The 66,093-nt window shown below is 46.8% G+C and overlaps 1 protein-coding gene across 1 annotated transcript; it reads right to left on the reverse strand.

Annotated features, from left to right (window-relative positions):
* Positions 1-34,892: 34,892 nt before the first annotated feature.
* Positions 34,893-56,687, reverse strand: TIMM17A (translocase of inner mitochondrial membrane 17A). The gene is made up of 6 exons (XM_038749098.1): positions 56,639-56,687; positions 48,213-48,312; positions 47,909-47,972; positions 40,783-40,911; positions 39,314-39,424; positions 34,893-35,302 (listed from the first exon to the last, which is right to left on the reverse strand). The coding sequence occupies exons 2-6, from the start codon at positions 48,270-48,272 to the stop codon at positions 35,217-35,219; spliced, it is 450 nt and encodes a 149-aa protein (XP_038605026.1). The 5' UTR covers positions 48,273-48,312; positions 56,639-56,687; the 3' UTR covers positions 34,893-35,216.
* Positions 56,688-66,093: the final 9,406 nt, after the last annotated feature.

Consider the following 66,093-nt stretch of genomic DNA (forward strand, 5'->3'; position numbering starts at 1 on the left):
CCTGAGAGTCAGGCCATTTGCCTGCCTGGTGACTTTGGGCAAGTCACTTTAATTTTCTGTGCCTCGATTACCTCTTCTGTAAAATGAGGATTTATTCTGTGAGCCCCACGGGGGGATAGGGACTGTGTCCAACCTGATTAGCTTCTATCTACACCAGCGCTTAGTACAGTGCCTAGCCATGCTGCTTCTCCTTCCTTGCAGTCATAAATCGCAGAAATTGGATTAGATCATCTCATACTGAGGGACAAAGCTAATTGTAACGCCATTCTGAGACAACAGCTGACGTGGATTCCATCCATGACTCAGGGAATAACATCGCTCGCTCAGAATGCTCCGGTGATCTCACAAGCATTAAGTCAGAGAAGAGAGAAGAAAGGAGGGAGAGTTTGTCTATGGTGGCCTGATTTCTAACGCCCCATGGGTTTGCTAAACAAGAACTGGCCCGGGTGCCAGATTGGAGCTTCTACTGACGTTAATGAGAACCAGTTTCCTCTGCCTCAGTCGAGAAATGTTCATAAGCTACAGTCTGCTCTGAAACAGCACTGATTTTATGAATTGGTATCCTCAATCAATCAGTGGCATATATTGAGCACTTTACTATGTGCAGAGCACTGTATGAAGCACTTGGGATAGTACTGTGAGCCCCACATGGGACAGGGACTGTGTCCAACCTGATTTGCTGTATCCACCCCAGCACTTAGTACAATGACTAGACTGCAAGATCATTGTAGGCAGGGAAAGTTCTGTTTATTGTTATATTGTACTCTTCCGAGGGCTTAAGTAGAGTGCTCTACACATAGCACTCAATACATACGATTGAAGGAATGAAGTGTCTGGCACAATGCAAGCAGTCAACCCCCATTTTACAGATGAGGTAACTGAGGCCCAGAGAAGTTAAGTGACTTGCCCAAGGTCACACAGCTGACAATTGGCGGAGCCGGGATTTGGACCCACGACCACTGACTCCAAAGCCCAAGCTCTTTCCACTGAGCCACGCTGCTTCTCTTATTATACAATTATTACTACAATTACTACAATTATTATATTATTATTACAATACAACAGAATTAGCAGAAACGTTCCCTGTCCATAATGAGCTTACTCACTCCTAAGCGGATCTCCGAGCACAGCTCATTTACGGGAACCTGGCTACAAGAAGGAGAATTTAACAGCCAGTTTCCATTGTCCACTTTTCCTAGGGAAGGTTAAAGAGAGAGCGCTAAATGAAGATGGCAAGGTGATGCTCCCACTCTTCCCTCAACCCACCCTCTCATTTCAACTTCCCTCTTTCCCTGGCCCTCTGGGGGTTTCACTATCACAATTGAGAAAGCCTATTTGGGATCCTGTTCAGCCATCCAAGAGGTGGCCAGCATTTCTAATAGCGCCTTGCACAGTGTGGCCGCCGATTCTCCAGACTTTGAAGAAGGACAGGATTGGGGGGAGCCAGTCTGCTGGTTCACATCTAAAAATTTAGACAATGAACCATGAACGCCCCTAGCCTATCCCACACCGGGAGAGGCGATGATAATATGTCTGTCCAGGTTTCCCTGCCAAATAGAAGGACCAGGTTTGGGGAGCAGATGTGCCAGGGAGGTGATGCTTCAGCTTGCCGGTGGGAGCGGGAGGCCGGATTCATCTGTCTTCAGCATCCCTACCGGTCAGTTCGCAGCTCACTAGTTCTGCCAGCTGCTTCTGCAGCTCCTTTCACTGGTGCCCTTGGTCTCTGGAAGAGACGCCATCCAGGCAGAGAGAGAGAGAGAGAGACCCCTTTGCTTTTTCATCAGGCATTTTTTCCAAAGTCACACTGATGCCTCCACTTTGCCCTGCAGGGAAGACACGTCCCCTCCCTGGAACCAGACCCCCTGGTAGGTTGAGTTGGGATTCTGGGACTTGATTTGCTCCACCGCTCCCATGGGCATCGGATCCAACCCGGCAGGGTTCCAATATGCATATACTTTGCCAGCTGTAAGCTACAGAGCATAGCCCAAATCGATAAGCTTCTGTCACGGGCATGCTGGAAAGCTACAGAGTCTATCAGCGGCAGCATGATAAGTGTCTATCTGCACAGCATCTCCTTAATCAATCCCTTTGTTATTGTTTGCATTATCTGGCCATAGGGCCGGTCAATAGATCCAGCTAATGGACAACATGAGGTCAGACCGGCTTGTCAGTTTTCTGTTTAACCAATTAGGTGCCAGGCTGCAGCAGCAGTCAGGAAGCCGTCACAGGACTGGCTTGGGTCGTTCCGGGGGACAGATGCATGAATTATGCATGCTCTGAGTTCCAAAGAAATTAGATGGGGTATAAGGAAATCTGGCAGGGAACCGACCAAGAGGTCCGGCTCTGCCTCTCCTTTTTGTCAAATTTCTACTAGCTTTTCAGAGGAGCATGTGCTGTAAGGAGACACTGTAAGATCTCAGTCACTTTTGGTTCTATTGGTTCCTTCAGCCTGGGGGTCCAAAGACCATTAGACAGGCATGGAGTCCAGCAGATGAAGGGGGAGGAAGAACTCTTCTGTCAGGGAGATCGATAGAATTGCCTGGTAAAATCACTATGAAGCCTAAAGACCTTTGTAACCTGTCTGCAAGGCTAGCCTAAAAAACACAGGTAAAGGATTAAAACCTCTCCAACTGGTCTCCTTTTTAAATTCCATTCATAGTCAATCGCTTATTCATTGAGAGCTCCCCAAGTGTAAAACCATGTATTGAGGGATGGAGAAGGAACAAAGAGGGAATTAGACAGGATCCCTGGCCTCAATGAGGTTATTCAACATTAACTCTAGGAGCACACTAGAACAGCAATCACAGATCTAGCCCTGGGGAAGTCAGTCTGATCACATCTGGGTAAATCAATCTTATTTATTAATAATCATCATAACTGTGGTATTTGTTAAGTGCTTACTATGATCCAGGCACTGTACTAAGCATTGGGGTAGATACAAGCAAATCAGGTTGGGCAGAGAACTGTACGAAGCGCTTAGTGTCCAATATAACAGAGTTGGGAGGCATGTTCCCTACTCACAAGATGCTTAGAGTAGTTTGCTTACCTTAAGTTTAGCATTCCTGTTACACCTATATTATATTGCAGGGAGGGTCAGAGCAGCTGACAATGACATATGAGAGCAAAAACAGGGCCTTTTTACCTCAAATCCTCCTGTATAACACAAAAGTGAGGAGAAGAGGCTTTGAATGGTGCCAAGATGGACAATAGAGCAGATCAAGATGTCAGGTGGGCTCCAGCCTCTCAGCTGTCAATGGTAATTATTGAGTGTTTAATACGTGCAGAACAACGTACTAAATGCTTGGGAGAGGACAACGCAACAGAGATAGCAGCAGACACATTCCCTGCCAACAACAAGCTTATAGTTAAGCCATTATTTCCCAGTGCACCAAAAGTGCAATTAAAGCCATTCCCACTTTTCCCCCTCAGTTTACCACCAAGTAGTGGGTGAGCATGGACCTGGGTTCTAATCCCAGCTCCGCAACTTGGCTGCTGTGACACCTTGGGCACATCACCTAACTTCTCTGTCGTTCAGTTGCCTCATCTATAAAATGGGGATTAAGACTGTGAGCCCCATATGGGACAAGGACTGTGTCTGACCAGATTAGCTTGTAACTACCCCAGTGCTTGGTACAGTGCCTGGAACATAGTAAGCACTTAACAGGGAATGTGACTGTTTATTGTACTGTCCCAAGCACTTAGTAGAGTGCTTTGTACACAGTACGTGCTCAATAAATACAATTGAATGAACAGATGAAAAAGGAGTACACCCATAGGAATATATGTGAGTGAAGATATTAGAGACTTGCCAACAGAATTAAAAATCCTTTGGGGTAGCCTACACTTTAACAGGCCAGGTCAAATTGTACCATGTTAATCAATTCACATAAATGGCTCTAAGTCACAAACCAAACTGCCTTAAAGCATAGAGTTATCTGTGTATTTACTCACAAGTCAGTAAGTAGGTCAGAATATCTGACTGTCTGAGCAGGCAGGAAAAAAGAAGACAACTGTCCCCACTCCTGAATTTAAAGGTTCCGCCTTGTGTGCTGATTGGTTCTCAGCTCCCAAAGGATCCTGAGAAATGTAAACCTGTAGTTCCCAGTTTCCCCCTCAGAGAGTTGAGCCTTTTTAATGAGGGCCTGAGAACTTCCACAATTCACTCCTCCCCCAAAAATGTTACACCCAGTTCATGAAGACCAGAGGGTCAATCAGTCAATTGTATTTATTGAGCGCTTATTGTGTGCAGAGCCTGGGTTGATTCTGCCTATCTTCAGCTAACAGATGAGTACCCTTAGTACATTAAGAAACAGGTGAATTCAACTTGTACAACTGTAAGAATCTACCCTGCCCAGGAAAGTGTTGCTATCTGGCAAGAATAGCCTCATGCCCATTAGTCAAATGTACCAGATATCTAAAAGTCAGAGTTGTCTAGCTGGACAGTATCTGCGTAATCACACCAATTTTGGAGGGGAGAATGTGGTGATCTGCTCCAGTGAAGAGATAACATGGAGCTGAAGCCACTTGAGTATCAATGAAGGTTGAAATTTACTCATTAGGTTAGCAGATTTATGCAAAGCTCCTCAGGGAAGTTCCAGAAAACTCCAGAAGGATTCAACACTGTTGTTAACTCCTTCACCACCACTGATTGCCAAGGCAGATTAAGGCTATTCAACCAATCAATCAATGGTATTTATTGAGCTACTGTGTGTAGAGCACTGTACTAAGGGCTTGGAAGAGTACAGTATAACAAAGTTGGTAAATGTGCTTCCTCAGTAGATTAATAGATTGATGCACAACTCCACAGAAAGGTTGAATGCAGTTGTTAACTCCTGCATCTCATTTATGAATCCACCTCAGAGCAGAAAATTTCTGGTGTTTCCGGACGATGAGGTGCTGGATAACAAAGCTTTTTGTGTAAATTGCCCCACTACCAAGTGATCAATCAGTGGTATTCATTGAGCACCTACTATGTCCTGATGACTGCATTAAGCGCTTAAGATAGTACAAAACAGCAGAGTTGGTAGACACCTTCACTGTACACAAGGTGTTTATTTCTGCCATGTGATTCAGTTCTATGGGGAAGCTGGATGACCTGGATTCTAGACCATCTTTCCTCACTGGCATCCTGGGAGATTTGGGGGAAATTATTTCACTTTGGACACTCAATTTTATCACCTCATAAACGAAGATTGTGGCTTTAAGCCTTTATTGCACAAAGATGTTGCACCCCACAGGGATTCAAAAAGATCAATAAAATCTCTATGAGGTAGTTCTTTGGAGGTTTTGTAACTAAATACGGGGATGTTATTGGGTAGCACATTTTATGACTCCCATGATGCTCACCAGAACAGTCAACCAAAGGTTGGGGAGGGGAAACAGGTTCTCTCACCTGTGTACTAGTAGTAGTAGTTGCAATAAGACTGTTTATAAAGCACTTCCTATGTGCAGAGCACTGTATTAAACTCTGGGAAAAAGTATACTGGTGGGAATTCGACATGGAGTCTACCCTTTGAGAATCTCACAATCTATGAATGTAAATAGTGGCGAGGACTGAAGACAGATGCACCAGGAGCATTGAAACAATAAAACATCCAAGCAGCATAAGAGGCAAAGACAAACACACAGTAGACAAAATAAAAACAAAAGTCAGGAGGGAGCTGTGGCTGGAGGAGTAAAATTGAGTCCCCTTGTGATTCAAAGTCCATGGTCTCCCCACTGTCACAGCAATGGCTCTAGTAATCACCAGCCTTCTCCAGGTGATCAGAGTCCTCCTGCTGCAAGTGCTGAGCCCACTGTTGGGTAGCGACTGTCTCTATGTGTTGCCAATTTGTACTTCCCAAGCGCTTAGTACAGTGCTCCGCACATAGTAAGCGCTCAATAAATATGATTGATGATGATGGGCCGGGGGCAGGCGGTTGGAGTTCGATCGGCCATGGTGGTGGGATCTGGGGGCAAAGACATGCTGGGAGGTGAAGTTATAGTTGTCGGATGTTTTGTTCTGCCTTGGCAGGGACGAGGAGCTGAAAAGGCACAGCAGCAACTTTTACAGCTGGCATGTGTGTGTGTGTCTGTCCTTCTGTATCTACCCCTAACCCTGGGTGAGTCTATGTGCACCCCTTATCCTAAATGTATGTGACGTCACCCCATTCATATGTATGTCTACATGCATTTCTGCACCTTCACCTCCCCGGCCCCATGTGGGTGTCTGTGTGTTCACCCCTGCCTGCTTCATCGTGTATATATGGGTGTGTGTTTTTGTGTGCGTGCTCACTTTCCTGGACCCAAGTGTGTGCGTTGTGGGTGGTGTTTGTGTATTCCCTCCTCCTTGGCTCTATGTGTGTATGTGTTCATGTGGACATGTGTGCATACTAACTCCCCTGGCTCCATGTGCGTGTGGCTGTCTGTATGTTCACCTCTCCGGGCCTGTTATGTGTCTACTCTACTTCCCCGCCATTCTGCCAGCCCCCTAGGACCCGTGTTGCAAGCTTACCTTCTCCTCCTCTGTGCTCACCCCTTCCTCTTTCCTCACCTACTCCTACAAGCTCACCTCCTCTTCCATGCTCAACTCCTCCTTCTCCAAGCTTCATCTTCCTCCTCCTCCTTCAAGCTCTCCTCCTCCCCTGAGCTCACCTTCTCCTCTCCCATGCTCACCTCCTCCTCTGAGCTCTCTTCCTCCTCCAAACACCTCCTCCTGCTGTTCCCCTTCTCCTCCACACTCTCCTCCATGTTCACCTCCTCTTCCTCCAAACTCTCCTCCTCCTCTAAATTCACTTCATCCTCCTCCTCTGAACTCTCCTCCCCCTCCAAGCTCATCTCCTCCTCTTCCTCCATATTCAGCTCCTCCTTCTCCATTCATTCATTCATTCAATCGTATTTATTGAGCGCTAACTGTGTGCAGAGCACTGTACTAAGCGCTTGGGAAGTACAAGTTGACAACACATAGAGACGGTCCCTACCCAACAGCGGGCTCACAGTCTAGAAGGGGGAGACAGACAACAAAACAAAACATATTAACAAAATAAAATAAATAGAATAGTAAATATGTACAAGTAAAATAAAATAACTAACTCTCCTCCTCCCCAGCTCACCTCCTCCTCCATGCTTACCTTCCTCCTATGAACTCACCTCCTCCTCTGAGCTCATCTGCTCTTCCTCCTCTCATCTCCTCCTCCTCTGAGATCTCCTGCTTCTCCAAGTTCACCTCCTCCACCGCTGCGTTTACCTCCTTCTCCTCTGTGTTCCCTTCCTTCTACTCCAAACTCTCCTACTCTGAGCTCACCACTCTTCCTCCGCTCATCTCCTCCTCCTATGAACTCTCCTTCTCCTCCAAGTTCACCTCCTCCGCCTCTGTGTTTACCTCCTTCTCCTCCCCACTCTTCCCCTCTGTGCTCACCTCTTCCTATGTGCTCACCTCCTCCTCCAAGCTTTCTTCCTCCTTTATGCTCACCTCTTCTACCAAGATCAGCTCACCTCCTCCTCCATGCTCATGTCCTCCTCCTCCTCCTCCAAGCTCTCCTCCTCTTCCCCACTCCCAGTGAAAAGCTGGTGTTCCCGCCTGGGCTGGCAGCCTCCAGATGGAACGGGCGACGTCCCCAGCCTCAGCTTTCTGCCCCCAACACTCAATCCCAACCTACAAGGGGGTATTCGCTGGACCCCACTGACCCACTCCAAAAGGTTGGGCAGCGACCGGTAGGGCTCCGGAGTGACTTGGGGCTGGGCAGGTTGACTTCTCTGGCCTGTGACCTCAGTCTTTCCTGAATGAAGCCTCAGCTCCTGACCCCACAAATACGCCCGCCATCCCAACTGTCCCTCCTTTCCAGGAGCTGTGTCTTAGCCCAAGGGCACACGCCAGGCACACTCCAGCCACCACCGGCTGGCAGGCCGGCCGGCCAGGAGGGACAGCTCCAATGCCAGGCCGCCCTGAGTTCAGTCCGGCACCTCAGGCCACTCTGACCAGTGAGAGATTTTCCCTAAATGAGCGGTGATTATTAATGGCCTTGGAAATCCGGGAGCATCAGTCATCACTCTAATGAGCTGATCTTCCTAAGAAGGGCTGAAAAATTCCTGCAGGCTCCACACCAGCGGGACCGGAGAGCCTGGAAGGCTTCGTCTGCCAAACTCGGTTAGGAAGAGCCACTAAGATGCCAGGATTGCCCCTGCTGTCCCAAACCACCAGCCTCCCCAACCTCGAGCCAGCGAAAGCATCAGGGAGGAAAGTCAGGGCCAGGCTGAGCCCTCAAGTTCCCTCAGGGCTACTCATAAGCCCCCAACAGAAGCCCTGTGGATCCCCCTCAGTGAGAAGGGGACCTCATTCCCGCTATTGGAATGAACCCTGTGTAATAACTATAATTGTAGTATTGGCTAAGTGCTTACTATGTGCCAAGCACTGTGCCGAGCACTGGGGTTGACACGACATAAGCATGTCGGTCACAGTCCTATCCCACAAGGGGTGCTCAGTCCTGTTCAGAGAGAGAACAGGTAATGTCTGCCTCCCCACCCTCTAGAATGTAAGCTCACTGTGGGCAAGGAGTGTGTCTGTTCCCAAGCGCTTAGTACAGTGCTCTGCACACAGTAAGCGCTCAATAAATACAATTGATTGATTGATTGATTGCACTGCACTCTTCTAGCCACTTAATACAGTGGTCTGCACACAGTAAGCACTCAGTAAACAAGATTAAATGAAATACAATTGAATGAAAGGCACTGAATCCCCTTTTTACAGATGTGGAAACTGAGGCACAGAGAAATGAAGTGATCAAGTGCTGGAGCCGGGATTAGAGGCCAGATCCTCTGAGCGCCAGGCCCAGGGCTCTTGACCCAATGTCCTACATCAATCAATCCAACCCTATCATCTTGTGTCTACCCCAGGATAGTGCCTGGCACAGAGTAGTGCTTAACAAATACCATAAAAAAATTAATAAGGGCTTACTACGTGCAGAGCACTGCACTAAGCACTTTTTAATGCTATCTGTTAGGCACTTATTATGTGCCAAGCACTGTACTGAACACTCGTATGATACAAGCTAATAAGATTGGACACAGTCCATGTCCCACAGGGGGCTCACAATCCTAACCTCCAGTTTACAAATGAGGAAACTGAGGCACAGAGAAGTGAAGTGAAATGTCCAAGATCACCCAGCAGACCAGTGGCAGAGCCAAAGTTAGAACCCAGGTCCTTCTGGCTCCCAGGCCTGTGTGCTTTCCACTAGGCCACACTGCTTCTCTACTGTACTAGGGAGAGTAAAATACATGGTTTCTAATTCCGGCTCTTCCACTCGTCTGCTGTGTGACCTTGGGCAAGTCGCTTCACTTCTCTGTGCTTCAGTTACCTCATCTGTTAAATGGGGATTGAGAACGTTAGCCCCACATGGGACAGGGACTATGTCCAACCTGATTTGCTTGTATCCGCCCCAGCACTTTGTACAGTTCCTGGCAAATAGTAAGTGCCTAACAAATATTATAATAATAATCATCATTATTATTATTATTCCAAGAGAGTTGGTAGTCACATTCCCTGTCCACATTAGGCACATTTGGTCACTGCCCCCCAAGTGAACCTGTGATAGGGGAAGAGGGGAAGACGGTGGGCATAACATCCCCTCCCTTTTCACTGCTGCCAAGAACTTAGTACAGTGCTCTGCACATAGCAAACACTCAATAAATACCACTGATGACGATGCTGCCATTGCAACTCTGATGTCTCTGGCTGCTTCTGGGCCAAGAATAATAATAATAATAATAATAATGTTGGTATTTGTTAAGCACTTACTATGTGCCAAGCACTGTTCTAAGCGCTGGGGGGGATACAAGGTAACCAAGGTTGTCCCACTTGTGGCTCACAGTCTTATTCCCCATTTTACAGAAGAGGGAACTGAGGCCGGGAGAAGTTAAGTAACTTGCCCAAAGTCACACAGCTGACAATTGCCACAGCCGGGATTTGAACCCATGACCTCTGACTCCAAAGTCCAGGCTCTTTCCACTGAGCCACGCTGCTTCTCTAATCCCAGACATAACCAACACACTGGCCGCAATCCTTGGGAGCAGCAAACAACCACTGTGTATGCATATGTGTGCAGGTGGTTGTGCATGAGAAAATATGTGTGGGCAGGTATGCATGAGCACATGTGCACTCAGGTGTGTGCATACACGTGTGTTTCCATCCCCCTACATTTCTCTCACTGCCTCTCAGTCTCTCTGACTTTGTCTTCCTTCCCTGAATCCTTTGGCCTGGCTGGGTCCGCTTTGAACTCAGTTGAGTGTGCTCACTTTATTCCCCGGGAGTTTGGACTTGCTCAGATGAAGAGCTCTCTGGCAGGTGGGCGGATTCCAGGGTCCGCAGCGAGGTCGGCCACAGGTGTCCCTCGTAGACAACAAACTCCCAACACATGTGAAGATCGCGGGCCTTACTCCAGGTGCCCAGCAGAGAACAATGACAACAGACGCATCGTTTTGTGGACGCCCGCCTGAATCCATCCAAACCCAGAGCGTTTCTCCAGGGAGCCCTGACCGCCTCCCACCCCCCACCTCTGCAGACCCCTCCCGAGTCTCTGCAAACACGGGTGCCTCTCCCAAGCCACCAAACCTGGTGGCAGGAGCAGAGGGAAGGGAGCCCATGTGCTGAAAATGAAAACGCCGGACATAAAGGCTGTAACCGGTCCAGGCAGGGGACAGACCACTTGAAACAGAGACTGTCCAGAGTGAAGCTGAGCAAGTGGCCACCTGAGGTGAACTGCCTGAGGGCCAGAAGGCAGGGCAGACCTGGGCCCCTCATCTCCCCTACCTCCCTGGTTGGAGGGTGGGGGTTTCCAGTGCAGACAAGGAAACCCAAATCCCAGAGTGCAGTCTCGCTAGGCTGGGGGGGACGGGATGGGATATATATATATATATATGTGTGTGTGTGTGTTTGCACCCCTGGCCAGGTTGGCATTGCCACAGGGGCAAACAACAAGCTCAGTCAATCAATTGCATTTACTGAGCACTTACTGTTGGCAGAACATTGGACTAAGCATTCAGGAGAGTATAGTACAACAATATAACAGGTACATTCCCTGTCCGAATTAGCTTTTGTTTTGGAGAGAGAGATATGCATTAATACAAATAAATAAATTACAGATATGTCCTCTGACAGGACTGGATTTCCAGGTAGAATCGGCCCTCGGACAGGACAGGACTGCTGGGCATGATCAGCCCTCAGACAGGACAAGCCCTTGGACAGGATTGGGGGTCCGCCTCGGCTCCCAGAGCCTCTGGAACCAGCGGCTGCCTCTGGGGTTCGTGAGCTGCACGTGCTTCCTTTGTTCTCCTCCTTACACACTGCTGCTTTCTCCTTCAACCGTGGCGCGTGGGAGAGCTGAAATCGGGAAATCCAAAGCCAGCGGGGCAGAGGAAACGTCTTCTGGACACAGTAAAAAAAAAGAAAAAAGCCTCAGACAATGCTGTTTTCCAACCTAAACCGGTGAGTGTGTTGCGCAGGACGGACCAGCAGGGCAGACTGCTGTCAAGAAAGGAGTCACACTTTTCCAGCCAAAGCTCTATAGAGAACGAGAGGCAAGGAAACAAAAGAGAAAACAGCACCAGACACTGCAAACATTATCCATGAAAATCAACCATATTCATTGAGCTCTTACTGTGTGCAGAGCACTGTTCCAAGCACTTTTTTACAGTATTTGTTAAGCACTTACTATCTGCTCTAGCCACCGACCTCTGGCCCAAGCCCTGCCTCTGGCTGGAACATCCTCCCTCTTCATATCTGACAGACGATCACTCTCCCCACTTTCAAAGCCTTATTCCAAACATATCTTCTCCAAGAGGCCTTCCCCAAATAAATCCTCATTTCGTCTTCTTCCATTCCGCTCTGTTTTGCCCTTGCATATGGATCTGTACCCTTATTTACCCCTCCCTCAGCCCCATGGCACTTATGTACATATCCATAAGGTTTTTATTTATATTAATGTCTGTATCAACTCTGGACTGTAAGGTCATTGTGTGCAGGGAATGAGCCTACCAACTGCTATACCGTACTCTCCAAAGGGCTTAATACAGCGCTCTGCACTCAGTAAGTGATCAATAAATATGACTGATTGATTGATGTGTCCAGCATTCTACCAATCGCCAGGGTAGATACAAGCAAATCAGGGTGGTCACAGTCCCTGTTTTACACGGGGCTCACAGTCTTAATCCTCATTTTATAGATGACGTAGCCGGAGCTGGAAGAAATCAATCAATCAATCAATCGTATTTATTGAGCGCTTACTGTGTGCAGAGCACTGTACTAAGTGCTTGGGAAGTACAAGTTGGCAACATATAGAGACAGTCCCTACCCAACAGTGGGCTCACAGTCTAAAAGGGGGAGACAGAGAACAAAACCAAACATACTAACAAAATAAAATAAATAGATATGTGACTTGCCCAAGGTCACACAGCTGACAAATGGCAGAGCTGGAATTAGAACCCGGGTCCTCTGCTTCCCAGACCGATGCATTTTCCAGTGGGCCACACTGCTTCTTAAACCTCTCCCAAGGATTTAGTGCAGTGTTCTGCACACAGTAGGTGATCAGCAAATGCTTCTGATGATGGTGACAATGATGTGAACAAACCTGCCTGCTACAAGCGGCCGTTGGATGGATACAAGATGGGGAAAAGGAGCTGCTCCCTTAAAACTATGAAACCGCCGGTTTTAGGGGGATCCTGTTGGGGTGGACTCTGTCATTCATTCATTCGTTCAATTCGATAGTATTTATTGAGCGCTTCCTGAGTGCCCAGCACTGTACTAAGCACTTGGGAATGCACACTACAACAATAAACGGCGACATTCCCTGCCCACAACAAGCTTACAGCCTGGGGAGGGGGGAGACAGACATCAATGCAAATAAATAAAGTGTATATAAGTGCTGTGGAGCTGGGAGGGGGGAAGAGCAAAGGGAGCAAGTCAGGGCGACTCAGAAGGAAGTGGGAGTTGAGGAAAGAAGTGGGGCTTAGTCTGGGAAGGCCTCTGGGAGGAGGTGGGCCCTCAATAAGGTGTTCCCGGGGGAGAAAGTGTCTGCCGAGCCGGGCAGGAGGGATGAGAAATCCCTTCCCGGCCGCCAAGTCTACCCAGGGAGGGAGAAGGAGACTTAAAAGCCACCGGGCCAGGGGTCAGAAAGCCCTGGGGATGAGGATGGGAAGCAGAGAAGCAGCATGGCTCAATGGAAAGAGCACGGGCTTTGGAGTCAGAGATCCTGGGTTCAAATCCTGAGTGCACAGCACTGTGCTAAGCACTTGGGAATGTACACTACAACAATAAACGGTGACATTCCCTGCCCACAACAAGCTTACAGCCTGGGGAGGGGGGAGACAGACATCAATGCAAATAAATAAAGTGTATATAAGTGCTGTGTATATAAGCAAATCCCGGCTCTGTCAATTGTCAGCTGTAGCATGGCTCAGTGGAAAAAGCACGGGTTTTGGAGTCAGAGGTCATGGGTTTGAATCCCAGCTCTGCCACATGTCTGCTGTGTGACCTTGAGCAAGTCACTTAACTTCTCTGAGCCTCAGTTACCTCATCTGTAAAATGGGGATTAAGACTGTGAGCCCCCCGTGGGACAACTGGATCACCCTGTGTCCCCCCAGCACTTAGAACAGTGTTTTGCACATAGTAAGCACTTAACGAATGCTATCATTATTATTATTATTCTCTGGGCCCCAGTTCCCTCATCTGTAAAATGGGGCTTAAGACTGTGAGCCCCCCGTGGGACAACCTGAACACCTTGTAACCTCCCCAGCGCTTGGAAAAGTGCTTGGCACATAGTAAGAGCTTAACAAATGCCATCATTATTATTATTATTATTCTCTGGGCCTCAGTTCCCTCATCTGTAAAAGGGGGATTAAGACTGTGAGCCCCCCGTGGGACCCCCTGAACACCTTGAAATCTCCCCAGCGCTTAGAAAAGTGCTTGGCACATTGTAAGCGCTTAATAAATGCCATAATTTGGCAGCTCAGTGGAAAGAGCACGGGCTTTGGAGTCAGAGGTCATGGGTTCGAATCCCGGCTCCACCACAAGTCTGCTGTGTGACCTTGGGCAAGTCACTTAACTTCTCTGAGCCTCAGTTACCTCATCTGTAAAAATGGGGATTAAGACTGTGAGCCGCACGTGGGACAACTTGATCACATTGTATCCCCCCCAGCGCTTAGAACAGTGCTTTGCACATAGTAAGCGCTTAACAAATGCCATCATTATTATTATTATTATTATTTTAGACATCTAAATGCCTTTTAGACTGTGAGCCCACTGTTGGGTAGGGACCGTCTCTATATGTTGCCACCTTGGACATCCCAAGCGCTTAGTACAGTGCTCTGCACACAGTAAGCGTTCAATAAATACGATTGATTGATTGATAATTACTATTATTATGGGGATGGGGATGGGAGGAAGAGAGTGACGTCACAGCCCCCTGAGGCCGAGCCTCCGCCGCTTACACGAGCGGTGTCTGCCCTCTGGTGGCCATCCCCATAACTGCACGTGTCCTTCATTTAATCAATCAATCAATCGTATTTATTGAGCGCTTACTATGTGCAGAGCACTGGACTAGGCGCTTGGGAAGTACAGATTGGCAACATATAGAGACAGTCCCTACCCAACATTGGGCTCACAGTCTAAAAGGGGAAGACGCGGAGCGTTTCACTGCTGATCAACCCGGTTTAGGGGTTTTTGTTTGTTTGGGGAGGGGTTACTTTTAATGGTATTTGTGTCATACACTCTACTAAGCACTGTGGTCTATACAAGTTAATCAGGTTGGACACAGTTCACCCTACTAAGCCCTGTGGTCTATACAAGTTAATCAGGTTGGACACAGTTCACGTCCCCCACGGGGCTCACAGTCTCAGTCCTTCATTTACCTCCTTCCCCTTCCCACAACACCTGTATATATGTTTGTACGTATTTATTCCTCTATTTATTTTACTTGTACATATTTATTCTGTTTCTCTTATTTTGTTAATATGTTTTGTTTTGTTTTCTGTCTCCCCCTTCTAGACTGTGAGCCCACTGTTGGGTAGGGACCGTCTCTATATGTTGCCAACTTGGACTTCCCAAGCGCTTAGTACAGTGCTGTGCACACAGTAAGCGCTCAATAAATACGATTGAATGAGATGAATGAATGAATGAGGGAACTGAAGCACAAAGAACTGAAGTGACTTACCCAAGGTCACGCTAAAGACAAGGGGAAGAGGCAAGATTAGAACCAGAGAAAGAAGAGAGAAGCAGCGTGGCTCAGTGGAAAGAGCACGGGCTGTAGAGTCAGAGGTCATGGGTTCAAATCCCAGCTCTGCCACTTGTCAGCTGTGTGACTTTGGGCAAGTCACTTCACTTCTCTGGGCCTCAGTTCCCTCATCTGTAAAATGGGGATTAAGACTATGAGCCCCCCCGTGGGACAATCTGATCACCTTGTAACCTCCCCAGTGCTTAGAACAGTGCATTGCACATTGTAAGCACTTAATAAATGCCATTAATATTATTATTTATTATTAACCCAGGCCCATGCTCTTTCCACTAGGCCATGCTGTTTCCCCCACTGAAAAATAGCATGGTATAGTGGATAGAGCATGGGCTTGGGAGTCAGAATGTCATGGTTTGTAATCCGTACTCTACCACTTGTCTTTTGTGTGACCTTAGGCGAGTCATTTCACTTCTCTGTGCCTCAGTTACCTCATCTTTAAAATGGAGATTGAGAATGTGAGGCCCACGTGGGACAGGGACTGTGTCCATCTCAACTTGCTTGTATCCACCCCAGTGGTTAGTACAGTGCCTGACACATTGTAAGTGAGAGCTCACCTCCTCCAGGAGGCCTTCCCAGACTGAGCCCCCTCCTTTCTCTCCCCCTCCTCCCCATCCCCATCCCCCGACTTACCTCCTTCCCCTCCCCACAGCACCTGTATATATGTATATATGTTTGTACATATTAGTACTCTATTTTATTTGTACAGATTTATTCTATTTATTTTATTTTGTTAATATGTTTTGTTGTCTGTCTCCCCCTTCTAGACTGTGAGCCTGCTGTTGGGTAGGGACCGTCTCTATCTGTTGCCAACTTGTACTTCCCAAGCGCTTAGTCCAGTGCTCTGCACACAGTAAGCGCTCAATAAATACGATTGAATGAATGAATGAAATGCCACCATTATTGCTATATAAGCTCTTTGAGGGCAGGGACTCTGTCTTGTGTCTCTGTTGCAGTTAGAACACTACAGTCCATTTTAACTTCATCAGAATGTCCTCAGTGTCATCAACTGGTAACAAACAGAGAGGGAACACATTTCCCACAATTCACATTTGTGTTTGTCAAGAAAACAACTAGAACTTGAACTGTCATGAAATCAAAACCTCTCCGGGAAGCACACACCAAGTGGACAAATCCTCAGTCACTGTGATTCAATAAGCAAAATATTCAGAGTAAGAGGAGAGCAGAGAGGAGGAGCTATTTTTTTAATGATATTTGTTAAGCATTTACTATGTGCCAGGCACTGTATTAAGCACTGGGGCAGATACAAGCAATGAGGTTGGAACAGTGCTTTGCACATAGTAAGTGCTTAATAAATGCCATTATTATTATTATTATTATACAAGCAATGAGGTTGGATATAGATCATGTCCCACATGGGCCTCACAGTCTAAGTAGGAAAAAGAACAGGTATTGAATCCCCATTTTGCAGATGAGGCACAGAGAAGTTAAGTGACTGGCCCAAGGTCACACAGTCAGCAACTGACAGAGCCATGATTAATAATAATAATAATGATGGTATTTGTTAAGTGCTAGGTGCAAAGCAATGTTCTAAGCGCTGGGGTAGATACAAGGTGATCAGGTTGTCCTACGGGGGGCTCACAGTCTTCATCCCCACTTTACAGATGAGGGAACTGAGGTCCAGAGAAGTGAAGTGACTTGCCCAAAGTCAGCTGACAAGCGGCGGAGCCGGGATTTGAACCCATGACCTGTGACTCCAAAGCCCGTGCTTTTTCCACTGAGCCACGCTGCTTCTCTAAGATTAGAAATCAGGCCCTGGCCCATGCTCTTTCCACTAGGCCACGCTGCTTCTGCTGGGCTTATTGTAATTTCCCAAGTGCTTAGCGCAGTGCTCTGCATATGATAATAATAATGGTATTTATTAAGCACTTACTATGTGCCAAGCACTGTTCTAAGCTCTGTGGTAGATACAAGGTAATCAGGTTGTCCTCCATGGGACTCACCATCTTAATCCCCATTTTACAGGTGAGGTAACTGAGGCACACGGAAGTTAAGTGACTGGCTCAAAGCCACACAGGTGATAAGTGGCGGAGCCGGGATTTGAACCCTTGACCTCCAACTCCAAAGCCCGTGCTCTTTCCAGTAAGCCACGCTGTTACACTGTTACCCTGAAAGAATCCCTGTTTGGAAAACAGGAGGCCTCTTAAACTGTTAAAACTCTGAAGCTTTAGCCTTCCTTCTGGCTGCCAAAATAGCTCCCGTTAAAGCACCGCTTGCGATGGAGTACCAGGGATCTTCCTTCCCCCTGACCTTCACCATACTGCAGTCGATCATGGAAAAGAAACTGCAAAGCTGCCTGTTGGTTTAAGGGGAAAGAAAAAACATATAATAAATGCTTAATAAATACCATTGACTGAGTGGAAATGTGGTAAGACAAGGAGCCCCGAAGTGCTTATTTAACAGTCATCAGCCAGGAAACTCCAGCTCTATATCCCTTCCCATAACCAAAAGTGTCCTCAGATCCAAGTAGAATGGAAAGCCCAAAATGCATTTAAAGACAACCGAATGCATTCCCCTGGAAATTCTCAAACCAGGCCAGTAGGTTATAATTCCCGGCTGTTTGTTTAGCATCCACCACGGCTCCTCTGTCTCTAAAACATACAGGAAAAGGCGACTTTGTAAACCAGTCTTGCAATTTTATTTGCTTGGAATTTAGTGAATTACATTTGATGGAAGCTGGCTGAATTAATCTGTTTGTTCTAAAACTCCCGTTACCACTTAAACCGGGGACCGGGGACTTACTGAAATTAAACAATAATGGAGAGTTATATTCCTCCCCTCCCTCCAGGTCTATTACTTCTTAGCGAAGTATCCTTTTGACTAAACATAATTATCAAAACGGACCATGCCACTACCATATAGGGACAAAGCGGTTTGTGTTTGAAGAGGATGCTACAGACCATCAAATCCAATCTGTGTGGCACGACAATCTGCAGGACATGTACAGACAGAAGGTACCGGCTTTCTCCGAGCTTACATACTAGACTGTAATAATAATGATGATAGTACTTGTTACTGCTTGGCACATAGTAAGAGCTTAACAAGGACCATAATAATAATAATAGCAATAATAATAATAATAACATTAAATGGATGCAGACTAATTCTTTAGTCGCCCGGCGACTTGGTGGCCATCCGGAACAACCGCCGCCATCAACACCGCGTGGCCCCCCTGCTCCCGGAAGGATCCTCTTCTCATAGCGCCACCATAGACGCCCGGGACTCTGTTCCCGAGAGGCCCGCCAGCCCGCCATCACACCGCGTGGCCCCCGCTGCTCCAGTAAGGATTCTCTCCTCAGAGCGCCTCCATAGACGCCCGGGACTCCGTTCCCATGAGGCCCGCCCGCCCGCCCGCCATCAAACCACGTGGCCCCCGCTGCTCCCGGAAGGATCCTCTCCTCAGAGCGCCGCCACAGATGCCCGGGACTCCGTTCCCGAGAGGCCCGCCCGCCATCACACCGCGCGGCCTTCTGCACTCGGAAGGATCATCTCCTCAGAGCGCGCCGCCACAGACGTCCGGGACTCCGTTCCTGAGTGGCCCGCACGCCCGCCATCACACCGCGTGGCCCCCGCTGCTCCAGTAAGGATTCTCTCCTCACAGCGCCGCCATAGATGCCCGGGATTCCGTTCCTGAGAGGCCCGCAAGCCCTCCCGCCAACACACCGCGTGGCCCCCGCTGCTCCCGGAAGGATCCTGTTCTCAGAGCGCCGCCATAGACGCCCGGGACTCCGTTCCCGAGAGGCCTACCAGCCCGCCATCACACCGCGTGGCCCCCGCTGCTCCGGGAAGGATCCTCTCCTCAGAGCGCCGCCACAGATGCCCGGGACTCCGTTCCCGAGAGGCCCGCACTCCCGCCATCACACCGCGTGGTCCCCGCTGCTCCAGGAAGGATACTGTCCTCAGAGCGCCGCGATAGACGCCCGGGACTCCGTTCCCGAGAGGCCCGCCCGCCCGCCATCACACCGCATGGACCCCGCTGCTCCCGAAAGGATCATCTCCTCAGAGCGCCAGAGAGGCCCGCCATGGACGCCCGGGACTCCGTTCCCGAGAGGCCCGCCCTCCACCACACCTCGTGGCCCTCGCTGCTCCCGAAAGGATCCTCTCCTCAGAGCGCCGCCATAGACGCCCCCTGCTTCCACCCCCCCCCCCCCCCACTTAAGCGACCTTCCTAATAGTGCCCCCAACACCCCTTCCGGGTCCGGTCCTAACTGACTCTCCCCCTCCCCGCCCCCCACAGCGGGAAAAAGGCCCTTGTTATCACCAAGTTACATTAACGGCAGCCTCATTCGCACCTACTCAGCCCTTCTGTCGACCCCGGCCCACGTCCTCCCCCGGGACTGGAATGCCCTCCCTCTGCCTATCAGCCAAGCTAACTCTCTTCCTCCCTTCAAGGCCCTACTGAGAGCTCATCTCCTCCAGGAGGCGTTCCCAGACTGAGCCCCTTCCTTCCTCTCCCCCTCGAACCCCTCTCCAACCCCCACATCTTACCTCCTTCCCTTACCCACAGCACCTGTATATAAGTATATGTGTTTGTACATATTTATTACTCTATTTATTTATTTATTTTACTTGTACCTATCTATTCTATTTATTTTACTTTCTTAGTATGTTTGGTTTTGTTCTCTGTCTCCCCCTTGTAGACTGTGAGCCCACTGTTGGGTAGGGACTGTCTCTATATGTTGCCAGCTTGTACATACCAAGCGCTTAGTACAGTGCTCTGCACACAGTAAGCGCTCAATAAATACGATTGATTGATTGATTGATTGATTGTTACGTGCTTACTATGTGTCAAGCACAGTTCTAAGCCCTGGGGGAGATACAAGGTAATCAGGTTATCCCACGTAGGGCTCACAGTCTTAATCCCCATTTTACAGATGAGGTAACTGAGACACAGAGAAGTTAAGTGACTTGTCCAAAGTCACACAGCTGATAAGTGGCAGGGGCGAGATTAGAACCCACAACCTCTGACTCTCAAGCCCGTTCTCTTTCCATTGTCATGCTGCTTCTCTAAGTCTTCTAAGAGACCACACTGCTTCTAAGGTCCATGAGGACAGGGATCATGTTTTCCAGGGTTACTGTACCCTCAATCAGTCAATCAATCATATTTATTAAGCGCTTACTGTGTGCAGAGCACTGTACTAAGCGCTTGGGAAGTACAAGTTAGCAACATATAGAGACAGTCCCTACCCAACAGTGGGCTCACAGTCTAGAAGGGAGTAGCCCTCAGCACAGTGCTCTACACACACTGGGTGCTCAATAAATATTACTGACTGGCTGAATACTAATGATAATAATAATAATAAAATACTAATAATGATGATGATGATATTTGTTAAGCGCTTACTATGTGTCATGCACTGTTCTAAGTGCTGGAGCAAGCTAATCAGGTTGGATGCAGTTGGATGCAGTCCCATGTGAGGCTCACACTCCAAATCCCCATTTTACAGATGAGAAAATTGAGGCCCAGAGAAGTGAAGTGACTTGCCCAAGGTGTCACAGCAGACAAGTGACGGAGCTGGGATTAGAACCCGGGTCCTTCTGATTCCTGGGCCCGTGCTCGATCCACTAGGCCACTCTGCTTCACACGTTGATGATGACGGCATTTGTTAAGCGCTTACTATGTGCAAAGCACTGTTCTAAACGCTGGGGAGGATACAAGATGATCAGGTTGTTCCATGTGGGGTTTACAATCTTAATCCCCATTTTCCAGATGAGGTAATTGAGGCCCAGAGAATAATAATGATGATGATGGCATTTGTTAAGCACTTACTATGTGCAAAGCACTGTTCTAAGCGCTGGGGAGGCTACAAGGTGATCAGGTTGTCCCATCGGGGGCTCACAGTCTTAATCCCCACTTTGCAGATGAGGTAACTGAGGCCCAGAGAATAATAATAATAATGATGATGGCATTTGTTAAGTGCTTACTGTGTGCAAAGCACTGTTCTAAGCGCTGGGGAGGATACAAGATGATCAGGTTGTTCCATGTGGGGCTTACAATCTTAATCCCCATTTTCCAGATGAGGTAACTGAGACCCAGAGAATAATAATAATGATGACGGCATTTGTTAAGCGCTTACTATGTGCAAAGCACTGTTCTAAGTGCTGGGGAGGCTACAAGGAGGGATTACACACTCACAGGGCTACACACTCAAAATTGAAGCCGAATGAAATGTAGTTCAGTAGGTGAGGAGAATCCCAGGGAAACAAAGGAAAGGGTCTGGCTGCATTCATTCAATTATATTTATTGAGCACTTACTGTCACAGACACTGTTGGCCTCAGGCGGCTGTGACATCAGTTCCCCCTTCCCCACCTAATCCTCAGGGCTTTCTGAGCCTTGGCCCAGTGGCTTTTAAGTGATAATAATAATAATAATGGCATTTGTTAAGCACTTACTATGTGCAAAGCACTGTTCTAAGCGCTGGGGGGGGGGGGAAATACAAGGTGATCAAGTTGTCCCACATGGGGCTCACAGTCTTAATCCCCATTTTACAGATGGGGTAACTGAGGCTCAGAGAAGTTAAGTGACTTGCCCAAGGTCACACAGCAGACATGTGGCAGAGGCGGCATTCGAACCCATGACCTCTGACTCCAAAGCCCGTGCTCTTTCCACTGAGCCACGCTGCTTCTCAAGTGATCTCTTCATTCATTCATTCATTCAATCCCATTTATTAAGTGCTTACTCTGGGCAGAGCACCGTACTAAGCACTTGGAAAGTACAATACGGCAATGAAGAGAGACATCCCTGCCCACAACAGGCTTACAGTCTGGAGGGGGGAAGGCGGATATCAAAACAAGTAAACAGACATCAATATAAATAAATAAAATTACAGATATATACATATATACATAAATGCTGTGAGGCGTGGGAGGGCAAAGGGAGCGAGTCGAGGTGATGCGGAAGGGAGGGGGAGCTGAGGAAATGGAGGCTTAGTCTGGGAAGGTCTCTTGGAGGAGGTGAGCTTTCTGTAGGGTTTTGGGGGCAGGGGGGAATGTGATTGTTTGGTGGATGTGAGGAGGGAGGGCATTCCAGGCCAGAGGTAGGACGTGGGTCAGGGGTCGACAGTGGGACCAATGAGAACGAGGCACAATCAATCAATCAATCAATCGTATTTATTGAGCGCTTACTGTGTGCAGAGCACTGTACAAAGCGCTTGGGAAGTACAAGTCGGCAACATATAGAGACGGTCCCTACCCAACAGTGGGCTCACAGTCTAGAAGGTTAGTGCTAGAAGAGTGGAGTGTGCAGGCTGAGCTATAGAAGGAGAGAAGGGAGGTGAGGTAGGAGGGGGCGAGGTGATGGAGAGCTTCGAAGTCAATAGGAGTTTTTGCTTGATATGGAGGTTGACAGGCAACCACTGGAGATTTTTGAGGAGGGGGATGACGTGCCCAGAACATTTCTGTAGAAAGATAATCCAGCCAGTGAAGTATAGACTGACGTGGGGAGAGACAGGAGGTGGGGAGATCAGACAGGAGGCTGATGCAGCAAACCAGTGGGGATAGGATGAGTGACTGCACTAACTTGGTAGCGGTTTGGATGGAGAGGAATGGGTGGATCTTGGCGATGTTGTGAAGGTCAGATGGGCAGGATTTGGTGACAGATTGGATACGCGGGGTGAATAAGAGAGCGGAGTCAAGGATGACACCAAGGTTACAGGCTTGTGAGATGGGAAGGATGGTTGTGCCGCCCACAGTGACGGGAAAGTTCAGGAGAGGACAAGGTTTGGGAGGGAAGATAAGGAGCTCTGTCTTGGACATGTTGAGTTTGAGGTGGCGGGCAGACATCCAGATGGAGATGTCCTGAAGGCAGGAGGAGATGTGAACCTGGAAAGAGGGAGAGAGAACAGGGGAGGAAATATAGATTTGGGTGTCGTCCGCATAGAGATGACAGTTGAAGCCGTGGGAGCAAATGAGTTCTCCAAGGGGGTGAGTGTGGATGGAGAGTAGAAGGGGACCAAGAACTGAACCTTGGGGAAGTCCTACAGTTGGGCTGTGGGAATTCCGCCCTCCCAGAGGGCTCGCAGAGCTCCAGTGATGCCGGCCTGAGTCCTGGCCCATCAGAAGCAGCGTGGCTCAGTGGCAAGAGCACGGGCTTGGGAGTCGGAGGTCATGGGTTCATTCATTCATTCATTCAATCGTATTTATTGAGCGCTTACTGTGTGCAAACCACTGAACTAAGCGCTTGGGAGATACAAGTCGGCAACATATAGCGATGGTCCCTACCCAACAACAGGTTCACAGTCTAGAAGGGGGAGACAGGCAACAAAACATCAAACACACATTCCCGAGCTCACAGTATTATTGTACTTGTTAAGTGCTTACTATGTGCCAAGCACAGTTCTAAGCACTGGGGTGGATCATCATCATCATCATCAATCGTATTTATTGAGCGCTTACTATGTGCAGAGCACTGTACAAAGCGCTTGGGAAGTACAAGTCGGCAACATATAGAGACGGTCCCTACCCAACAGTGGGCTCACAGTCTAGAAGGTTAGTGCTAGAAGAGTGGAGTTCTAATTCCGGCTCCCCCACGTGTCTGCTATGTGACCTTGGGCAAGTCACTTAACTTCTCTGAGCCTCAGTTACCTCATCTGTAAAATGGGGATGAAGACTGGGAGCCCCACATGGGACAAGGTGATCACCTTGTATCCTCCCCAGCGCTTAGAACAGTGCTTTGCACATAGTAAGCGCTTAGCAAATGCCATCATTATTATTATCTGAGCGCTCTAAGTGGGCAAGACAGCGCAGGAAGCAGCTAGCCAGCCCTGGGGATTTGCTTCCACTTGGTCGACGGATGATGCCATGACAAGGTGGCTCCTGTTTCACAATAATAATAATAACGATGGCATTTGTTAAGCGCTTACTATGTGCAAAGCACTGTTCTAAGCGCTGGGGGATTCAATAATAATAATAATAATAATGTTGGTATTTCTTAAGCGCTTACTATGTGCAAAGAACTGTTCTAAGCGCTGGGGTAGATACAAGGTAATCAGGTTGTCCCACATGGGGGCTCACAGCCTTCATCCCCATTTTACAGATGAGGGAACTGAGGCCCAGAGAAGTGAAGTAACTTGCCCACAGTCACACAGCTAAGTGGCAGAGCCGGGATTTGAACCCACGGCCTCTGACTCCAAAGCCCGGGCTCTTTCCACTGAGCCACGCTGCTTCAGGTGATCAGGTTGTCCCACGTGGGGCTCACAGTCTTAATCCCCATTTTCCAGATGAGGGAACTGAGGCACCAAGAAATTAAGTGACATGCCCAGAGTCACACAGCTGACAAGTGGCGGAGCCGGGATTAGAACCTATGACCGCTGACACCCAAGCCCAGGCTCTTTCCACTGAGCCATGCTGCTTCTCGGGCATTATCATCACTATCATTATTATTATTCATTCAATCATATTTATGAGCGCTACTGTGTGCAGAACACTGTACTGAGCTCTTGGAAAGTACAATTTGGCAACAGATAGAGACAATCCCTACCCAACAACGGGCTCACAGTCTAGACGGATCATTCATAATAATAATCATGGCACTCTTAAGCCCTTAGCAGCATGGCTCAGTGGAAAGAGCCCGGGCTTTGGAGTCAGAGGTCATGGGTTCGAATCCCGGCCCCACCACAAGTCTGCTGTGTTACCTTGGACAAGTCACTTAACTTAGAACAGTGCTCCAGCGCTTAGAACAGTGCTTGGCACATAGTAGGCACTTAACAAATACCAAAATTATTATTATTATTATTCTCTGAGCCTGTTACCTCATCTGTAAAAATGGGGATTAAAACTGTGAGCCCCACGTGGGACAACTTGATCACATTGTATCCCCCCAGCGCTTAGAACAGTGCTTTGCACATAATAAGCACTTAACAAATGCCATAATAATAATAATAATAATAATAATAATAATAATAATAATAATTGTATTTGTTAAGCACTTCCTATGTGCCAAGCACTGTTCTAAGCACGGGGGTAGAGTTAATTAATCAGGTTGGACACAGTTTCTGTCCCACACTGGGCTCACAGTCTTAATCCACATGTTTTACAGATGAGGTAACTGAGGCACAGAGAAGTGACTTGCCCAAAGTCACACAGCAGGCAAGTGATGGAGTCAGGATTAGAACCCATGACCTTCTAACTTCCAGGCCGGGGCTCTGTCTACTACACCGTGCTGCTTCTCAATTGGCCTGGTGCATAGTAAATGCTTAACAAATACCATAATTATCATTATTATTATTATCCTAGGCAGAATCCTCTTGGGCCGGCTACTGAACACCATTAAGCAGCCCACTGAGTCCAAAGCAGTCCATTGAGAAGCAGCGTGGCTCAGTGGAAAGAGCCCGGGCTTTGGAGTCACAGGTCACGGGTTCAAATCCCGGCTCTGCCAACTGTCAGCTGTGTGACTTTGGGCAAGTCACTTAGCTTCTCTGGGCCTCAGTTCCCTCATCTGTAAAATGGGGATTAAGACTGTGAGCCCCCCGAGGGACAATCTGATCACCTTGTAACCTCCCCAGCGCTTAGAACAGTGCTTTGCACATAGTAAGTGCTTAATAAATGCCATTAAAAAATAAAAAAGCAGCCCTCACCTGTCAGAATGAAAATGTGATTTTGGGCTACCAGGACCAAGCAGACAACATCTTTTCTGCTTGTTGGATGCAGAGTCTGCCTCCCACTTAGTTTGGAAGCTCCTCGAGGGTAAGGACAGTGTGTACTAACTGCATTGTACTTTCCTAAGTGCTTAGTACAGTGCTATCCACAGAATAAGCGCTCAATAAATACCACTGTTTGATTTATTGGGACAACACCCGGACCCAGACCCAGGAGATGCTCAATTGATGTCATCGATGATGATCTCTCTAGACCTTTAGCTTATTATGGGCAGGGAACAAATTCTGTTGTACTGTTCTCTCCCCAGCGCTTAGTAAAGTGCTCTGCACCTAATTAGCACTCAATAAATATGATTGATCGATATTGAACTTGCCCAATCTTCACAATAAGCTTTTGCTCCAGACCTGGAATAGGGACAGCTCTCACAACAATAATAATAATAATAATAATTAATTGCATACTATGCAATCCTTCCCTTCCCCACAGCACCTGTATATATGTATATATGTTTGTACATATTTATTACTCTATTGATTTATTTATTTTACTTGTACATATCTATTCTATTTATTTTATTTTGTTAGTATGTTTGGTTTTGTTCTCTGTCTCCCCCTTTTAGACTGTGAGCCCACTATTGGGTAGGGACTGTCTCTATACGTTGCCAACTTGTACTTCCCAAGCGCTTAGTACAGTGTTCTGCACACAGTAAGCGCTCAATAAATACGATTGATGATTGATGATGATGATGATGATGTGCCAAGCACTGTACTAAGTACTTGGGTAGATACAAGTTTCTCAGTTCAGCCACAGTCCTTGTCCCACATGGCGATCACTAACGCTCACTATATGCAGACATTTATGCTGCATAAATCTTCTAGACTCTGAGCCCGCTGTTGGGTAGGGACCGTCTCTATATGTTGCCAACTTGTACTTCCCAAGCGCTTAGTACAGTGCTCTGCACACAGTAAGCGCTCAATAAGTACGATTGAATGAATGAATTTATGGTCTTTTAGCCTAGAGATAGCACATGTATACCAACTCCTTTGTATGGCACACCCCTAAGTCCTTAGCCTAGGAATTCATTCATTCAATCGTATTTATTGAGCGCTTACTCTGTGCAGACCACTGTACTAAGTGCTTAGAAAGTACAATTCGGCAACAGAGTCAAACCCTACCGAAGCAGAGTTAGCCAAAAGGACAGAAGCGATCAATCAGCTACATTTATTGAGCACTTATTGTATGCAGAGGACTGAACTAAGGGCTCAGGAGAGTACAATATAACCAAGATAGTAGATGTGTTCGCTGTCAACAAGTTTATAGTCTAGAAGGGGAAAATGCTATTGATATCTAAGTTTGGGGTCACTGCAGGTTTTATAGACCTACTGATAATAGCAGTGGATTGGCAAAGTCTTTTAAATAAGGGTGTTTAAGAGATAGGAAGATCCCTTCAGATCTATCAGTTTGGGAATTTATACACAGCTAACAATGAAGTCTTTGTTCAAGCCTTTCTCATTTCCTTCAAATATCTTTCAAATATTCTCAACTCCTCTCTGTCATTCAACCCACATATACAATCTGTCACCAAATCCTTTCAGTTCTTCTTTTTTTATGGTATTTCTTAAGTATTTACTGTATGTCCAACACTGTTCTGAGCACTGGTGTAGGTACAACTCAATTAGGTCGGACACAGCCCCTGTCCCGCATAGGGCTCACAGTCTACGTAGGAAGGAGAGCAGGTAGTTAATCCCATTCTACAGCTGAGAAGTTAATAATAATAATAATAATAATGGTATTTGTTAAGTGCTCACTCTGTGCCAAGTGCTGGGGTAGATACAAGGTAATCAGGTTGTCCCACGTGGGGCTCAGTCTTAATCCCCATTTTACAGATGAGGGAACTGAGGCACAGAGAAGTGAAGTGACTTGCCCAAGGTCACACAGCAGACAAGTGGTGAAGCTGGGACTAGAACCCACGTCGTCTGACTCCCAAGCCTGTGTTCTTGCCACTAAGCCATGCTGCTTTTTTTTAATAGCATTTATTAATAATAATAATAATAATAATGATGATGGCATTTGTTAAGTGCTTACTATGTGCAAAGCACTGTTCTAAGCACTGGGGAGGTTACAAGGCGATCAGGTTGTCCCAAGGTGGGCTCACAGTGTTAATCCCCATTTTACAGATGAGGGAACTGAGGCCCAGAGAAGTGAAGTGGCTCGCCCAAAGTCACACAGCTGACAGTTGGAAGAGCCGGGATTTGAACCCATGAGCTTTGACTTCAAAGCCCGTGCTCTTTCCGCTTAGCCAGGCTGCTTCAGCGACTTGTCCAAGGTCACCCAGAAAGCAACTGGCAAAACTGGGATTAGAACTCAGGTCCTCTGACTGCTCGGCCCATCTTTATCCACTAGGCCACGCTGCTTTTCAATCTGGCTAAAATCTGCCTTTTCTCTCCATTCAATCCGCTACCTCGCTGATCCAAGCACCTACTTTATCTGGCCTTGACTACTGCACCGGCCTCCTTCTTCACTGACCTCCCTGCCTCTCCCCTCTCCAGTCCATACTCACTGTGCTGCCCAGAACATTTTTCTACAAAAAGTTCAGTCCACATCTCCCCGCTCAAGAACCTCCAGTGGTTGCCCATCCACAGGGATGGCATCTATGTATATATGTTTGTACATATTTATTACTCTATTTATTTTACTTGGACATATCTATTCTATTTATTTTATTTTGGTAGTATGTCTGGTTTTGTTCTCTGTCTCCCCCTTTTAGACTGTGAGCCCACTGTTGCGTAGGGACTGTCTCTATATGTTGCCAATTTGTACTTCCCAAGCGCTTAGTACAGTGCTCTGCACATAGTAAGCGCTCAATAAATACGATTGATGATGATGATGATGATGGCATCAAACAGAAACTCCTTACCAGTGGCTTTAAAGCACTCAATCAGCTCATCCCTTTCCTACCTTATCTCCCTGAATTCTTACTCCAGCCCAACCCACACACTTCGCACCTCTAGCACTAATTTGCTCACTGGGCCTCCATCCTATCCATCTCTCCATAAACCCCTTTTTCATGTCCCCACCCTCTGACTTGGAATTCCCTCCATACATGGAGGGAATATATGGAAAAATATTTATTTTATTTTGTTAGTATGTTTTTTTTTTGTTTTTTTTTTCTCTGTCTCCCCCTTTTAGACTGTAAGCCCAATGTCGGGTAGGGACTGTCTCTATATGTTGCCAATTTGTACTTCCCAAGCGCTTAGTACAGTGCTCTGCACATAGTAAGCGCTCAATAAATGTGATTGATTGATTGATTGATTGATATGGCAGACCACCATTCTCCCCACCTTCAAGCTCACTGTGGGAAGGGAATGTGCTTACCAACTGTTACATCATACTCTCCCAAGCTCTTAATACAGAGCTCTGAATACAGTAAGCACTTAATAAATAATAATAATAATAATGCCATTTATTAAGCGCTTGCTATGTGCAAAGCACTGTTCTAAGCGCTGGGGAGGTTACAAGGTGATCAGGTTGTCCCACGGGGGGCTCACAGTCTAAATCCCCATTTTACATCATCATCATCATCAATCGTATTTATTGAGCGCTTACTATGTGCAGAGCACTGTACTAAGCGCTTGGGAAGTACAAATTGGCAACATATAGAGACAGTCCCTACCCGACAGTGGGCTCACAGTCTAAAAGATGAGGGAATTGAGGCACAGAGAAGTGAAGTGACTTACCCAAAGTCACACAGCTGAGAAGCGGCGGAGCCGGGATAAATAAATAATAATGATGGCATTTGTTAAGCGCTTACTATGTGTCAGGCACTGTTCTAAGCGCTGGGGAAGATACAAGGTAATCAGGTCATCCCACCTGGGGCTCATCAATCAATCAATCGTATTTATTGAGCGCTTACTGTGTGCAGAGCACTGTACTAAGCGCTTGGGAAGTACAAGTTGGCAACATCTAGAGACAGTCCCTACCCAACAGTGGGCTCACAGTCTAAAAGGGCTCACCGTCTTAATCCCCATTTTACAGATGAAGGAACTGAGGCACAGGGAAGTTAAGTGACTTGTTCGAGGTCACACAGCAGAGAAGCGGCGGAGGCGGCATTAGAACCCATGACCTCCAACTCCCAAGCCCAGGCTCTTTCCACTAAGCCACACTGCTTCTACAGTTGATTGACTGATTCAAAGTCTTACTAAAATCACATCTCCAAGAGGCCTCCCCAAATTAAGCCTTCTCCATTGTCTACCCTTTAAACACTCAATATTCACCCCATCCTCAGCCCCACAGCATCTACGTACATATTTGTAATATATATTAATATCTGTTTCCCCCTCTTGACTGTTAGCTCCCTGTGGGCAGAGCACATTATCTACCAACTCTTTTGTATTGTACCCTCCTAAGGTACAGCACACAGTAAGCACTCAAAAGTACCATTGATTAATACAATTGATTGATCGATCCTTTATCATGAGACTCTCTATATTCCATTAGATCTCTGCTCAGTTTATAAATTGGAGCCCCGGTAGCTTTTCAATTTTTTTTTTCTTACTGCTGCCTCTTGTTGCCTAACTGCTCCTGTGTCCTTTTAGAATTTCAACAATGACAGTAAATTTGGAACATTCATGCCATCAAAAATCCTATCATTCATAAATATATACAAATTGTTCTACCAAAAACCGTCTCTTTCTCTAACCTAAAAATTGGATTTAGGTAATGACTGTTCAAAAGTGATTTGCCCAAGGATCCGACTGCACTGGTCATTAGTGGAACAAATCTGCATAATTAGTCTTAGGTTCTATTTACTGCAGTTAAAAGGAAACCTGCATCTCAAGATAAAAACTATTATTTATGTCATGCTCGCTATTGATTTTTCAACTGATACTTTAGTTAACTCCACAGGGATACTCCACCTCACATAATCCTAATGCATCCTACAGTACATTCAATTTACATCTCATTAAGTTGAAGCACATGAGAAGGAAATGTACACAGCTATATGAAGGGACAGTAATTATTCGGGAATTAAAGCCGTACAAGCCAGACTGGACCAAAAAAGGCCACTTGTGTCCAAGCCATCCAAATTATTCTTTTTATATCATTTGCTAAGCACTTATTGCATGGCAGCTACTAAGCTAATCAGGTTGGGCACAGTCCATTGTCCTACATGGGGCTGTCTTAATCCCCATTTTATAGATGAGGTAACTGAGGCATAGAAAAGTTAAATTACTTGCCCACGGTCACACGGCAGACAAACGGCAAGGCAGGATTAGAACCCAGGTCCTCTGACTCCCAAGCCCGTGCTTTAACCACCAGGCCATGCTGCCTCATCATCTTAATAATAATTATGGCATCATCATCATCATCATCATCAATCGTATTTATTGAGCGCTTACTATGTGCAGAGCACTGTACTAAGCACTTGGGAAGTACAAATTGGCAACATATAGAGACAGTCCCTACCCAACAGTGGGCTCACAGTCTAAAAGGGGGAGACAGAGAACAAAACCAAACATACTAACAAAATAAAATAAATAGAATAGATATGTACAAATAAATTAGAGTAAAAAAAATATGTACAAACATATATACATATATACAGGTGCTGTGGGGAAGGGAGGGAGGTAAGATGGGGGGATGGAGAGGGGAACGAGGGGGAGAGGAAAGAAGGGGGCATCATCAGTACTTACTGAGTGTCTACTGGTACAGAGCATTGAATTAGACACTTGACTCCAAAGCCCGGGCTCTTTACACTGAGCCACGCCGCTTCTCCAAAGATTAATGAGAGGAGGTCGCAGAAACGAATGGGGGGTGTCGGGGGAGGCTCAGAGCTGCTGGTGTCTTGGGGTCGAGGACTGGGGAATAAGAAAACTTCACCTCGAATATCCAGAAACCCGGCGGTGGGGGTTGGGGGCTCAATAGGGCCTGCAGGGGGTTGAGCAAGATTTTGCAGGAGGGAGGGCAATAAGGATCCCATGCTGGGGTATGTCGTATTGGGACTTCTGGCTTGCTGGTGACTAGAGTTGGCTATTCATGTTTAATAAGGCCAGGCTGGACTTTCCTGAGACCCTGGGAAACGGGCCTCAGCTGGCCTGTAACAGAAGATGCTCCACCCCTTCTGGAGGTCTACATTCGCCCTCCAGAAACTATCAGTCCTCCGATGGTATTAAGCACTTCCTTTGTGCAGAACACTGAAGTGAGACTTTGGGAAAGTACAATATGATAAGAGTTGATAGACACAATTCCCGCCCACAGTGAGCTAGTGGGGTTTTTGATTCCATGTAAGGGAATAAGTGTTTTCGATACGCATTCCCGTCGCCTGCTCTTCCCCTAGACAAGCTCCTCCAGCCCCATCATCGCTGCAAAAATCTCATTGGTTCTCCATATTGGGTTGCTTGTTAAGGTTTGAATAATTTGAGGAGCAGAGCCTCTGAGTTTGAACACAGCAATAGGGATTGCTAGTGTTTTAGATCCCTTATACGTTTAGCAAGCCAAAGAACAGCTCTAGGGTCATTACAGCCAATTTAACCCCTCCATGTCCCCTGAGCCCTCGGGTACTCAGACCCCACCCCAATGGCATTTATGTCCATTAAGCGTTTAGAACAGTGCTTAGTAAGTGTTCAATAAATACGATTAATAATAATGTCCATACCTTAAACTCTGTCACTTTCCCCTACCTGTGTTTGATTTTATTGTTTGTCTCCCTCACCAGACCACAGGCCTGGGTGTCAGAGGACCCCACTCCTGGCTCTGCCGCTTCTGTGCTGTGTGACCTTGGGCAAGTCACTTAACTTTTCTTTGCCTCAGTTCCCTCATCTGCAAAATGAGGATTCAATACCTGTTCTCCCTCCTACTTAGTCTGTGAGTCCCATGTTGGACCTGCTTATCTTGTATCTACCTCAGTGTTTAGTACAGCGGTTGGCACATAGTAAGCACTTAAATACAACCATTATTAGTAGTAGTAGGGATCTTGTCTACTACCTTCCAAAGTGCTTAAGACAGTATTCAGCACAGAGTGAGTGCGTAATAAATATTAATGATTGATTGTGCTGCATCAAGCCCAACTAGGAGTTAGACATTATACAATAAGTATGAAAACCCAAGTGTTAATCTACTAATCACACAAGGTTGATGTCCTCAAAGAGTTAGATGATTAAATTAATGCACAAAGTCCGAAGCAATCATAACCTCCGGTTGTTTTTCAACATAATTGAAGAGCTGTCATTTCTACTTCCATACTCATTACGGATAATGTATCTGCACAACTGAACTCATTTAGTATTTTAATATTTTAACCTCAAAACCATTTCACTCGAGACCTGATAACCATTCCTACCTTCTCTTAGACCTTAGGCCCTTAGACCTTCTCTAGGTGGAGAAACACTCCCCTAATTTTTAGGATGTCAGCATAGGAGCTTGCTTTCTTCCTTCCAGTTTTAACAGACAACTCTAATTCTAGCCTGACAAAATTCCTTAATTCTCGGATGTTGGTATATTCATTAACTCTGCCTCTTTTTTGAACTCCTGTGACTTTCTATCTCCTTTAGTCAGTGGGAAGAGCACGGGCTTTAGAGTCAGAGGTCATGGGTTCAAATCCCAGCTCCGCCAACTGTCAGCTATGTGACTTTGGGCAAGTCACTTCACTTCTCCATGCCTCAGTTACCTCATCTGTAAAATGAGGATTAAAACTGTGAGCCCCCCGTGGGACAACCTGATCACCTTGTAACCTCCCCAGCGCTTAGAACAGTGCTCTGCACATAATAAGCGCTTAACAAATACCATCATTATTATTATTATCCTTGGAAGTTGGCTTTGTGCATCCTAGTGTTGGTCTACCTCTGTTCAACTAAACACCTTCCCTACAACGTCTCTCCTATCTCCTTTAGCAATGCGGACTTTTCCAAGGCTTGGACAGTTAACCAGTTCCCCTACAACATAACACGTTCCTGAGGAAATAAGAGATTGTCGGTGTTACTCTGCAAACCATATGGGCTCAAATAAATCATGAGGCGACCTTCCCTCCCTTCATCCCTCCCTTTGAAATAGCATCTTCTCTGACATTCAGGAACACACATTTGACTGCTCCATGCATCTAACTTGGATTTGCCCTGCAAGACAGGTATTCATTTGAGCCTAGGGTGACTTTCCTTTGAAAAAAGTGTGCAGCTTTTTCCACTGAACAGTTGATCTTACACACGATACAGTAATACATGGCACACACATTAACCCTCGTGAAGTTTTCCATTTTGTCGATGAGCTGTTTAGGGCAGGTGGGGGTCGGTCACTGTCAAGGGTCAGATTCATTATCTCATCTGGAGTGGCCTAGGAGGCCCATTTTCCTACCCTGCTCCAGCCTGACATACAGAACGCATTGACTTTCTCTCACAAATGGCAACTGACCGCCTCCTGGACACTCAATACCAGCCTTAAAATAAAAATCAGCCATCATCATCACCCTCGATAGCATTTATTGAGTGCATCCTCCATGCAGAGCGCCAAACTAAAACTTGGTAGAGAACAACAAAGTTAGAAGACATGACCTCTGCCGTCTAGGGGCTTACAGTGTTCCTCGGATTTTGTCTGCAGTCTTATGGAGGAATCGGCCGACTTTGACGTGGATTCCCTTTCAAAGCCTCGAGTGCCTCGGACACAAACGAGTCCCTACCGAGGCTTCCGAAGGTCAGAAACAAGGCACAAGATATCCACGAGGAAAAGGGGTTTCAAGCCCGGGCCCTTATTAGGCCAGCGCAAGGTGTTTATTATGTGCAGTGAAAAGGACTCCGGAGAATCCTACGGTTAACTACTGTGTTCTTGCTCCACAGCCTTTCACTCATACCCACTTCTGGAGCGAAGACCGGTTCCGCTCCCCAAACGTGCAGATTAAGCGTATTCCGTCAGAGACGAGAAGTACGGTTTGCCTGTGGACGATCTTGAAGAAAAAGACCAGATTCCAGAGGCTTTAAACGCTTACACGGCAGAACGCACACATCGGGCAGATAAGTCCACAAGGAAATCCATTTCAGTACGTAAAACCAAGCTTTACTGAACTCTCCTGTTGGTCCTTCATATCCTATGCACTTGCAACAGATTTTCTTTGTTAGGACATTTTACATTAATTTTATAACAAACACAATCCAGGTAGGAATAAATATATCTATGATGGAGACTGTTTTCAGGTTTCTTGATGGAGGAAAAGTACCGAGTGTTCTCTCTCTCTCTCTGTAGCGTGTTTGGGTCCCCTGATCCACCCCGTGGTTTGGAAGTGTTGGGGGACCCGTTCTTCCAGCATCTTTCTAGAACTACAGGTCACACTCTAACGAGAAACCTTAGGAGGAAGAGTCTTATTGGTACTGCCGGTAGTCTCCGAATGGCGAACTGGGCAGCTGGGCTGGAGGCAGTTGGGAAGGGTCCTCGGCAAACTGGGGGCCTGCAAACGGACAAGAAAACATTGTACTGAATGTTATTTTAATGTCTGTCTCCCTGAAGCCCACAAGTTCCGTGTGGGCAGGGATCGTGGTACCAAGTCTAGTGTTGGCGTAGTCTCCCAAGCGTTAAGTGCAATAAATAACACTGATTGATTAAAACATCAGACATGGAAAGAGACAGGTCCGACCTTTTGGGAACCCATCAGCCTTTGCAAAAAGTGCCAACTCGACTTCCAATCTAGCGGTCTGCAAATAATGCCTACAATTGTAAAGCGGAAGAGGATGACCACCACAGATACAGTGTGAGACTAATGTCAATCTTTTCACCCAGTAGGGCCCTCTCCAAATCCAATGAATATTTAAATTTGGACGCAGCCAACTAGCAAAAAAAGGCAAGATTCTTTACTATCTATCCCCCAGGCATGAAACTACACTTGCTACATGCGAATGGGCTATCTGCTAGCTAAAATGGGCTAAAATATCCAGTGGTTGCTTGTCAATCTACGCATCAAGCAAAAACTCCTCACTCTCAGCTTCAAGGCTGTCCATCCCCTCGCCCCCTCCTACCTCACCTCCCTCCTCTCCTTCTCCAGCCCAGCCCGCGCCCTCCGCTCCTCTGCCGCTAACCTCCTCACTGGGCCTCGCTCTCGCCTGTCCCACCATCGACCCTGGTCCACGTCCTTCCCCTGGCCTGGAATGCCCTCCCTCTGCACATCCGCCAAACTAGCTCTCTTCCTCCCTTCAAAGCCCTACTGAGAGCTCACCTCCTCCAGGAGGCCTTCCCAGACTGAGCCCCCTTTTTCCTCTCCTCCTCCCCATCCACCCCACCCTACCTCCTTCCCTTCCCCACAGCACCTGCATATATTTGTACAGATTTAGTACTCTATTTTACTTGTACATATTAACTATTCTATTTACTTTGTTAATGATGTGCATATAGCTATAATTCTATTTATTCTGACGGTTTTGACACCTGTCTACATGTTTTGTTTTGCTGTCTGTCTCCCCCTTCTAGAACTGTGAGTCCAGTGTTGGGTAGGGACCGTCTCTATATGTTGCTGACTTGTACTTCCCAAGTGCTTAGTACAGTGCTCTGCACACAGTAAGCGCTCAATAAATACGATTGAATAAGTGAATGAATGCTAGAAGAGCTGCTTGTTCCTCTTTTAATAACAGCGACATTTCCCATGTTTTTATAGATTTGGGTCCGGGGGCCGAGTGGGGAGAGACTGGGGTTGGGAGGGAGGGGGAAACTCCTTAACAGTTAGTAATCAGGAAGAGGATATGCTATTAAGAATATCTCTCTGAGCAGAGAACATCTTTATAAATCAATGGCCTAGTTTAAATTTTTATCTGTCTGATTCCTGAACGAGAGGAATAGGTCAAAATTTCAAACACCCCAGATAATAATAGTAATAACAACAATGGCAGTATTTGTTAAGTGCTTATTATACATCATCATCATCATCATCAATCGTATTTATTGAGCGCTTACTATGTGCAGAGCACTGTACTAAGCGCTTGGGAAGTACAAATTGGCAACATATAGAGACAGTCCCTACCCAACATTGGGCTCACAGTCTAAAAGGGGGAGACAGAGAACAAAACCAAACATACTAACAAAATAAAATAAATAGAATAGATATGTACAAGTAAAATAAATAAATAGAGTAATAAATATGTACAAATATATATACATATATACAGTACATCAAGCACTGTACTAGGCGCTAGGGTAGATAAACAGTAATAAGGTCCCACGTGGGGCTCACAGAGCAAGTAGGAGGAAGAACAGATACTGAATCCCCATTCTGCAGATGAGGGAAATGAGGCACAGCGAGAGACTTGCCCCCAAGATCACACAGCAGACAAATGGTGAAGCCAGGAACAAAATCCAGGTCCTCTGACTCTCAGGCCTATGTTCTTTCCACTCGGCCACACTGCTTCCAGATAGAGAACGTGTGTGTAAATGGCAAGGATATATGTGGGTGGGCTTGGAAAGACAGTTGTCCTGTATCATAAAAGAGAGGAAATGGACTGCTGAAGACCCCATAACCAGATACAAACACCCATCCAGAGAAGCTTCAGGAAGTCAATCAATTGTATTTATCATGTACTTACTATGTGCAGAGTACAGAACTAAGCCCTTAGGACAGTACAACAGAATTAGTGGGCTCATTCCCAGCCCATAACGGGTTTACAGAAAGGAAGCTGTTAAAAACCTGCACAGGCCCTCCAGAGACCAGCTCAGAATCCTAGGAGAAGTCCAGAGCACCACAAGGTGGTATCAGCCAGTCATCAGAAAGCTGATGACTCCAATTATTTCTTAAATACCCCGGGAAAGGGTGGAGAGCCCCTGCCCTGAAGAGTGTGAAAGGGAAGGACAATCGCAAAGCCTAGAAAAGGCGGGAGTTTGGGGGGATGAAGGGAGAGGCCGTTACCCTAACCATTAAGCTCATTCTGTGACCAATAAGCCTGAGCGAACCTCCACTCAACCTGTAACAGCAGAACATTGAAAGGGAGCACTGAAGGTGGTTGCTTAAAAGGAGTCCTTGGAGCAACGGCCTTGGGCCTTGGAGTAACAGCTTTGGGGTCATGCAGAGAGAGAGCGGGCTGGAGCACTTGGTGACAGTTTGCACCAACCCCAGAAGTGACGGCATTTTTCACCACTCCTTGAAGCTGCATGCCATTGCTGTTGAAAACTTTTTGCCTCAAGACTAGAAGTAGTCAATTTCACTTCCTCTGGCTACAAAATCAGGTCATAAATACTGATCCACCCTGCATCAAAACTAGTGGATTTAGATAGCAATGCAGAGTTGTTCTATATTTCCTAAGGGCCCCCGCTCTTCTTTACTTCGCTTCTAAGATGCCTGCATCTTCATGATTCAGGAAGTAGATTTCTTGGCTTTAGGATTTTTTTTTTCACTATGTTAACAGCTTGGAGGAGCATGACAGCCTAACCAAAGACAGTAATTAGCCGGAAGAAAACTTATAACCAGAAAGTATCCACACAAGAACAATGCTCCAGTTTTTTAAATGTGGAAACTTTCACAACTTAAGCGTTATCCTAACCTCTTTGAGAAGCAGCGGGGAAGCAACATGGCCTAGTGGAAAGAGCCCAAGACTGGGAGTCAGAGGATCTGGGTTCTATAATAATAATAATGGCATTTATTAAGCACTTACTATGTGCAAAGCACTGTTCTACTCCCAGCTCTGCCAGCTGCTTGCTGTTATGACCTTGGGAAAGCCATTTAACTTCTCTGTCCCTCAGTGTCCTCAACTGCAAAATGGGTATTCAATACCTGTTCTGTCTCCGACTTAGACTAAGAACCCCACTCGGGACAGGGTTTAGAATGGTGTTTACCCCAGCGTTTAGAACAGTGTTTGACATGTAGTAAGTGCTTAACAAATACCATTTAAAAAAAAAAAGCAGCAGCCAGAGGGGCAGGTGTCCCTTTGTGGAGGGTCTAGCCGGAAGCAGAGACAAGAAAGCCCCAAACAGACCCATCAGGAAGAAAGGGGTCTGGCCAACTCAGGATGCCCAATGAGCAGGACAGCACTTGAATGGTTTTGCTAGTGAAATGGAGAGCTCCGGCCTGGCCGTGGGGAAGCGAGGTCAGATGTTTGGGAGATATGGTCTCTTTCTCCTCCACCCCCAAACAAAAACAAAACTCCAGACCAGAGTCAGAGTCAATCACTCTGATTACCTCTCCCTCCCTGATACCCTTTTCTTCAAAGAGAAAGGGCCTGAGTCAGTGATGAACTCTCCTCATTCTTGCACAATGGCATGGTGCCTTTCTCCAAGGAAGCTACAGAGTTTGGGGGGAAAAAAGAGCACAGAAATGTGCTGGAGCCAAAGAACGGGTCTCATCCCTCCTCCGAAACACAAGGCCCTCGGGGTGAAATCACAGACCTTTTAAATGTGGAAAACAGCTCCGTGGCACACGCATCGAGTGACAGGCTTTGGCCTGTGAGCACCGGCACCGTCTGGGTTTGGGACAAGCACTACTCACCATTTGGGAACTGTGCAGAGGCGAATCTTGTTAACAGGATGCCAGCTCCTTCGATTAAGGCCAGGAGGATTCCGCCCATCGCGGCTGAGCCGACCATGGCGATGGGTCCGTCTGAAGACAGTGAAGACAGGAGGGACATTACTCTCCAGGTCAGCGGTTACCCTGAGTGGCAGCTGATTCTGGGGGACCACCTGATGGCCTCTCTTTGGCCCATTCCCCAAATTCAAGAGCACAGGGGGAGATGAGAAGGGGGGAAAGAGTCCACCAACAGATGTCAATCACTCGGCAAAAATGGCAACACTCAAAAAGGCCCCACACAGTTTCACCAAGGGGTTGGCCTGGTTGGCCCTCTAAGCTGTCAGGAAGAGACCAACTCTATCTACTCTAAGGCTCCGATTTCCCATATGATTGCTAATACTACTACTACTACTAATAATAGTAATAATGGTGGTACTTGTTAATAATAATAATAATGATGGCATTTGTTAAGCACTTACTAATAATGATGGCATTTATTAAGTGCTTACTATGTGCAAAGCACTGTTCTAAGTGCTGGGGGGGTGATACAAAGTGATCACATTGTCCCACGTTGGGCTCACAGTCTTAATCCTCACCCTCGGCTTCAAGGCTGTCCATCACCTCGCCCCCTCCTACCTCACCTCCCTTCTCTCCTTCTCCAGCCCAGCCCGCACCCTCCGCTCCTCTGCCGCTAATCTCCTCACCATGCCTCGTTCTCGCCCGTCCCGCCGTCGACCCCCGGCCCACGTCCTCCCCCTGGCCTGGAATGCCCTCCGTCCGCACATCCACCAAGCTAGCTCTCTTCCTCCCTTCAAGGCCCTACTGAGAGCTCACCTCCTTCAGGAGGCCTTCCCAGACTGAGCCCCCTCCTTCCTCTCCCCCTACTCCCCCTTCCCATCCCCCGCGACTTACCTCCTTCCCCTCCCCACAGCACATATATATATGTATGTACATATTTATTACTCTATTTTACTTGTACATATTTGTTCTATTTATTTTATTTGGTTTATATGTTTTGTTTTGTTGTCTGTCTCCCCCTTCTAGACTGTGAGCCCGCTGTTGGGTAGGGACCGTCTCTATATGGTGCAAACTTGTACTTCCCAAGCACTTAGTACAGTGCTCTGCACACAGTAAGCGCTCAATAAATATGACTGAATGAATGTATGAATCCCCATTTTACAGATGAGGTAACTGAGGCTCAGAAAAGTTAAGGTCATACAGTAGACATGTGGCGGAGCTGGGATTAGAACCCTTGACCTCTGACTCCCAAGCCAGTGCTCTTTCCACTGAGCTTAAAGTCACACAGCTGATAAGTGGTGGAGCCAGGGTTAGAACCGACAAACTCCGACTCCTTCCACTAAGCCATGCTGTTACACTGCTACCCTGAAAAGATCCCTGTTTGGAAAACAGGGGGCCTCTCAAACTGTCACAACTCTAAAGTTTAGCCTTACTTCTCGCTGCCAAAATGGCTCCCGTTAAAGCACCGCTTGTGATGGAGTTCCAGGGATCTTCCTTCCCCCTGACCTTCACCATACTGCAGTCGATCATGGAGAAGAGGCCACCCCAAACTGCAAAGCTGCCTGTTGGTTTAAGGGGAAAGAAAAAACAATAAAGATGGCTTAGTTCCTTTCTCTCTGTCTAAACTGTCAAATGGAGAAGAGATTAAAAGTTCAGTTGTTTTTCCTTTTCGGGCTTGAATCCCCAAAAGTACTGAGTCCTTCACTCTGGAATGTCTGTCTTCCCCTCTAGACTGGAAACTCGTTGAAGGCAGGGAACATGTCTACTAACTCTGTTACACTGTATGCTCTCCAGCATTCAGTACAATGCTCTGCACACAGTAAGCACTCAATAAATACAACTGATGCAGCAATAATACTTATTAAGCGCTTACTGTGGACAGAGCACTGTACTAAGTACCAGGAAAGAGTACACAGATGGGAATTAGACACAGACCCTGGACCGTGGTGGACCATCAGGATGGGGCCAAGTCTTGAAAAGTGCTATTTTCAGGCATCTGCTCTTGAAGCAGCACAGTGTATTGAAGGTCTTCAACACGGACATAATAATAATAATAATAATAATAATAAATAATTGTGGTATTTGTTATGCAAGGCTATGTGCCAGGCACTGCACTAAGCACCAGGGGGACATAAGCACATTGGGTCGGACAGTCCCTGCCCCACAAGGGATTCACACTCAATCCCCATTTTGCAGATAAGGTAACAGGCACAGAGAAGTGAAGTGACTTGACCAAGGCCACAGAGCAGACAAGTGGCAGCACTGGGATTAGAACCCAGGTCCTTCAGACTCCCAGGCCCATTTATTAGGCCATGGACTATGAGCACTGCAGCCCAGGCACTGGCCACACCTGGCCCACACCACATTTTGGAAGCCTGAGGGCCAGAGGACCTGGGTTTTCATCCCAGCTCCACAACTGGCCTGCTGTGGGACCTTGGGCAAGTCCCTTAACTTCTCTATATCTCAGTTTCTTCACTGGAAAAATGGAGGTGAAATACCTGATCTCTCTTACTTAGACTGTGAGCTCCCTGAGGGGACAGGGTCTGTCCAACCAGATCACCTTATAATAATAATAATGCTGGTATTTGTTAAGCGCTATGTGCCAGCACTGTTCTAAGCACTGGGGTAGATAAAAGGTAGTCAGGTTGTCCCACGTGGGGCTCAGTCTTCATCCCCATTTTACAGATGAGGTAACAGGCACAGAGAAGTTAACTGACTTGACCAAATTCACACAGCAGGCAAGTGGCACAGCCAGACCCCATGACCTCTGACTCCCAAGCCCGGGCTCTTTCCACTGAGCCATGCTGCTTCTCTACTCCTTCTCTTAGGTCTACCCCAGCACTTACTAAGGTGTTTGGTACATAATAAGCGCCTAATCAACACTATTATTATTATTATATTCTTCCCCATAACTCCAGTTTCCCTGGAGCCAGCCAGTTTCCCAGTCTTCTAGTCCCAACAGTAGCGTCACTGGGGTAATAATAATTATGGTATTTGTTAAGTGCTTACTTTGTGCCAGGCACCGTACTAATAATGATAATAACAACTATGGTATTTGTTAAGCGCTTACTATGGGCCAGGCACTGTACTAAGCACTGGGGGTGGATACAAGCAAATCGGGTTGGACACAATCCCTGTTCCCTATTTTAATCCCCACTTTACAGATGAGGTAGCTGAGGCCTGGAGAAGTTCAACGACTTGCCCAAAGTCACACAGCAGACAAATGGTGGAGCTGGGATTAGAACCCATGACCTTCTGACTCCCAGACTAAGCGCTGAGGTGGATACAAGCAAACTGGGTTGGACAGTCCCTGTCCCACGTGGGGCTCACGGTCTCAATCCCCACTTTATAAGGCCACACAGCAGACAGGTAGCAGAGCCGGAATTAGAACCTATGACTTTCTAACTCCCAGGGCCGTGCTCTATTTATTACGCCGCGCAGCCTAGCCCACAGGAGTAGCAGTCCTGGTAATAGCAGAGTGGTTCAGTGTGAGCGGAAGGGCTGCAGATGAAAGCCCTCTTCTTATAATAATACTTATGCAGGTATTTGTCCCCCAACACCCGGACCCGGCCGACACAGTACGGGGGAGGGTCCCAGACAAGGCCTGCAGAGTCCCCAGTCAAGGCTACTAGCCAGGTTACACCCAGACTGCACAGATTTTCACCTCACTTCGGGGATAATGCCCCCTTCTCCAAATTCATCCAGGCTGCTCTAACCACCAAAGCCCTGGGGCATTAGCAGCAGCTTCCCAAGCAACCCAGATGGCTTCAACGGGGCTACGGACTTCTATTATTAGAAATCTAAAACAGGCCTTGATTTAATATGCTGTAACCAGATTTGTAGTTTAGCAACAATGTCGTTCTTCTTGATTGCCTTAGGTAACAACTTAAGCAGAAGATTAACCGCTATCGGCTGGGCAGGTATAAAGTGAGGCTTGAGCAAAGAGGGATTAGAGGGTTGTTGAAATTAAATCAGTTGACCCAGATTTAAAAAAATAAAAACCCTACCCCCTGCATGCCTTAAATGTAACACCTCACACAGACCTCCTCTCCTGTCCTGGTGTGGTCCCACTTCCTAACTTCTCCCAACATGGTTGACGCACACCTCCTCCGACATCCTGTCCTACAAATGAGCAACCTCAAGGTCATATCTTTCTCTCCCTTTCCTCCCTCGCCCCCCGCCAGGACACAGGTGGGGACAACCTCCAGGCACAGGTCCCTTGAACCAGGAGAAATTTGAGGTCTGAACCGTAATCCCCATTACAGCAGCTTCTTGGGCCCAGACGGAAACGAGGGAGGTTTGCTCACCTCAGGGCACTTCATGGGACATGGCCAGGGCAATTTTCAAACTCTGCTGCATCCCTTAGCTGCAATTTATGTTTTTTTAAATGCTATTTGTTAAGTGCTTACTATGTGCCAGGCACTGTATTAAGCACTAGGGTAGATACAAGCTAACCAGGTTGGGCACAGTCCATGTCTCTCACGGGGCTCACAGTCTTAATTCCCATTTTGCAGATGAGGTTAAGTGACTTGCCCAAGGTCACACAGCAGACAAGTGGCAGAGCAGGAATTTATCTTTGGGTCTTCCTCCCCGGCCAGATGCCAAGCTTGATCGAGGGCAGGGATGGTGCCTACCACTTTTCCTCTATTCTCCCAGGGGCTCTATCATTGTGGGCAGGGAATGTCATTATTTATTGTTGTATTGTACTTTCCCAAGGGCTTAGTACAGTGCTCTGCATATAGTAAGTGCTCAATAAACACGATTGAATGAATGAACCCCACAGCACTAATGCATGTAGCTTTAAATGTTATACTATGAATTATTTATAACATCTGTCTCCCCCGCTACACTGTAAGCTCGTTGTGGGCAGAGAACATGTCTGCCAAGTCTTTTGTAATGTCCTCTCCAAAGCACTTATTACAATGCTCTGCACATAGTAAACACTCATTAAATGCCACCAAATGATTACACTGTACAGGGTAGGGTCTCCATCAATTTGACTGCTGCGGGGCAGGGTGAGGGAGGTCTCCTCGTCTGCCCAGAGGAAAGCCAAAATTCAGCTTGGGGTGCAGGTGGCCTGAAACGTATAGGAGCCAATCAATCAATTCTATTTATTGAGCACTTACTATGTGCAGAGCACTATATTAAGCTTTTGGGAGAGCACAATACAACAGAATTAGCAGACACATTACCTGCCCAGAACAAGCTTATAGCTCTATGGTTTCAGAATGGGGGTTGGGAGAGGGAAAGGAGAACCCCCTGGATCAATTAAGGAACCACGGTGGAAGTAGGGAAGCCTGCACCTTAACACACCAGGATTTGGTTTCTGCCCATTTCATCATGCACTGCTACCACTGGAATCCCAATTGCTTCTTGAGATTTTTCGTGACATAAATTTCAATCATTCCGAGTGCTTACTGTGTGCAGAGTAATGTACTAAGCTCTTACCTTTTTCACGTCCAAAGGCAGACTCTGTGAGTTTGTCTGCCAACTCACACCAAGGGAAGTTCGTCTGACACCGAGTTACGTCTCCAACCCCGGCCGCTCACATGCTTTACATGTCTCTTGGCACATCTCAGCATGTCAGAAACTGAATTCCTCACCTACCCTCCCAAACCCTCTCCTCTAACTTCGCTGCCAACTCTGCCACCACCACCCTCGCAGTGCCAGAAGTTTGCCACCTGTGTCATCTGTGACTTTTCTACATTCTGCAGTCGGTTTCTAAATCTTGCCAGTTCTCCTTCTAGATTTTTATCCATCCGCCGTCTCCCCACCCCCGTCTCCACCCTTCCTGCTCAACACCCCGGATCAGATGCTCTTCGTCTCCCAGCTGGGTTATATGATCATGGCTCCACACCCAGATTCCCTGCATCAAGCTTCTCCCTTCGGTCCACCCTACAAACACCTACATGTTTCTCTCACTGTCACATCACTCCCCTCCTCAATAACCGTGACCCATCTGGTCATCCATGCACACACAGAAAAAACCTGCTTGCCAAGTTTCCAGGTATTCTCCCATCTCTCTCTTTCCCCACAACCCGGTTCTGCCACTTGCCTGCTCTGTAACGTTGGACAATATTGCTTCACTTCTCTATTCTTCGGTTACCTCATCTGGAAAATGGGGATTAAGACGTGAGTCTTATATGTACAAGACTGAACTCCTTGTCTTCCCTCCCAAACCCTGCCCTCTCCCTGACTTTCCCATCACTGTTGACGGCACTACCATCCTTCCCGTCTCACAAGCCCGCAACCTCGGTGTCATCCTCGACTCCGCTCTCTCGTTCACCCCTCACATCCAGGCCGTCACCACAACCTGTCGGTCTCACCTCCGCAACACTGCCAAGACCCGCCCTTTCCTCTCCATTCAAACCGCTACCCTGCTCGTTCAAGCTCTCATCCTATCCCGTCTGGATTACTGTATCAGCCTCCTCTCCGATCTCCCATCCTCCTGCCTCTCCCCACTTCAATCCATACTTCATGCTGCTGCCTGGATTGTCTTTGTCCAGAAACGCTCTGGGCATGTTACTCCCCTCCTCAAAAATCTCCAGTGGCTACCAATCAATCTGCGCATCAGGCAGAAACTCCTCACCCTGGGCTTCAAGGCTGTCCATCACCTCGCCCCCTCCTACCTCACCTCCCTTCTCTCCTTCTCCAGCCCAGCCCGCACCCTTCGCTCCTCTGCCGCTAATTTCCTCACCATGCCTCGTTCTCGCCCGTCCCGCCGTCCCCGGCCCACGTCATCCCCCTGGCCTGGAATGCCCTCCCTCCGCACATCCGCCAATCTAGCTCTCTTCCTCCCTTCAAGGCCCTACTGAGAGCTCACCTCCTCCAGGAGGGCTTCCCAGACTGAGCCCCCTCCTTCCTCTCCCCCTCTCCATCCCCCCCGCCTTACCTCCCTCCCCTTCCCACAGCACCTGTACGTATGTATATAGGTTTGTACATATTTATTACTCTATTTACTTATTTTATTTGTACGTATTTATTCTATTTATTTTATTTTGTTAATATGTTTTGTTCTCCATCTCCCCCTTCTAGACTGTGAGCCCACTGTTGGGTGGGGACCGTCTCTATATGTTGCCAACTTGTACTTCCCAAGCGCTTAGTACAGTGCTCTGCACACAGTAAGCGCTCAATGAATATGATTGAATGAATGAATGAATATGGGACAGGGACTGTGCCCAACAGGATTAAGTTCTATCTATCCTAGAGCTTAGTATGGTGCCTGACACATAGCAAGCCTTCCCCAAAATAACAAACAAAAAACCTACCGCAGCCTCACACCCCGCACACTCTCCCCAAACTAGATTTCTAACTGCACTTTGCTCAAAAGTCTCCTACAGCTGAATTACCCAGCACCCCTCTCCATCTGCACGGACCTTTGCCCTCCCCACCCTGCCCCTTAAGAACTGCTCAAACCACAGTCCTTCAAAACCCTTGTTTCCAAGGAGCATTCCCTGACCAGTTCCCCACTTTCCTGGACACGCCACCCCATCAACCACCAACTCTCATGTGAATATCTGATTCTTTATACCCTAGTATTTATCTAAACCCAATGGTCATAGCACGCTTCTTTCTGACCAACTGAACTCTCTCACTTCAATTTCATCTTATTTCTTATAAAACAAGCATATAAATAAGCTTTTACAAGTCCTTTTATTCCATGAATAGACTACTTCTGAACTCCAGAAGTCAGGCTCTGGAGTACAACCTTGCTCTATCTCAGCCAGCTCTCATTTCGGGACCAAGATGTGTCGACTTCCTTCTCTCCAGGCCAAAACTTCCATTCCCCTGGCTTTCAAAGCTATGTAAGTATCTCTTCCTAATACTTCAAAAGAGCAGTTCGGTCTGAGGAGCCGGACAACGCTCCCACTGCAATGAAGGTGCTAGACAGGAAGCTCCTGGAGGTCAGTTAATGCATGGCCTGGTTCTGTTGCAGTCGGTCAATTGTGCTTACTGAGCACTTACCATTTGCAGAGCACTATATTAGATACTTGGGAGAGTACAATATAAAACAGGTGCATTCCCTGCCCACGAGATTACAGTCTAAAGGGGGAGAAAGACATTTATATAAATAAAATTACAGATATGTACATAATGCTGTGGGACTGGAAGCGGAGGGGATGAATAAAGGGAGCAAGTCAAGTGACTCAGAAAGGAGTGGGAGAAGCAGAAAGGAGGGCTTAGACGGGGAAGGCCTCTTGGAGGAGATGTGCCTTCAATAAGCTTTGAAGCCGGAGGACAGTAATTATCTGTCTGATGTGAAGAGGAAGGGCGTTCCGGGACAGAGGCAGGATGTGCGTGAGAGGTCGTCGGTGAGAGATGAGATCCAGGTATGGTGAGTAGGCTGGCATTAAAGGAGCGTAGTGTGAGGGCTGGGTTGTAGTAGTAGAGTAGCAAGGTGAAGAAGGTGGGATAAATGCCACTGATCAACTAAATCAGCTGACAGAGCCTTTTTCCTATAAGGACTTACAGCAAAAGGACTTAGAGTTGACAAACTGGAGAGCCATGTCCTCAGAAAGAAAGGGAAGCCTGATTACAGCATAAAATGACTTTCCTCACCTCCCAACTGTGGTGCACGAGTTTTAATTGCTGTCAAGCTTCCTCGCAGTCGGTGATTTACTCCCTGGAAAAGGGGGGAAAGGAAACCAGGGGTCAGAAAAACAGAAAACCACAATGGTTCTAATTCATCTTTCCCGAAAGAAAACAGTACAGCCCTTCGGGATCCCACCAACAAAATCCTAACTGCCTCTGAGCTTTCCACTCTACCCTTGTGATTTCCTCGGCCTTCAGGGTCACGAACACAACGGGGCGAGATCTCACAATCTAAAATCCCATGCCAACCCGGGGACCCCGGCCAGCTTACCACCGGAGAATTCCGGAAGCCTTTGATCGCTTGGAAGATGCCCCCGCCGATGGCGCCCATGGTAAAGGCTCCGCCACAGTCGTCCACTATCCGCCAGGGGCTGGAGCAGAAAGAAAAAAAACGTAGTAGTCAGTCGATCGCATTTATCGAGCGCTTACAGTGTGCAGAGTACTGCACTAAGCCACTTGGGAGAGTACAATATAACAACAGATACACTCCCTGCCCACAACAAGCTTACAGTCTGGAGGAAGAGACAGACATTAATATAAATAAATAAGTTACAGATATGAACATATGGGCTGTGGGGCTGGGAGAGGGGATGAATAAGGAGCAAGTCAGGACAATGCAGAAGGGAGTGGGAGAAGAGGAGAGAAGGGGTTAGAAGATACAGTTGCTGTGCATGGGGAAACGCACCTTGGGATCCTGCTGGGCCTTTCCCAGCACCGAGCTACTTACTATGTGCCACAAACTTACAGAGGTACAAGATAATCAGAAGCAACCATCCCTGTCCCACCTGGGGCTCACCGCCACCTCTGGGTGCTCAATAAATACGGCGGCTAGTTACACAACTCAAAATCCACTTTAAGAAGTGTTGCTATTGGATTCTCACCCAAACCTACCCAGCCAGAGCACTTTCTCACTGCCCCCCTCCACCAACTGCACATCTACTGTATTGTACTAAGCGCTTGGAAAGTACAATTCAGCAACAAATAGAGACAATTCCTACCCAACAACGGGCTCATAATCACTCAATCAATGGTACTGCTGTATTATTACGGATCTATTAAGTGCTTACTATCTGTCAAGTACTATAGTAAACACTGGGGTATATACAAGTTAATCAGGCTGAACACAGTCCCTGTCCCAAATGGGGCTCACAGTTTAAGTAGGAGGGAGTAGGACTTAATCCCCATTTTACAGTGGAGGAAACTGAGGCCCAGAGACGTTAAATGACTTGCCCATGGTCTCGCAGCAAGCGACTGGCAGAACGAGGATTAGAACTCAGCTCCTCTGGCTCCCAGGCCCGTGTTCTTCCCACTAGGCCCTGGCTCCTTCTCATCACTGATTGAGCACCTGCTGTGTGCAAAGCACCGTATGAACAGCACAGTACAATAGAGTTGGTATACACAATTCCTGCACCTCTGCCATTAAAATAAATCACACATAAGGATATGTTCATAAATGCTGTGGGGACGGGATGAATATCAGAGTACTTAAGGGGTACACACCCAAGTGCATAGATGATACAGAAGGGATGGCGAATAGGGTGAGGAAATGAGAGATAAGTCAAGGAAGGCTTCTTGGAGGAGATGGGATTTTAGCAGGACTTTGAAGGTGAGGAGAGTGGTGGTTAGTCAGACACGAAGGGGGAGAGGGTTCCAGGCCAGAGGGGGAAGACGCGAGCAAGATACAGTGCTCTGACAACAGTAAGTGCTCAATAAGCACAAAATATATCTGCCTCAGCTTTTTCCCCATTTTATTTCAAGTACTCTGCCTACAAGGAGCTATGTCTCCCTTATGGGCTCCACTGCCAAGCCCACTAAAGGCTTGAGAAATTAGAACAGTCGTTGGTGAGAATATTTCACGTTAAGGAGCCTGAAAATGATAGCATGATCCATCCGCAAGATTTCTCTACTACATAAAAATTAATTCCCTTTCCAAACATTATTTTAAGGCCCAACCCTTGGCATTATCAAGACTCCAAAAGAAGCACCAGCTCAGAGCCGCAATTCTGTCTCACTAGGTTACTCAGATCTCTTTGGCGGGTTCTACTCTGTGATGCCGAAAGAGACGTCATTCAGTGACGTGAGGTAACATTTGCAAGCCCAGCTGTCCGGTGTAATATTAGCCACTCCTAAACATAACCATTTCTTTGAAATACATCCTCCCAGAGAGCCAGTGACCTAGGGGATGAGGCCACTGGTTTACTCTCAAACTACAGGGCTAGGGAGAACTGTTAAACACCACTGCACCAGAGTAACCTTGGATAAATGTGACAGAGTAGAGCTGTCGACAAAAGGACAGGAATGGGAGAGTTCAAAGCAGTGAACAGGGGAGAGAAACGGATGAAGAGAAGCTGCATGGCCTACTGGAAAGAGAGTCAGAAGACCTAGGTTCTAATCTAAGACTGTGGGACAGGAACTGTGTCCAACCTGATTATCTGCTATCTACCCCAGCACTTAGTACAGTGCTTGGCCCATAGCAAGTACTTAACAAGTGCCAAATTAAAAAAAGAGCGAGAAAGAGAGACCAGATGGGTACCCAGGAGACATCTGGTGAAGTGCTTTGAAGCACACCCTCCCGAGACTGCAAACTCCTTGAGGACAGGGATCAGGCCTACCAAGTCTACCGTGCCCCCCCAAATGCTCTGCACTTAGTAAGCACTCAATAATTACCACTGATCAATTGATGGAGCAGAAAACATGGAGCCAATGGAGACTTTTGAAGGAGAAATGTGTGTCAAATGAGGGGAAGCAGCATGGCTTAGTGGAAAGAGCATGGGCTTGGGAGTCAGAGGTCGTGGGTTCTAATTCTGACTCCGCCACTTCTCCGCTGTGTGACCCTGGGCATGTCACTTAACTTCTCTGTGCCTCAGTTACCTCATCTGTAAAATGGGGATTAAGACCCACGTGGGACAACCTGAGAACCTTGCATCTACCCCTGCGCTTGGCACACAGTAAGCATTTAACAAGTACCATCATTATTATTATAGAAAGACAATCCTGGAAGCTGAGAGGTGTGAGACGGGGGAATTGGTGAGTGTGTGAGAGTTAAGAGAAGGTGAGGAGTCAAAGATAAAACTAAAGTGGTGGGCTTTGGGACACAGAGGATGGTGGTGACAAGTAAGTTTCCAAGCGCTTAGTCCAGTGCTCAATCCCTCAGCAGGCTTCGACAATGTGGACCACCCCTTTCTCCTGGAAACATCATCTAACCTTGGTTTCAATTACACTGTCCTCCCCTGGCTCAATCGATCACATTTATTAAGCACTTACTGGATGCAGAGCACTGTACTGAATACTTGGGAGAGTAAAATATAACAATAAAGACACATTCCCTGCCCACAGTGAGTTTACAGTCTAGAGGGGGAGACAGACATTAATATAAGTAAATTACAGTTGTACATAAGTGCTATGGCGGGGGGGGATGAATGAAGGGAGCAAGTCAGGGCGATAGAGAAGGGAGTAGGCAAAGAGGAAAGAAGGCTTAGTCAGGGAAGGCCTCTTGGAGGAGGTGTGCCTTCAATAAGGCTTTGAAAGCAGGGAGAGAAATTCAGGAAAAGGGAGGGCGTTCCAGGCCAGAGGCAGGATGTGGGCGAGAGGTCGGTTGCGAGATAGATGAGCTCGAGGTACAGTAAGTAGGTTGGCATTACAAGAGAAAAGTGTGCGCGGGCTGGGTTCTAAGAGGGTAGCAAGGTGAGGTAGGAGGAGGCAAGGTGATTGAGGGCCTTAAAGCTGATGGGAAGGAGGTTCTGTTTGATGCATAAGTGGATGGGCAACCACTGGAGATTCTTGAGGGGTGAAACATGAACTGAACGCTTTTGGACAAAAATTATCCAGGCAGCAGAATGAAGTATGGACTGGAGTGGGGAGAAACAAGAGGCAGGAAGGTCAGTAAGGAGGCTGATATAATAATCAAGGTGGGATAGGATAAGTGTTTGGATTAATGAGGCAGCAGTTTGGTGGAGAGGAAAGAATGGATTTTAGCGATGTGAAAAGTTGAACAGACAGGATTTAGTGATAGACCGAATATGACAGACCGAATATGTGGGTTGAATGAGAGCAGAATCAAGGATAACTTCAAGGTTATGGGTTTGTGAGACAGAAAGGAGGGTGGTGCTGTTTTCGGTGATGGGAAAGTCACAGGGAGGATAGGGTTTAGGCGGGAAGATGAGGAGTTCTGTTTTGTACGTGCACAGTTTCAGATAATGCCAGGACATCCAAGTAGAGATGACTTAAAAGCAAAAGAAAATGCTAGATGGCAGAGAGGGAGAGAGATCAGGGCTGGAGATGTAGATTTGGGAACCATCTGCATAGAGGTGGTAGTTGAAGCCATGTGAACAAATGAGTTCTCCAAGAGAGTGGGTGTCGATGAAGCTGAGTGAGCAGCCAGAGACACAGAGGGAGAACCAGAAGAGAACAGTGTCAGTGAAGCCAAGATTGGATAATGTTTCCAAGAGAAGGGGGTGATGATGATGATGCTGGCATTTAAGCGCTTACTATGTGCAAAGCACTGTTCTAAGCGCTGGGGAGGTTACAAGGTGATCAGGTTGTCCCACAGGAGGCTTACAGTCTTCATCCCCATTTTACAGATGAGGTAACAGACACAGAGAAGTTACGTGACTCTCCCAAAGTCACACGGCTGACAATTGGCAGAGCCGGAATTCAAACCCATGACCTCTGACTCCACTGAGCCACGATGGTCAACAGTGTCAGGCAGCTGAGAGTTCAAGGAGGATTAGGATGGAGTAGAGTCCACTGGATTTGGCAAGGAGGAGATCACTGGTGATCTTTGATAGGGCAGTTTCTGTGCTGTAAAGGGGACAGAAGCCAGATTGGAGGGGGTCAAGGAGAGAACTGTAAGAGTGGAACTTGAGACAGTGGGTGTAGACAACTTGTTCAAGAAGTTTGGAGAGGAATGGTAGGAGGGAGATAGGGCAATAGCTGTAGGGAGCCGTGGGGTCAAAGGATGTTTGAAAGCAGTGGGGAAGAAGTCACTGAAGAGAAAACAGTTGAAGATGGTGGTCACAGAGGGGGCAAGTATTTTGCTAAGGTGCAAAGCAATAGGGGTTGGATATGCAGATGGAGGGGGTGGATTTTGAGAGACAGCAGATCTCCTCTTGAGATACTGCTGGGAGAGTTGAAGAAGGGGCAGGAGAAGGGAAGGACTGCATAAAAGCAGGGGAGATATTAGGGAGAACACACCCAGTAGTTTCTCTCTGGACATTCCCTGTCTTTCCTTTTCACCAGCTCCTCCTCTGCACCCCACCCCCTAACTCTGGGAGTCCCTCATGGCTCAGTTCTGGGTCCCCCTTATACTCTTCATCTACACCCAGCTCTTGGAGAATTCATTCACTTCCATGGATTCGATTTTTTTATGGTATTTGTTAAGTACTGGGTAGATAAAAGGTAATCAGGTTGGACACAGTTCCCTTCCCATATGGGGCTCACAGTCTAAATACTGAATCAGTCTCAGATTTTGAGCCTCTCACAGGAGCAAGAGACCTTGAATAATAATAATGGTATTCGATAAGCGCTTTACTATGTGCCAGGCACTGTAATAATAATAATAATAATGGCATTTGTTAAGCGCTTTCTATGTGCGAAGCACTGTTCTAATCACTGGGGTGGGTACAGGCAAATTGGGTGGGACACAGTCCCTGTCCCACGTGGGGCTCACAATCTCAATCCCCATTTTACAGATGAGGGAACTGAGGCAGGGAGAAGTGAAGTGTCTTGCCGAAGGTCACACAGCAGACAAGTTGCTGAGTCTGGATTTGAACCCAGGTCCTTCTGATTCCCAGGCCTATGCTCTAGCCACTACAGCACAGTGCTTTCCACACATGAAACAGAAAACTCTAACAATCGTTCCCTCCCCTTGAGGGAACAAGACTCGATCAAGGAGTAAAAGGACACGGGGCTAAAAGCGGAGCGCTCTAGGAACTGATTCCATCAGCCATCAGGACAGTGAGGAGTGAACGTTCATAAAGTGTGGAGCACTTTACAGAACTGAAAGGAAGCAGTCTCGCTGTCCAGGCTTGGAAAATAATCCACCTGTGACAGGGGCTGAAAAGTGCTGTTTCATCCAAGTGCAGATTTATGCCGCGATTTGTGGGCAGGGAATGTGACTGTTTATTGCTGTATTGTCCTCTTCCAAGAGCTTAGTACAGTGCTCTGCACACAGCACTCGATGAATACGATTGAATAAATGAATGAATTCACAACCCACCCCATTTTGCTCAGGAGGTAAAGCCTGAAGCTGCCATTGCCCTGATACTGCTGTCAGGCATACCCAGCTCAGTCCACCCTCAGGGCCAGTGCAGGGGTGGGCACTGCTCTGCCACATTCATTCATTCAATCGTATTTAATGAGCGCTTACTGTGTGCAGAGCACTGTACTAAGCGCTTGGAAAGTACAAGTCAGCAACGTAGAGACGGTCCTTACTCAATAACGGGCTCAGAGTCTAGCTCACATCAGCTTGACCAGGCTGCCCACAGGAGATTTCTGACCTACACCACTCTCCCTCTCAGTGCAGGGCTCTGCATACAGTAAGCGGTCAACAAGTACTACCGATTGACTGAATCTTTGACCTTCGGAGCCACATTGTCCTTCCAACAGGCTCCCACCCGGGGTGAAGGAGGGGTCGCCTGCACGCTCCCCTCACTGTTTCCGGGGCCGTTTAGGATGACCGATCGTATGGCAAGCTCAGCTCCCACTGGTCAAATGGGTGGAGGGCAGGACCCCGGGCTGGTCACTGGGTTGACCAGGGACCGACAAAAAAAAGGCTCCGCACAAGGAAGCGGGACCAGGGGAGGGGAAGGTTATGTTCCTGGCCAGATCCTACACTGTAAAATGGGGTTCATTCATTCAGTCAGTTGTATTTATTGAGCGCTCACTGAGTGCAGAGCGCTTGGGAAAGTACAATATAGCAATAGAAACAATCCTGCCCACAATGAGCCCACAGGGTCAAGACTGTGAGCCCCACATGGGACAAGGACTGTGCCAACCCAATCTGCTTGTATCGACCCCAGCGCTTAGTACAGTGCCTGGAACATTATTATCCTTATTATTATTATTATTATTACTACTACCAAGCTGTGATCTCAAGTCACAGCCAAGGAAAAAGAGCCCGGGGCTGGGAGTCTGGAGGCGTGGGTTCTAATCCCGACTCCCACACCTGCCTGTTCTGTGACCTCGGGCGAGTCGCTGGGCCTCATTTCCTCGTCTGTAAAATGGGGATGCACGGGGTGGTGGATGGAGCACGGGCCTGGAGTCACAAGGTCATGGGTTCTAATCCCGCCCCCTCCACTCGTCTGAAGTGTGACCTTGGGAAAGTCACTTCACTAGGCCTCAGTTCCCTCCTCCATAAAATGGGGATTGAGAACGTAAGCCCCACTTGGGATGGGGGCTGCGTCCAACCCGATTTGCAGGTATCCAGCCTCGTGCTTAGTACAGTGCCTGGCACTTAGTAGGCGCTTAAACAAATACCACAATTATTATTTGTTGCCGAATTGTACTTTCAAAGCTCTTAGAACAGTTGTCTGCACACAGTAAATACTCAATACAATCGAACGAATAAATGATCATTGTAATTATATCGCTAGTAATAATTATCCCCCCTCAGACTGTGAGTGTCCCATGCACGCCAGGGTCTGGGTGGGACATGGTTGCCCTGTAAATAATAATAACAATAGTGATGGTATTTGTTAAGCACTTCCTATAATACTGATGGCATTTATTAAGCACTTACCGTGTGTAAAGCACTGTTCTAATAACAGGAATAATAATTATGGCATTTATTAAGTGCTTACTATGTGCAAAGCACTGTTCTAATAATAATAATAATAATGGCATTTATTAAGCACTTACTATATGCAAAGCGCTGGAGAGGTTACAAGGTGATCAGGTTGTCCCACATGGGGCTCACAGTCTTAATCCCCATTTTCCAGATGAGGTCACTGAGGCCCAGAGAAGTGAACTGACTTGCCCAAAGTCACACAACTGACAATTAACAATAATGACGATGGTATTTGTAAAGTGCTTACTATGTGCAAAGCACTGTTCTAAGCACTGGGGGGGATACAAGGTGATCAGGTTGGCGGGCTGGGATTGGAACCCACGACCTCTGACTCTAAATAATAATAATGATGGCATTTGTTAAGCGCTTGGGGGATACAAGGTGAGCAGGCTGTCCCACGTGGGGCTACCAGTCTTCACCCCCATTTTCCAGATGAGGGACCTGAGGCCCAGAAAAGTGAAGTGACTTGCCCATATCAATCAATCAATCGTATTTATTGAGCACTTACTGTGTGCAGAGCACTGTACTAAGCGCTTGGGAAGTACAAGTTGGCAACATATAGAGACAGTCCCTACCCAACAGTGGGCTCACAGTCTAGAAGGGGCAGACAGAGAACAAAACCAAACATATTAACAAAATAAAATAAACAGAATAGATATGTACAAGTAAAATAAATTAATAGAGTAATAAATATGTACAAACATATATACAGGTGCTGTGGGGAAGGGAAGGAGGCAAGACGGGGGGGATGGAGAGGGGGGCGAGGGGGAGAGGAAGGAGGGGGCTCAGTCTGGGAAGGCCTCCCAAAGTCACCCGGCTGACAAGTGGTGGGGTGGGGATTCGAACCCATGACCTCTGAGGCCCAAGCCCGGGCTCTTTCCACTGAGCCACGCTCCTTCTCGAGCGCTGACCTTGTATGTCCCCGGATGTTCAGAAGAGAGCTGAGCACGGGGCACGCGCTTCTGACGGCCCACTAGAGTTAGGGCTCTGAGGTGGAGGATGATGATGGCATTTATTAAGCGCTTACTATGTGCAAAGCACTGTTCTAAGCGCTGGGGAGGTTACAAGGTGATCAGGTTGTCCCACGGGGGCTCACAGTCTTAATCCGCCGCTAATCTCCTCACCGTGCCTCGTTCTCGCCTGTCCCGCCGTCGACCCCCGGCCCACGTCCTCCCCCGGGCCTGGAATGCCCTCTCTCCGCACATCCGCCAAGCTAGCTCTCTTCCTCCCTTCAAGGCCCTGCTGAGAGCTCACCTCCTCCAGGAGGCCTTCCCACACTGAGCCCCCTCCTTCCTCTCCCCCTCCTTCCCCTCTCCATCCCCCACCTTACCTCCTTCCCCTCTCCATCCCCCACCTTACCTCCTTCCCCTCTCCATCCCCCACCTTACCTCCTTCCCTTCCCCACAGCACCTGAATATACGTATATATGCTTGTACATATTTATTACTCTATTTATTTTACTTGTACATATCTATTCTATTTACTTTATTTTGTTAATATGTTTTGTTTTGTTGTCTGTCTCCCCCTTCTAGACTGGGAGCCCGCTGTTGGGTAGGGACCGTCTCTATATGTTGCCAACTTGGACTTCCCAAGCGCTTAGTACAGTGCTCTGCACACAGTAAGCGCTCAATAAATACAATTGATTGATTGATTTTGTTGTCTGTCTCCCCCTTCTAGACTGTGAGCCCACTGTTGGGTAGGGACCGTCTCTATATGTGGCCAACTTGGACTTCCCAAGCGCTTAGTACAGTGCTCTGCACACAGTAAACGCTCAATAAATACGACTGAATTGATTTTGTTGTCTGTCTCCCCCTTCTAGACTGCGAGCCCGCTGTTGGCTAGGGACCGTCTCTAGATGTGGCCAACTTGGACTTCCCAAGCGCTTAGTCCAGTGCTCTGCACACAGTAATTGCTCAATAAATACGATTGATTGATCCATTTTCCAGATGAGGTCACTGAGGCCCAGAGAAGTGAAGTGACTTAGAAGCAGCGTGGCTCAGCGGAAAGAGCCTGGGCTTTGGAGTCAGAGGTCGTGGGTTCAAATCCCGGCTCTGCCACTTGCCAGCTATGCGGCTTTGGGCAAGTCACTTCACTTCTCTGTGCAGCGTGGCTCGGTGGAAAGAGCGCGGGCTTGGGAGGCAGAGGTCACGGGTTCGAATCCCACCTCCCCCACGTCTGCTGTGTGACCTTGGGCAAGCCGCTTCACTTCTCTGTGCCTCAGTTCCCTCATCTGTCAAATGGGGATTGAGACTGTGAGCACCACGTGGGACAACCTCATCTCCTTGTGTTCCCCCCAGCGCTTGGAACCGTGCTTTGCACATAGCAAGCGCTTAACAAATACCAACATTATTATTATCATTATTCTCTGGGCCTCAGTTCCCTCATCTGTCAAATGGGGATTAAGACTGTGCACCTCACGTGGGACAACCTCATCTCCTTGTGTTCCCCCCAGCGCTTAGAACAGTGCTTTGCACATAGTAAGCGCTTAACAAATACCAACATTATTATTATTATTATTATTCTCTGGGCCTCAGTTCCCTCATCTGTCAAATGGGGATTAAGACTGTGAGCCCCACGTGGGACAGCCTCATCTCCTTGTGTTCCCCCCAGCGCTTAGAACAGTGCTTTGCACATAGTAAGCGCTTAACAAATACCAACATTATTATTATTATTATTATTCTCTGTGCCTCAGTTCCCTCATCTGTCAAATGGGGATGAAGACTGTGAGCCCCACGTGGGACAACCTCATCTCCCTGTGTTCCCCCCAGCGCTTAGAACAGTGCTTTGCACATAGTAAGCGCTTAACAAATACCAACATTATTATTATTATTATTATTCTCTGTGCCTCAGTTCCCTCATCTGTCAAATGGGGATGAAGACTGTGAGCCCCACGTGGGACAACCTCATCTCCCTGTGTTCCCCCCAGCGCTTAGAACAGTGCTTTGCACATAGTAAGCGCTTAACAAATACCAACATTATTATTATTATCATTATTCTCTGTGCCTCAGTTCCCTCATCTGTCAAATGGGGATGAAGACTGTGAGCCCCACGTGGGACAGCCTCATCTCCTTGTGTTCCCCCCAGCGCTTAGAACAGCGCTTTGCACATAGTAAGCGCTTAACAAATACCAACATTAATATTATCATTATTCTCTCGGCCTCAGTTCCCTCATCTGTAAAATGGGGATGAAGACTGTGGGTCCCACAGGAGGGGAGGCCTCACCATGGCTCTCTCGCGTACTCCTCCATCTTGCCCCAACGACGACGACGACGACGAGGGGCCCGCCTCAGGCCAACCGGAAGTGCGCCCCCCCAGCCCGGCCCGCCCCTATGGCGCCCATTGGTCGGCCGCCGCGGCGGGAGGGCCAATCAGGAGGCGGCTCTGGCCCAGGGGGCGGGGCTTCCAGGGCGCCCGCCCAATCTGGCTCCTCCCTCCCCTCCCACCCCCCCTCGAGCCGGCGGGGTGGCGGGCGCCCCCTGTAGGCCGGGGCCTGCACTCGGCGATTCCATCCGCGCCAAAGGGAGGGAGGGAGCCCAGTCGTTCGTTCGTTCGTTCGTTCGTTCGTTCGTTCGTTCGTTCGTTCGTTCGTTCGTTCGTTCGTTCGTTCGTTCGTTCGTTCGTTCGTTCGTTCGTTCGTTCGTTCGTTCGTTCGTTCGTTCGTTCGTTCGTTCGTTCGCATTCATTCAATTGTATTTATTGAGCGCTTGCCGTGCGCGGAGCACTGTACTAAGCGCTTGGGAAGTCCCAGTTGGCAACGTATAGAGACGGGACCAACCCACCAGCGGGCTCACAGTCTAGAAGGGGGAGACGGACAACGAAACAAAACTTATTAACAAAATGAAATAAATGGAATAAATATGTACAAATGAAATAAAGAAATAAATACTTACAAACATATATATTCATTCATTCATTCAAGCGTATTCATTCATTCATTGAATCGTATTTATTCATTCGTTCCTTCAATCAATCGTATTTATTCATTCATTCATTCAATCGTATTTATTGAGCGCTTACCGTGCATAGAGCACTGTACTAAGCGCTTGGGAAGGACAAGTTGGCAACATATAGAGACAGGCCCTACCCAACAGCGGGCTCACAGTCTAGAAGGGGGAGCCGGACAACAGAACAAAACATATTCACAAAATAGAATGAATAGAATAAATATGTACAAATGAAATAAATAGAGCAATAAATACGTACAAGTATATATTCATTAATTCTTTCATTCAATCGTATTTATTCATTCATTCAATCGTATTTATTGAGTGCTTACTGTGCACAGAACACTGTACTAAGCGTTTGGGAAGTCCAAGTTGTCAGCATCTAGAGACGGGCCCTACCCAACAGCGGGCTCACAGTCTAGAAGGGGCAGACAGAAAACAGAACAAAACATATTAACAAAATAAAATAAATAGAATAAATATGTACAAATGAAATAAATAAATACTTACAAACATATATATTCATTCATTCATTCATTCGTATTCATTCATTCATTTATTCAATCGTATTTATTCATTCGTTCATTCAATCGTATTCATTCATTCACTCATTCATTCAATCGTATTTATTCAGCATATATATTCTTTCATTAAATCAATCAATCAATCAATCGTATTTATTGAGCACTTACTGTGTGCAGAGCACTGGACAAAGCGCTTGGGAAGTACAAGTTGGCAACATACAGAGACGGTCCCTTCCCAACAGTGGGCTCACAGTCTAGAAGGGGGAGACAGACAACAAAGCAAAACATATTAACAATATAAAATAAATGGAATAAATATGTACAAATGAAATAAATAAATACTTACAAAGATATATATTCATTCATTCATTCAATCAATCGTATTGATTCATTCGGTCATTCAATCAATCATATTTATTCATTCATTCATTCAATCGTATTTATTCAGCGCTTACTGTGCGCAGAGCACTGTACTAACCGCTTGGGAAGTCCAAGTTGGCAACGTATAGAGACGGGCCCAACCCAAAAGCGGGCTCACAGTCTAGAAATGGGAGACAGACAACAGAACAAAACATATTAACAAAATAGAATGAATAGAATGAATATGTACAAATGAAATGAATAGAGCAATAAATACATACAAGTATATATTCATTCATTCAATCAATAGTATTTATTCATTCATTCAATCGTATTTATTGAGCGCTGACTGTGTGCAGAGCACTGGACTAAGCGTTTGGGAAGTACAAGTTGGCAACACATAGAGACAGTCCCTACCCAACAATGAGCTCACAGTCTAGAAGGGGGAGACAGACAACAAAACATATTAACAAAATAAAATAAATGGAATAAATATGTACAAATGAAATAAATAAATAAATAAATAAATACTTACAAACATATATATTCTTTCATTCATTCAATCGTATTGATTCATTCATTCATTCAATCGTATTTATTCATTCGTTCATTCGATCAATCGTATTTATTCATTCATTCATTCATCCATTCGTTCAATCGTATTCATTCATTCACTCATTCATTCAATCGTATTTATTCAGCGCTTACTGTGTGCAGAGCACTGTACTAAGTGCTTGGGAAGTCCAAGTTGGCAACATACAGAGACGGGCCCTACCCAACAGCGGGCTCACAGTCTAGAGGGGGGGAGACAGACAACGAAACAAAACGTATTAACAAAATAAAATAAATGGAATAAATATGTACTAATGAAATAAATAAATACGTACAAACATATATATTCATTCATTAAATCGTATTTATTCATTCATTCAATCGTATTTATTGAGCACTTACTGTGCGCGGAGCACTGTACTAAGCGCTTGGGAAGTCCAAGTTGGCAACATCTAGAGACGATCCCTACCCAACAGCAGGCTCACAGTCTAGAAGGGGGAGACAGACAACCGAACAAAACATATTAACAAAATAAAATGAATGGAATAAATATGTACAAACAAAATAAATAAATAAATAAATAACAAATGCGTACAAGCATATATATTCATTCTTTCAATCAATCGTATTCATTCATTCATTCAGTCGTATTGATTGAACGCTTACTGTGAGCAGAGCACTGTACTAAGCGCTTGGGAAGTACAAGTTGGCAACATATAGAGACGGTCCCTACCCAACAGCGGGCTCACAGTCTAGAAGGGGGAGACAAACAGAACAAAACATATTAACAAAATAAAATGAATGGAATAAATATGTACAAATGAAATAAATAAATGAATACAAGCAAATATATTCATTCATTCATTCAATCGTATTCATTCATTCAATCGTATTTATTCATTCGTTCATTCAATCAATCGTATTTATTCATTCATTCATTCAATCGCATTTATTGAGCGCTTACTGTGCGCAGAGCACTGTACTAAGCGCTTGGGAAGTACAAGTTGGCAACATATAGAGATGGTCCCTACACAACAGCGGGCTCACAGTCTAGTAGGGGGAGACAGACAACTGAACAAAACATATTGACAAAATAAATAGAATAGTAAATATGTACAAGTAAAATGAATAGAGTAATAAATCTGTACAAGCATATATACAGGTGCTGTGGGGAGGGGAAGGAGGTAAGGCCCGGGGGCATGGGGAGGGGGAGAGGAAGGAGGCTCACCTCCTCCAGGAGGCCTTCCCAGACTGAGCCCCCTCCTTCCTCTCCCCCTCCTCCCCCTCCCCATCCCCTCCGCCTTACCTCCTTCCCCTCCCCACAGCACCTGCATATATGTATATATGCTTGTACGTATTTATTACTCTATTTATTTTACTTGTACATATTCTATTTATTTTATTCTGTTGATTTGTTTTGTTGTCTCCCCCTTCTAGACTGTGAGCCCGCTGTTGGGTAGGGGCCGTCTCTATATGTTGCCAACTTGGACTTCCCAAGCGCTTAGTACAGTGCTCTGCACACAGTAAGCGCTCGATAAATACGACTGAATGAATGAATGAATGAATGAATGAATGAATGAAAGGAGGCTCAGTCTGGGGAGGCCTCCTATATCGAGCGCCCAGCACTCGGCGATTCGATCCGCATCAAAGTGAGGGAGGGAGCCCAGCCACTCATTCATTCATTCTTTCATTCATTCATTTGTTCGTTCGTTTGTTCGTTCATTCATTCATTCATTCATTCATTCAATCGTATTTATTATTTTATGAAGGTATTTGTTAAGCGCTTACTATGTGCAAAGCACTGTTGTAAGCGCTGGGGAGGTTACAAGGTGATCAGCTTGTCCCACGAGGGGCTCACAGTCTTCATCCCCATTGTACAGATGAGGGAACTGAGGCCCAGATAAGTGAAGTGACTTGCCCAAAGTTACACAGCTAAGTGGCGGATTGAGCGGTTACTGTGTGCAGAACACTGTACTAAGCGCTTGGGAAGTACAAGTTGGCAACATATGGAGACAGTCCCAACCCAACAACAGGCTCACAGTCTAGAAGGGGGATTCATTCATTATTATTCATTCAATAATAATGATGGCATTTGCATTTGCTTTGCACATAGTAAGCGCTTAATAAATGCCATTATCATTATTATTATCAATAATATTAAAGCACTGTTCTAAGCGTTGGGGAGGATACAAGGTGATCAAGTTGTCCAACGAGGGGCTCACAGTCTTCATCCCCATTTTACAGATGTGGTCACTGAGGCCCAGAGAAGTTAAGGGACTTGCCCAAAGTCACACAGTTGACAAGTGCCGGATCTGGGGTTTGAACCCATGATCTCTGACTCCAAAGCCCGGGCTTTTTCCACTCATTCAATCGTATTTATTGAGTGCTTACTGTCTGCAGAGCTCTGTACTAAATGCTTAGCACTGTACTAATCACTTATAATAATAATGATGGCATTTGTTAAGCACTTGTGCCGAGCACTGTTCTAAGCGCTGGGGGGATACAAAGTAGTCACGTTGTTCCCACATGGGGCTCACGGTCTTAATACCCATTTTCCAGACAAGGGAACTGAGACACAGAGAAGTTAAGTTACTTGTCCACTCTTACTGCGTGCAGAGACTGTACTAAGCACTAGGAAAGTACAATTCAGCAACAAATAAAGACACTCCCTGCCCACAACGGACTGACAGTGTAGAAGGGGGGAGGCAGGCATCAAATAATAAAAATAATAATAATAATAATGATGGTATTTGTTAAGCGCTTTCTATGTGCCAAGCACTGTTCATTTATTCATTAATTCATTCAATCATATTTATTGAGCACTTACTGTGGGCAGAGCACTGTACCTAGTGTTTGGAAAGTACAATTTGGCAACAGATAGAGACAATCCCTACATAACAACCGGCTCACAGTCTAGAAGGGGGAGACAGACAACAAAACAAAACAAGTAGATTGTTCTAAGCACTGGAGTAGATACAAGATAATCAGGTTGTCCCACCTGGGGCTCACAGTCTTAATCTCCATTTTATTAATGAGGGAACTGAGGCACAGGGAAGTTAAGTGACTTGTCCAAAGGCAAGTGGCAGAGCAGGGATTAGAACTCACGACCTCTCACTCCCAAGCCCATGCTCTTTCCAGTAAGCCACACTGCTTCTCTCAGAACAAGTAACCAGGCATCTGTACCGTCAATATCAGTAAGTAGAATTATAGACATACACACATCATTAATATAAATAAATTGAATTATAAATATGTACATATATACACAAATGCTGTGGGGGGAGAGGGAGGAAGACCAAAGGGAGTGAGTCAGGGCAATGGGGAGGGGAGGAGAAGCTGAGGAAAAGGTGGGTTTAGTCACTTCACTTCTCTGGGGCCTCAGTTACCTCATCTGTAAAATGGGGATTAAGACTGTGAGCCCCCTGTGGGACAACCTGATCGCCTTGTAACCTCCCCAGCGCTTAGAACAGTGCTTTGCACATAGTAAGCGCTTAATAAATGCCATCCTTATTATTTAGTCTGGGAAGGCCTCCTGGAGGAGATGAGCCTTCGGTAGGGCTTCGAAGGGGGGAAGTGTGATTGTTTGGCATTCCATCGTATTTACTGAGTGCTTACCTACTGTGTGCAGAGCACTGTACTAGGCACTTGAGAAAGTACGATATCACAATAAAGAGAGACAATCCCTGCCCACCATGACCTCACAGTCCTAGAGCTCACAATTAATAGGCAAGACAGGCGGACATCAGTTAACTTTCATTCATTCAATCGTATTTATTGAATGCTTACTGTGTGCAGAGCACTGTACTAAGCACAGCTTTCCATGTTTTGGGATGCAGAGAACTGTATTAAGCACCTGGGAGAATACAATACAACAGAGTTGGTAGACATGTAGAATAATAATAACAGTGGGACAGAAACTTAGGCATTCTCTCCTCTTCCACAGATGGGTGGAAAGATCACAGGCCTGGAAGGGCCCTGGGTTATAATCCCAGCTCTGCCACTTGCCTGCTGGGTGGGTGACCTTGGGCAAGTCACTTTGCTTCTCTGTGCCTCAATCTCTTCATCCGTGAAATGGGGATTCACTACCTATTCTCCCTCTTACTTAGACTGTGAGTCCCATATGGGACAAACAGAGTGTCCGACCTGATTATCCTGTATCTAGCCCAGAGCTTAATAGAGCACTTGGCACATAGTAAATGCTTAACGAATACCACTATTATTATTATCGTTATTGTTATCTTTATTAGGGGATGAACTGAAAACTGAGTCCCCATCATTTATTCATTCATTCATTCAATTATATTTATTGGGCTCTTACTGTGTGCAGAGCACTGTACTAAGCGCTTGGGAAGTACAAATCGGCAACATATAGAGACGGTCCCTACCCAACAACGGGCTCACAGCCTAGAAGCGGGAGACAGACAACAAAACAAAGCATGTAGGCAGGTGTCAGTACCATCAGAATAAATAGAATTATAGCTATATACACATCATTAATAAAATAGAGTAATAAATATGTACAAATATACACAAGTGCTGTGGGGAGGAGAAGGGGGTAGGGCGGGGTAATAGGGAGGGGAAGAGGAGGAGGAGAGGAAAAAGTGGGGGCTCAGTCTGGGAAGGGCTCAGGGACCCAGTAGTTACAACTATCTGCCCTGTCCCCCAAGCTGCCTCAGGGCCCCAGTTAAAGTTGGGGAGGAATCCCCTTCATTGCCCCCTCCCCGCTAAAGCTGGAACTCCTAGAGTTTGTGTGCTCTCCTAAGTAAAAATAACCCACATGGAAGAAAGAGAGTTTTGCTGATGATGGGGAGTTTGCAGTCTAGTACAAGAACAGGAAAAATATTAATACCAAAATGTATGTAATCAAAGCAAGGAACAGAAACAGAAGCATTTGCTCCAGACTTACCCAAGTTTTCCAAGAGGGTACCTGAGGACAGGTGGGGTAATCTGGGCAGGCTTCCTGCAGGAGGTGTGTTTCAGTCGGGC

This window comes from Tachyglossus aculeatus, chromosome 7, assembly GCF_015852505.1.
Source record: "Tachyglossus aculeatus isolate mTacAcu1 chromosome 7, mTacAcu1.pri, whole genome shotgun sequence".
In the NCBI taxonomy this organism is placed as follows: Eukaryota; Metazoa; Chordata; class Mammalia; order Monotremata; family Tachyglossidae; genus Tachyglossus; species Tachyglossus aculeatus.

Coding starts and splice junctions, on each gene's coding strand:
- TIMM17A (XM_038749098.1), bottom strand. CDS start 48,272: ATGGGCGCCATCGGCGGGGGCATCTTCCAAGCGATCAAAGGCTTCCGG. Junction 40,912..47,908: donor TCGTGCACCACAGTTGGGAG/GTGAGGAAAGTC, acceptor TTAAACCAACAG/GCAGCTTTGCAGTTTGGGGT. Junction 39,425..40,782: donor AGCCATTTTGGCAGCGAGAA/GTAAGGCTAAAC, acceptor CACTGTCTTCAG/ACGGACCCATCGCCATGGTC.